This window comes from Ixodes scapularis, unplaced genomic scaffold (genome assembly GCF_016920785.2).
Source record: "Ixodes scapularis isolate PalLabHiFi unplaced genomic scaffold, ASM1692078v2 PGA_scaffold3__209_contigs__length_174095766, whole genome shotgun sequence".
Classification (NCBI taxonomy): Eukaryota; Metazoa; Arthropoda; class Arachnida; order Ixodida; family Ixodidae; genus Ixodes; species Ixodes scapularis.
Genome location: NW_024609868.1, coordinates 81,814,565 through 81,886,289, shown reverse-complemented (window position 1 = coordinate 81,886,289; position 71,725 = coordinate 81,814,565). Strand labels below are relative to the sequence as shown.

Below are 71,725 nucleotides of genomic sequence, written 5' to 3'. Positions count from 1 at the left end.
ATACAATGCTGCCGGTTTCGCCGATATCTCCCTTTTTCTCCAATCTTCCCCGTTCTTCTTGATTTTGACGTCTCTTTTCGTTGCGCCGGGGCCGCTTGTCTATCAGAACGCCGGAAGAACCCGCCAAGACAGAAAGGGAGCCATACAAAAGTGGACGAAGAGTTCCGGCTGCTATTCAGATCTCCCAGTGGAGGAGGTCGGGGGGGGGGGGGGGGGGGAGGGGGAGGGGGAGATGGTTGGAACGGATGGGGGAGGGGATGGGGAGGGTGAGGGGGATGAGAAGGGGAGAGGAAACCAACATTTTGGGGAATGGGGTTTTTCTCCACATCTCAAATCGACTGATCTTTCGATTGCGTCGTTGCATTTTCGGCGGTTGTTCTGCGCGCTAGGAAGCAGCCACTGCGCATCATTTCCGGTTTTTTTTTAAGGTTCAAAACCTCCTTCCAATGTTGCGGCCGTGTGTTTGAACGCATGGAAGTTGGTAAAGAGTGAGTGTTAGCGTGAGAGTGCGTGTGCGTGTATGTGAGTGTGTGTGTGAATTTGAAAGTGTGTGTGTATTTGCGTTTGTTTGCATCTGTGTGTGTTTTTGCGTGTTGTAAAACTTAGTTTAAGGATTTCTAAAGCTCTTGCGTTTTACTCTTCGCCTTGTCAGGGTCCTTTTAACCAGTAAAAACTTACAGAGAAAAGGACAAATCTTGGACGAATGTGGTTGCTCTGGAGAAAGTATACAATGCCAGTTCGCCAGGAAGGTTTATATCCGCTTTCTCGAATGCATGTGGGCACTGTTTCCCCCCTCCGGATACAGTAGGTTTCACACAGGAGCCGCGCCATCTGAATGAGCCAAACACGTTGCCTTTTCGTGCGTTCTTTAGAAAATGCGCTTTCTAAAAAGCATAAAATAACAGCAACTCACAGAACCGCTGGCATCTTAATCTCGCGCTTTCTTCTGCGTTTATGAACAAGGTGAAGCAGATGTAAAATTTATTTACGTAAACACCTTTGTACGGTCGTGCCTGTATGTGTTATGTCTCCATTTGGCAAATTTAATTTGTTCAACGGACTCACAGCCAGGTAACAAACACACAGCCCAAAAATTGAACTTGGGATAGTTAAATCTGTATTCTTATCCACCGAAATTATCCTCAGCTACAGTCACTGGCATCCTAAGAAAGGTAGAGATTCAGCTACTGAGAGTTATTTTAAGCCAAGAACACCATGAATATATTCGATTCGGTACAGCTACACATAAATGTACCAATCACTCGTTGATTGGTCGCTTTCTAAAATGTTTCACAGTTTACAGTAATTAACTTTTTCTTTTATTCGGATCAATTCAGTCATATTTTTTTCTTGGGATCGAATATTAACTGTGGCAATTGGTCGAGACAGTTTTCACTAAGATATTTTCAGAGCATGGCCATGTCTGCTCAATTGGAACAGAGCGGAAACGAGAAACTCGATTGATCGTGACCGTGGAGTGCTGGTGGCGTTGTGAATCGACATTCTTAATACAGTAATGAGAAATTAACAAGCTTACGTGTAACTACGAAGCTCGGATATTTCATTCATTGAAGATGCTTTTAGAATAACAACATCGCAGAACGAACAGGGTCTGTCATATATGCTAGTACATGTCATTTAAAAATAAGTTATTTCTTACTTAGAGCGCATTTTAACGAGTGAATATGTGTCGTGTAGTAGGGTAGACTAAAACTAGAACGTAAAGGCGAGGAGTGATTGACTTGAAGTATACGCAACTACAACCTCGTTCAATTTGCTTTGCCCTCTGTGGACGTGTTTCGATAGCTTAAGGTCAAGAAGAGAAGTCCTTCGTTGTTGTGACGCTAGATATTTTTAACGTGATTTACGCTGTAAAGTTTAAAAAAATAGAAGGGTTATTTTTAAGAGCCTGCCGTCTTAGGATTTTATCGGTGAGCTACCGAGTGCAACTTACCGACTGGAACCAAGCATACGACATCCCCGTTTATTATTCAGCCGAGGAAAAAAAATCCATTCTCTGGCGAATCTTCTAGCTCGCGTATATGGACATTTAGTGGAATGACAGAAAGCTTTAAATTTTGACATTATCCGTAATAAAGCACCTGTTCTGAATGTTGCCAAGCCAGAAACTTTGCAGTGTCTGCGTTTACATGGACCGAGTTTTAGAACACGCCCGGTATCAAACATTGACGGCTCGAGCTGACAGAATGTTAAAAAAATCAACGCTTTGTGATATGTTTTTTTTTTTTTTTTTTAGTTCGGCCAAAACACACGCGTCTCGTATATATAAGAACTATAATTGATTCCGTCTAAGCAATGTTTGGCTCAAAAAAAAAAAAAAACACTTCATGGGTTGTTTAAACCATTAAACGTAGATAGGTGAGGGTGTGGACTTGAGCTGAATGGTGATTCATTGTAGAAGATAAAAAGGCTCAAAACACTTCGGACAAGTTAAAGGACGACAAACTCCTCAATGTGTTACTTGTAACTGAAGTTTAATAATATAACAAAAAAAAACATATACACACAATACAATAAGCACATAGAACGGAGTAAAGAACACAACATTGAAAAATTATGTTTTGTGTGTATGTGAACTTCACTAACTCTTTCCAATCCAGCTAAAAAAAGGTGAAAATCATCAATTGATATCTAAAAATAATCGTTACATTTTCGCATACTCTTTCAATTGGCCTGGCCTCTAATAGTAATTTTTGTCAATACTGCAACTGCAACATGACCCCTAAAACCAATAATTCAAATGTTTAATAACGAATTTTAGTTAATTAGCCGACTTACCACGACGATTATCCCCTCATCTAATGTCCTCTGAGCCTGATAAATCTATGGCGAAAACAACACTCGCCTCTCATCCCATTTTAAAAAAATGATATGTTTTATTGAAGAACAAACACACTGTATAGATTTTTTCTGAAACACATGCACTATGTAACGCACGGTGGCACTCGTTGTTACCTTATGTTATGAGACGACCCTTGAATAGTTCGCAACGAGCTTTGGTTGAAGATATCGGTTCGGAAAGCGCCGCCAAAAGGAAAAAGAAAGCTTACCTGAGAAGCCCGAGATAGGATTAGCCACTCAAGAGTGACTGGCAGTAAAGAAAATCTAATAAAGATGAGAGTGTAGCTTTTTGGGGTATTTTTTTTTTGTGTTCCCTAAGGTAACTAAGAGGCTAAAGTAGTCCAGGTACGCAGCTCTAATCACATTAATTAGTGTGCTTTCGACGAGGTATTGATAAGTTTTAGTATTTTGTCTGCCATGTTGTATAGCCTAGAATATCTGAGAAAGTGCCGAGACATCCAACATTAATGATTGTCTTGATCCGGGTCTCAGACGGATTATTAATGGAAGTGATTGTTAACGTTATTAAATCTATCTTATTATATGAGCTTCATTCTTGGTAATTGTTATTCGGAAGACAAATTGGTACACGAGAAAACGCTTCGAATATGAAGCATATCCGCGAGACATTCCGTGTATGTGTTGATCTCGCGGCGATATTTTCGGCTACGCCTAAGAGATATCTCCAGATTCTGCAATATGCTCGGCGCTCGTTTGAAATTAGAACTATTTTAGACGACAGTACCTAAATAGTATTGAATGGATTACAGAAAATCATGCGTACAAACCAAACACGCAGTTACTATATCACTTTCTATTGGAGACTATATATTAATTTTTGTGTCTTGATTTTTCTATCTTTCCAGGTGAGTCTCATCTGTCTCGGACATTGCTTTGGACGCTGACTATTTTTGTTAGCTGGTGAAATCGGTGAGTGCTTGTACAACTTGAACTCTCGCTATTTCATAATGAATGATGCCTCCAAAACTCTAAGGTCGCTGTAAAAAGTTTCATATTACAACTTGTCTTACCGTACGTCCGAGTGCACTCAAAGTAGAGCAGACACGCCAAGCTCATACACATAAATTAAAACCGAAAAGTCGTCGTACACTATTTGCACTTGATTGGATTGACCAACGGATTAGCAGGCACACAGAAAAGAAATACGGCAAGCGCCATGATGTTGTAGTGCTTTATTGACCTGACTGGCTGGTAGAGTCGACTGCGTTCGGCCCTAAGGTGGAACGAGGTATAGTAGTGAAAATAGAATTCCGAGGACACCTAAGCACTTCTTACGAGTTGTGAGTGCAAAAACATAAATATCGTTCTTCGCGCCGCGGTCGCTTCTTTTCATCTCGACGCCTCGGCCTTTTCTGCTCCTCTCGGTGGGGGCCGCAGCGCCATGGAGTGTGGGGTGGCGTTCCTTGGAACTATGTCGAGCGCGAGCCAATGGGAGGTTATCCATCAATTCGCTGCAGGGAAATTTAGGTGCCGTTTGGCGCGGCTTCTATAGGTGATAACGCCGGTTCGCTGCACGGGACAGTTAATAGTACGTTCGCACTAATAAAAATGTAGCGGTTGAAGTGAGAACTTTGTGCGCATAATGCATTTAGATGAGACAGGCATTTTTGAGCTGCCATAGTCTAAAAGATAAAATACGTCTAGCACATTGAACATCATGTACTCTAAGCTATATATCCCTAGCCTACCCCTTTATTTATATTCACAAGTGTACGTGTTACATGAAGTCGAGAAAGTAGAGTTATGAAATGTAATTTTTTATTTAAGCGTGAGTTAGCAATACGTGTGCCTTGTAGTTTTCAAAGGAGGTGACATTATTCAAGGGCGAAGTATATGACATTGCTCTGATGTAAAATGTTTATCAAGTGGCGGATGACGTTGTCGGTCAATCAATGTTTGACAGAAAAATAAAGCGGAAGTCAGGGCACTAAAAATTTACAACATTATAAACTCTCGGTGCCTTCAGTGCCTCTTCAACATTTAATTCCCTATCTTGTTGTTTTAGATAGTAAACCTTCAGATTAACCAGTAGGTGTAAACAACCTCACATTTTTTTGCCAAACTTCGCGTCTGTACATTTTGCATTGTTTAAGAACCGTAAAAAAAATCATTTGACACAATGCACGGGTATTAACGAGCACGTAGTACCTATATGATTATAGTACTTCTAGGTTAGTTCAAGAATAAATGTTAAAATACAATTTAAGCTTTTATGTTTTTAATATTTTTGCATAGCACTTTTTTATAGCACGTCAGAGGTCTGAAGATGGAAGATTGTTATGAGCAGGCGGAAGAGATTCCTTTCAAAGTTATAATTTCTTTTATTCGAAAATTAATGAATGCTATTTGGCAGGTATCAGCAGATTATTTCAACAAACTTCGTAGCCAATATTGCCGCGGGACAAGGTCTGAAACAAAAGCCGGTACTTTCACAGGTAATTTCATCGGACAGCTCAGCTTATATAATTTTTGCAAACACATGCAAGATGTCCTGTGTCCTGTGTAACACAGCGCTTGGGTTTACACTCCCACTAGCTAAGGACCAGTGTCAATCCAAATAAAAGCTGCATCCAAGATTGTCCACGCTTCATCGAGGTCTCTTTAAATTTCATGGTTTTCGCGGCCTTCGAAGATAACTTCCATTACTGCTTTTCAGCTCGTCCACCTATTATATTTTGTACGAACGTCCTAACGTGTAACCAGCAAAAAGGAGATTTGCATTATCGAAGTGGACGAGGAGAAAAACCTACTTTATTGACATAATCTCGATCGCTTATGAAGATGAGGGCTATAATGGTTTGCTCCAACATGCTGTCTAAGCGGTCGAAAACGGTGCCATGTGGTAATCGATGTGCACAAACATTCCCAAAAAGCTTTGCTGAAATGTTGGAACCCGGACGACGCCGGTTGTTAGGAGACTACGCTGTGTCTACAACCCTTCGCCTAGAGTAATGTTTGTTGCGTTATGCATGCACGAGGAGCACTATGTCTCGTTTTCCTTGTTTTGTTCTCACGCTAATGGCTTTTATGACTGATTTTGGTTATGTGTATAGGTGTGTGTATAGGGATCCATAAAAAACAAAAGTGAAGTGGTCTGTGTGGACAGAGTTTCTTGGAGCAAGAAGGAATCGAGTTCTGATAAGCGCAGTGTGAAATGCAACAACGTCGATTAATCAGGTATAGGGAGAAAAGACACATCGGTAATTTCCCAAGGCGTTTGTTACTGCAACTAGTGTATTGTGAAAATATTGTTGTCGGTATTTCTCACTGCCAGTTCTTGTCTCCCCTATCCATGATTTATTCAGTGGCTCTTTGTTAAATGGGAGGGAGATATATTCTTACGAATTATGAGTGTAAAATACTACATGCCAAAGAAAATAAACACCTAATTAAGCGGTCTTTCGCCTTAAAAGTAGCAAGAAACCGGAGTCTGCTTCAAGAGGCAGGCAGACATGACGGACTTCCTTGCTAGATCAGACGTGGACTTTATAGTTCCGCGGTTCTCCGAAAGGTTGCCTCTCAGAACACTCGTTTATTTTCGCGGTTTGTGTAGAACCTTCAATGGCCAAAAGGAATTACACATTGGCCGCAATTATCCGTTTATGCTCCTTCGACACCCAGTCAAGCTTATTGATTTTTTCAGGCGATATCGGAAATGTAGTCTTGAGCATGCACCGTGAATAAGAACCTCAAATATGACTTTCGGTAGATGCCCCCCTTTACGGGTTTATATTACCATGTCCCTATAAAGAAAATTAAAGTGTGTTTGCATAAGCGGACATTCGTAGACGTCTCTGTACCCGTTCTAATAAACAAAAGATAACACGCTAAGTTTTGTTTTTAACGACCAACAGCACAAAATATTTCCGATGATGCTTATCAAGCAAACGCAGTCGACTTTGCGTAAGAAATTTTTGTCGTCACATAGAAAAGAGAGTATGCGAGATTTAAGACGAAAATATGCACCAAACCTTTTATTAAAAAAAAAAAACGCTCCCATCTATTTGGACTCGGATTATTATTATGTGAACCATTGAGTATATGCTGAATATAAACCAATTTGATGAGCTACTACACCAATAACATAGTGCTTCGCTATATTTAAAGCGTCCTCATGCCCCTGGTGTTCCCCTGCGGTTTTTCGATCAAAACCACTTCTTTCTTTTTTTTCGCCACACCATTTCCTCATAAAAAGACAGCCAGTTCGGTTCACTGTTCAAATCGAGCAGCCCTCGTACCGAGCAAGGCGGTTTTTGTGAACCACACGTATGCAGGAACGGGTATTGCGTTGCACACATCACTCAGCCACGCTACATGTGTTAATGGTCCTGCCAGCTGCGTCGCAGTTTAGGCGAAAATACTCGCTTTAAAAATATACTGTTTCTATTTCCATTAATAAAATAATAGGGAAAGAGCAAAAAAAAAAAAAAAGCTGCAAATCGAAATTGGACGAGTTTCTGACATGTAGGCAGGTGGTGAGCGAACCGTTTGTACGGTAAATGACCACAGAAATGACGCCCACACACCAAAAAAAAAAAAAACTACGTTGTAGAGTAATTTAAGTAACAGTAAAACAAATCCTGGAACAAAGAACAGCAGTAGAGAGAGGTTAAATTATGTCAGTTCAAAAAGTTTTGCAAAACATACAAAATAAAGTTTTGGTCGAAATTGTGCCTGGATCTGTGTTACTGTTCGTAAGGTAATTTAAAAGTCGAGAAACTAAATGTTGATGCAAATGGTGCCCATACACATATCTGCATTTGGAAAACACTCCAGTATTCATTGTAGCGGGTGAGGTATTAACACTCTGTTCTAAAGCTGCTAATTGGAATAAAATTAGTTCCTTTTTTTACATTGATGCATAATCGATAATAATATATGGTAACCATTTTTTTTAATTTTTAGATTTGTAAACAGTCTCGGTATGAGAATCGTAGGGTACATTGCAAATCGCTCTCATAATTTTTTTAAGCAAGTAAATTTTTTTTTTTCAAGATCGAATACCGTGGTTGTACCCCAGAGGAGGCTCTAGTAACTTACATGGCAATAAAAGAAATCGTTGTAAATTAATATTATCACGCCGGTTGAAAGAGTGGAACTGTGGCAGGATGTCACAGCTTCACTAATTTTCCGAAGAAGGACATGTGAGCCACACTTCGTTTCCCAGCTCAAACATAGCTTGTGGGGTGAGCTCGTCACATCGCACCTCATGTCCTGCTAAGCGATGGACAAGTGCACTCGTACACACTCGTGGGTCTGTTCGGAACGCATTATTAAGTTGTCAACATAAGTCAAGCGGTCAGAGGCAGGGTATGGCAATCTTGCGAAGGAGAGGTAACATGGCCATACGAATTTCCTGTTCAAACAGGTATCATGACAGGAGCGTACCCGGTGGCTGGGATGTCCATGAATTGGGGTGCGGAGGAGGAAAAGAAATGGTCGAAATACATGTGTGTATTATAGGGTCGGCTGAATATTGGTAGCGAAGAAGAGGGGGGGGGGGGGTCTGAAGCCCCATAAGCCTCCCCCCTGGATACGCCACTGGCGGAAGCCCATAGTCCGCTTGCCGAGGAGGGTCTATGCTTGCTGCCGGTAGATGACGTCCCGAGCGCAGCTCCACTTGCGACATCAGTTGTCACGCTCTGTTTAAGACATTCTCATGCCACTGGTGCTTCCCTGTGGTTTCTTTTTAGAGAAGACCGCTTCTTCTTCCGCCACAATAAAGACACAGACGTATGACTGAATTGCTGCAACAGTGTATGCAATTTACAGGTATGATGTAGTTGTGTCTCCGCGGCGGGACAGTACTGCAGAAGCGCCTAATAGGGGATTTTTTAAAAGCCCACGAGGCAAAGAAAATTTTCTATGACAACATTTGTTAGAACGAAGTTTCGCCAAACGAGAAAGCAGTTCTTAACAAAGTTGCTTCGTGTACTCGTGGTATAATGTATAATTTGTGATTGGAACAGTATGGAGTGCGTTTCTAAATCAAACCTTAAAGTATTTTTTCTTAAATATACATAAAGTGCCTGTGACGTCGCATACCTTATCAAAAGAAGGTTAATATTTCTAGTACGTCACAAAACAGTCGTTTATCTTAAAACACATGCTACCGAGATTAATTCTAAAATATTCCCCAGAAGATTTTTTGTTTTATTTTTTATTCAGGTCTGACAAGCTTAATGAATAAATTAGTGTCAGTTTTTTGCATCAGCTAGTATAAAACCTTCGTCAAACTTTCAATGGAAATTAAAATAGGGTCCTATAGAAATTTGAAAGTAAAACTCTTTCAAAAGCAAACACGGGCTACTTACTTGCTCCGCTAATTTCACTCCCTTTTTCTGAAACAACTATTTAGAAAAATAATTCGGGCCTGAGAGTAAATCAAAGGAGTCATAAAGATGTACTTTACAGAATTGATATTTTTTTAATATTCAATTAGAGTGAGTTTGCTCCACAAAAATAAAAATTCGCCTACATGTAAAAAAAAAAAAAAAATCTTACTCACATGCCGCTTCCTCTTTTTCTGCTCTCAGTTCGATTAAAAAAAAACAATAAATAACGTAAACATAAGTTAATTTTAAAGAATATCGCGACCTTGGATTGTCCGCTCAAAAAAGTAGGGCAAGAAATATGCCTGCGCGTTATTATCTTAAGGCAGTAAGAAACTTAAAGTTTGATAAAGCTTTTTCTTTCTTATTTATTTTCTCGTAAGGTTCGTGCGGACTCTGCAATCTCGCTGTTTACGCAAAGTGATATCAAACTCACGGGCGTGCAAGCTTATTTCTACATTTTGATTTTCTTCCACAAGAACTAGCGCACAAAAAGCACATTTTAAAGCCACGTGCTTGCTTTCGGTATTAACACAACGCTGCACAAAACTCATAAAAGGGAGTATAGCATCACTTGAAACCGACTGAAACATTCATTGATGCGAAACATATTCGTAAGGGTAGAACTTCTTTAAGCTTTCGAGTAAGGCAGATAAAAAACTTGAGACCACGCACGTAAAGTTTAGAGTTTCCAAAAGAGAGTAAATACTATACATTCAGCACACATGAGACATGCGGGTCGAACCAAGACGTCTCTTTGCAAACAACGTCCGCTCCACAGCGCGATCTTCCCAACACGACGGGGTAAAGTGAAATTTCAGGAGAGGCGTCCTTAAGAGAAACCCAGGAGAACCTAATTTTCAAAACACCGCCCCCTTAGCGCTTCTAGCTTGAATTGTGTCCTCATGTCGTATGCGGTGTTGCAAGCGTCTACACAGGAAGACGGGTGCGGTCTCTCCATCAACCCCAGTTCACCAACCAAGAACACAACAAAAGGCGACGGTGTACATCAGCAGCATCGGAGGCTGGAACCAGCTACGCCTTTTTTTTGCGGAGGAAGCGTCTTATATATTGCGTGTCAGCCGCAGCTCTCGTCGACATCTCTCTTGTGAAAGAAATACTTTCTCGAGCTCCCATCCCCATCCTTCGCTGGTGCCGCTGCCGCCTCGCTGTCTGCACCATGTATATTTTTGCGACTCTTTTTTTCCCCCTTCGCCATGCAGAAAAGTCTCTTATTTAGAGGATCGCTTTTACATTCCTCCTATGCTTCGTTCTTCTCCAAAAATAACAGTGCAGTAGGAGCTACGAACTCGCCGGACCAATCATCCGCCTCCCGTTCATGACAAAGCTCCGCTCTTTGTAAATGAGTATGGGCGGGAAACCTGGTCACGTGGAAAAAGATAGACGTAGCATAGCTTCTACTTCACTGTCAGCTTAGGGGTGAACGGCGTATTGTATACTTTTCGCGTGGAGGTGTTATAGGCTTCTCGTAGCAAGTGCCGAAGAATTCTCTTTGCCGACGGCCCCTTCTCTTCTCCCAACGGTGCGCCACTGACAACGCCGGTCGAAGACTTCGCTGCACTTGCTGCACTTTGATCGCGGAAGAAAAATAAAAAAGCGAAAGAAATCGCAAACTTACTTACGATCATTTTTGCGTGTGTTTGTAAGCGTCTATTCTTCGTCTTTTCTCTTTTCCGCGGAGGGTTGTTCCCCGCTCTTTCCTTACTCATCGCAATTCTGTGTTAAGGAATGGCGCTGCTCTTGTTTCGTTGGTTGCTCTCCATCATAGATGAACGACCCGAGACGTGCGTGGCAACGACAAAGCGCAAAAAAACAAGACTTCTTTTTTTTCCGAAGAAGCCAGTTGTATTTTGCAGAAAGTTCTAAAAGTAATTCAAGAAAGCGGGGCAATTTTTTTTTTTTTTTGCATTCGTCGAGGGGTTGTTGAAGAGAGACTCAGAGGCCTGTAATTTGGCAGATTGTGATGAGGCTGGCGTGCTGTGTGATCACCGTGTGCGCATATTAGTTGAGAGGGTTGTTCGGTGTTGTATAGATAGAAAAGAAGGCACCCGGGGAGCTTCCGTGTTTTAGCCGATGTTGTTTGTAAGGCATAGGTTTAAGTAATAATTTATTGTACCCTAGATATCGTCGACTGCCCTGTGTGGCTTCTCGGTAGTTTCAATTAGAGCTAATCCTATTCCCAAGCTTTGTTTCAGGACCAGGCCGCGGTGCAGCAGTCGCGCTCCAAACCATCCCCAATATGTCGCTGCCCTGTGCGGTCGAAGCGAGCGCGTACACTGTACCGTTATGCGGTCTTGAGCGAGCTCTTCAATACACTTTCCTGGTCTGGGGCGACACTGGTTCTTTTTTATTAAAGTTATTTCCTTCGTTCCGAACAGTATGTGACTTGCTCCTCTTTGTCTCGTGTCTTTCTCTCCCTCTCGCTTCGAAACACATCAGAGTCGAGTGTTAGGCTTAGCGTTTGAGGCGTAGAGTTTTGAAACGCAGCACCAACGCAACCGAGTCGGCTGGGGCTAGATAAGAGGCGGAAAAATCGCGCGGGCGCCTTACCGCAACCGCTAGCCTTGCACCTGCTCCACGAGTGGTAACTTTAGTGCGCTACAACTCTTCTTACGCGCTCAAAGTCGTTCTGGAAATGACTGATTTAGTTGTTTTCGGTAACGCTCAGCAACTTCCTAATTGGAATCATATGTCTATTTCCACTAAATAAAATGTTAATTAACTATTTTTAATTAATTAGCTGGCTAATTAGTATGTTTTTGGCAATTCCTGACGTCCGCCGGGGCTGGTAGTTTATTCCCGAAGACAGTTTCTTTTTTTTTTTTTTTTTTTAACGCCAAAATGTTTAGGATTTTTCAAAGTCTTCGCAAAAATTAACACCCGGTATATATATGTATATATATTAGAAGCGCAAATTAGCATTGAGTACAAATTTCACGGAGCTACTTTATGGTCTTGTTCCCGGTGTCTTGGCGCACCACATCTCGGGCAACGTGGTGCGAAAGATCGCCCTGCGCCTAAACCAGGGAGGGCGGGTTTGGTTCCCGACCAAACCCGCCCGTACACACGCCGCCTCGCGGCGCTCCGCCGGGGGCCCAAGTACCCCCTACCGACGCTGTCCCCTGTGAGGAGAGAAAGTCGTCTGCTTCTCGCACGGGGGATGCGGTGACGTCATAATGACGCCAAACTCTGATCAGCTTTGATTGAAATGATAGTGGGTAGACCTCAATTCTAAATGCCTCGAGGTCAACTCACTATATATATATTTTTTTTTTCGATCAGCCGGTAGGAACTCGGCGTTCTGACGTCATTGCAACCCCTGTGCAAAGAGTAGACGGACTTGCGCTCCGTGTTGCACCTCGGTTGCTTGGTGTTAGGTCACGCGGCCGGCGTGCGAGTGCGCGCTTAGGACGCCTTAGAAAGCCCCTGCAGCCGGCTTTGGAGACCTGTGGACGGACACGGGCTGCGGTTCCGTTCTTAGGCCTCCCACGCCGTTATTGACAAGCAGCCGACTATAGCATGTCACCGGGTCGTAAGCGCACGGTGTCGTCGCCCCTGTATACACAAAAGCTATGCACAACAACAAAATGGCTCCGTCGTTTACCGCGCATCGCGCGCACGTCCTTCACGCACACGCTCAGTGACCTGACATACTTGCACCAGGAAGAAGAGGGGTTTCGGGAATGTTCACTCCGCGGAAAAGTGATGAGTCACCATGCTTTGTTATATAGAACCGCTGCGCGAAATGCTCACGGATTCGTTCAAACGTCGACGGGGCGGCAGCAGCGATTTCGGCCTATTTTATGCCTAACAGTTAAGTAAGTATTTGGGCTTATTTCGAGCGCTATTTCCGAACAAGCCACAATACATCAAGATAGATGAATTTACAATCTTCTTAATTTGTAACTTTTGTTTTGCGAAAAACAAAAACTGCTCTATAAAATATGAATTAAGAGTTTTTTTTAAGCGGGAGTATTTAAGTAAATACAATAAGACATGTACAGGTTACCCTAAAAAATTAACTAAATACCGTCACTCTTTTCTCGCTCAAGAAGTAACTAGATATGTTACTCATTTACGATTCTCAAAAAGGAACGCGTTACTTTATTTCAAATGCAACGAGTTACCCTTCGCGTTACTTTGACGACAAAATACACAACTGCTTTTGTTTAATGGTTTATTGTTTTCTTTTCAGTAGTCGTTGCATTTAAGCAGTAGCTGCCTCTCCAAGTTTTCATCAGTTATGTTTCCACGCTTCCGTGAGAATACATCTCCGGCGACGCTGAAGAGCCGCCGTACTGACACGCTCGAAAAAACGGCACGGTGGTGCTTTAGGAAGAGCTGGCGAATACATGAATCCCCTCTCTCTCTTTTTTCTTCTTTCTGTTTCTAAAGTTCAAAGTTTACAATGGGTTTTGTGCCTTGCCGTGCGGACAACCTCTTGGTTTACGGTTGGTCTGTACACGACTCTGGATGGTTTAACCAACGAACCTTAAAGGGGCCCTCCGGAGCGTTCTGCGATGGTCTATATATGGCGGTAACTCAATCTATGGGTCCTAAGGATCCTAAAAATCGTAAAATTACAGTCATGCGCGGCGGATTTCCCTATTAAAATTGCTATCAAAGTCCCCGGCACGCCCCCCTTTCTGAGATGACCCCGGAAAACGGGAGGGGCATCTCTTTACGCATCAGCCAATGGCAATCGAAGGATTCCAGTGTCACTGCGCGTCACCGACCGCCGACCCGCGGAGGAATCTCTCCAACGCGCGGACCGTCGTCAAGGGGCCCGGACCAAAGTTGCCCGGACTTTGTGCTCAGCATTCGTCGTTCGTCGCATCCCACGGTCGCGCTATGGACCTTTCGGACCTAACGTCTCTAGAGCTCGAAATCCTGGAACGGACAGCTGACATGGGTGCCATATCCTACGATTCGACCCCGATGCGCGACGTCGACGAACGCAGCGCCGCGGGCACCGACTGTGGCAACGACGAACGGCCGCGCCGCGGTGAAGCGAGTCCGCAAGAGCTGGAAGACGCACCCGACGATGGAACCGGGCGGCTTGGGAACACGGACTGGTACGTGGTGCGCTCCATTATACCCCGCTTTAATGGGTAATTGATGCGTGTTTTCTGCGAAGGTGTCTATGTGGTTCCTGCGCGCCGATGGAGACCGTCGTCGAGTGCGTCTGCTGCCGCGAATACCCGGCCGTCGCACGGAAGCAGCAGGGCCGGCAGGGCTGCGTAACGGGCCACCCGGACTTCGAGGCCCTGTGCCTCAACCCTGAGGTGTTGAGGTTGGCCTACCTCAACATGCGGCACTACGGGCAGCAAGGGATGGGCGCAAGTGCCAGCGAGTGAGTACGATGTCATGCTTTGCGCGTGAGCAAACTCACCATGTCTCGGTGAGGACCGTGCCCTCGGCAACTACGTTCACTGTCCGATTCACAGCGTACATACGTACTTGTAATAACTTGTTGTTAGGCTAGATGAACGTTTAGCACCATCCTGGGAAGCGGTCGATGAATTGTTTGTGTTGCCGATAGTGAAATTAATCATAACCCCCACTGTCCAGGCGCAATATAGCGCTCCAGGGAGGCTTTCAAGAGACTAAATGAGAAGCAGCCTGCCTAGTTACCACCCAGTCATTTGTTCAATACAGAAACACGGACACTTCCAACTGCTGTCCCACTATAAACTACACATATTCTTATATGTTCTAAACGAACTGTTCTGACGAGACCGCCCTTTTCGAGCGTTACACTTCTTCCCGTTAGGCCAGATCATGGAGAGCTATTTTTCCTTGCATTTACGGTTATCAGTTTAGATATGTCATTTTCTTGCTCTGTTTAGATGCAATGTTATGCAACAATAGCACTATGAAATATATGACAGTCACATGGCCTCGTCTCTAGTCGAGACGGCCTCGTCTCGTCGAGAGCAATAGAAGGCGACACCTTGGATGTACATATGCTTTGGCGTTGTCCCCATGCCCAATGCTCCCTTACCTCCCTCTTTTTCACCCTTCTCGACCCTCTGACTAGGCAGGCTGGCTCACCCCCCCCCCAGCTTCAACTCGTTGATACACTACTGCTCCTACTGGTACAGCATGTCCATGCTGTACCGGGTGAGCACTGGTGGCCCCAATCAAGCACCGGACTATGGTGTAACTAATAAAGGTTCCCTCTCTCTCTCTTTCTCTGTCTCTCAAGAGAGCAGTGGATATCCCACACGTTTGGCTTTGGCGCAAACGACAAAGATAACGCAGTCCGTGTCAGAAACCCAAGTCTGGCTTGCAGCTTGCTCAAATGGTGTCTCTGAACAGAGCCGAATTAGCGCCTGAAGCCCCTCTACAAGCTCGCAGAGAGCAGGTGGCCGCAAAGGCTTGAAAGTCCTACTTTGTCAACGAGAGGCGAAGATTAACTCACTCCCGAGATTGTATTCGTCTCATGCAGTTTCCTTGCTTTTCTGTCTTAGCATAACTCAACAAAGGGTGAAAGCTACTGCCCTTGTGGGCCAGTCTGAGCGACGGAGCTAAGCACGTGCCAAAATTCCACAGGAGGAGTACTTGAAGACATTACGTTGTCACATGCATTGTTCTTACACGCCCCGATTGGCTTGCTGATGCCGCAGCTTTTGCATTTTCCCAAGTTCGGAAAAACGAAGAATTACTGTTTCCAGATTCTTTCCTGCTAGCTTCATGGACTGGACCAGCACTATGCTACAGAACAACACTTTTGAAGCAACAAATAAATAAGCACGAAGTTATCATATTGACGCAGTAATTCGCAACCGTGTTGGGGAAGGATGCTCCAGTCACTTTGTTTCTCAGAGCTAAGAGTTCAGAAAACTGCATACACCTACTTTATCTTGCATGCACCAATGCCTTGTTGCTATCTTAAAAATGAGCTTAGCTATGCCAGCTAAGTTGATGCTGGGCAATCTTTTTGAGAAGAAACAAACACCAACTGCTTCAAGTGCACTGTCAACGTCGACAGTACAGTTGGCACCTTCAGCTCAGACATCCTCGTTTTTTTACCTGGTCTAGTCTCTGCGTGTGACCTTCAAGCCCATCAAAACAGGGGCCGATATCAAAATGACGAAAATCAAAATGTAAAGGCCAAACATTGAAACGTCGAAAAATAAAATGCCGAACAGCAAAACGCCGAAAGGTGAGAATGCGTACATATCTGATCGCCATATTTGGTACGGTATTGGCAGATGCTAGCTGCACCAGTGTGTTGGAATCATGGAAGTGTCTTCTGCAAAATTAGGAGCATGAAAAATGTGCAAGCTGCGCTCGAAGACGATATCGAGGCAGAAATCAGATTAGAACCTCGCCATCTACCACACAAGAAGCAAAGCATGCGAGAAGAGAGCCTGACAGCCGCTTTGGGCAACTGGGACAAGCTCAACATCCCTAGCTTTCTTTGGGAAATACACACAAACTATTAGATCATATTCAACAAACAAAGAATTCCTCTGGCAGAACAAATGTTTCTTCCACTTTCTCAATCTAGAACCCTGTAGGTTCGTGTTGAACATAATATTTTGGAATTGTTTGGTCTCTGGTACCGGGAGATTCGGCTAATAGAGATTTCGGCGGTTTGTTCTTTCAGCATTTCGATAATGCATCCTTTCAATTTTTGGGTGTCCCAAGCGAGTGCAATGTTCTCTGGTCAAAACAATCAAAAACTTGAGAACGATGACATAGGCACAGATTGCTGTTGAGTCCATGGATGCCACTACGTCTTTCCTCTAGAAGGCAAGTGGAGACTTATATTCCAACCCTATCGGCAAAAGTCATATTCTTTACTCCAGTATCCAAATTGTCAGAAGGGGCTTTAGACGGTGTTTGCACGCTTTTTGGTCAAGAAACTACACAAAAAGGCAGTCATTGAAGGCTCATTGCTCTGGTTCGTGCACCGTTTACAATGCAATGGCAATGCGAACTAGAAACCTTCCATTCGCCCAGCGATGCAAAGTATCCCCCCTCCCCCCCCCCCCCCACACACACACCAGCAATGTAAAACACCCCCCTGAAACAAATTTCTGGCTATGCCACTGCAGGCCATGCACTAAAAAAAAAAAAAAATTTCCTCCTTCCCATACTATAATTGTCAAGGCAGTGCAGCCATATGGGGGGCGTACCATACTGATTTACGATTTATTTTTCCGCAGATATTGTCCACTTAGGGGTCGGTAGGTGTGTCGACCTCCTCAACGTAGTCCCCCTGGAGACGAACGCACTGGTTCTAGTAGTGTGGCAGCCTTTCCGTTCCGAGACCACTCTTTGGGAGTGCTTCGCACCCACGCCTGGACAGCCGCTTCGAGTTCACCAGTGTCCATGAAATAGGGTCCTCATAGGTGGTTTTTTTCATGGTGCTGAATGGCTGATGGTCACTGCGGGCTAGGTTGAGGGAGTACGGTGAATGTAGGGATGGGCATTGTCATGCTGCAAGAGCGTACCTGCCGCCCCTTTCCCTGGCAGCTTCTCGTGAATCGCGCAATCACCTGAGGGTAGCCACATACGGGGCGATGTTGATGGTGGTGGCCGGTTACATGCAGTCAATGAGCATAATGCCCTCCGTATTCAGAAAGCCACGCGAGGATGTCTTTGCGGACATTGATGACTCGGAGGCATCTTTCCAGGCGTGGCTGAGACACACTTATAAACAGTGCAGGAATGTGATTGCTGCGCCAATTGCGCCAAACTGCACCAAGGGGCTAACTTTGCTACATCCTGCTACATTTCACCGAAATATGGCTAATCCGTGCCAAGCCTGCGCCAAAGAAGCAATTTTGGTCGCCTTTCATAAACGAAACGAAACTGAGAACCGTAATTGAGCATGCGTAAGCTAGGTCGCACAAGACGCCACCCGACACAAAGTACCCTGTATTAATCGTCTATTTGGTCTTGCATGATTTTTCCCCACGTCTCGCGTTTCGTGCACTCGTCGTCTCAGGAATCTCGTCTCGCGTCTTTTTTTTTTTTTTAGCGGTAGACACGGGCGTGTGCGGACTCTCAGACGTTAGTGTATCGGGTGCCAAACATGCCGTCATGCTGTGAGACAAAACCACGTTTTTGCGCGGCGGGAGTTACTTTTTGAGCTGAAGCGCTCGCGCGACGTCGTGTGTTGCCGTCCCCACGTCGCTGCAGATATGGCGCTTACTAAACTGAAACGCATCGACATTCCTGCTCTTGTTTAAATCATACGCTGCTATAAAAATCCCTCTCTAACTCAATGACTGCTTGGCAAAGTTTTGATTACTTAGGTTTTTCCTGGTGGGCTTTCTTTCGAGAGGGACCCCGGTACGTGAAAAATCTGCCGCAAAAGAAAGTTGGTGAAGAGAAGTGAGCTAAAGCAAAAAAGGCAATGTCTGCACGCTGAACCCGCACAGCGTGCTTGTTTGTCTCGAGTTCAGTCGTTGCACGAAGCGCTCCAAGAACTTTTTTGACCTTGATTCGCAGTGTCTTGCATCGATACGCTCAGGTTCTTTTTTTCTGTGTGTTTAGCCTGTACCTCGCCTGCCGGCCTGGCAAGCACAAGTCGCTGGACTGTTTATTGTCGTATGCTGGACAGTTACATTTTGCATACTATTTTGGGAACCATGCAGTTGGCGACGGAGCGCGGAGTGGCATGGTTTCGGTTTCGGTCGAACAGCCGTTGTCTCCGCCCGCGCGACGAAGCACGTGTAACTGCAAGCCTGCCGAAGTTGCCCTTACGTGCATGTGAACATCATTGCAACAAAGGCACCAGCCGGGACGCTTGCAATGCGTTGTTTTACGTTTGCTTACTTTTTTTATAAAAATCTGCCACGTCAAGAATTTTGGCGGTGCCAGAAGAGTCCATGTGCGTATGGCAGCTGCCTAATTTGCTGTGCCAAGAGCTGCACAATAGTTTGTGCTCACTTGATTGTCACAAGGGGGGACGCCACAACAGCCACACTTGCATCTGCTCGTTTTCTCTGTCGTAACTTTGCCGGCATCTGACAGCATGACACTTTGGCTCCCGTAACATATTTTGTTGCCACTTTGGGACGGCTTTTGGTCCATGGGAGGTATATAGGGCAGTAAACACCCCAGTCAGAGACATGTCGAGGCGTCCTGCCCTCCAATCCTTCCTAGCTTCGATCCCTTAATCCCCTGATCTAGTTGAAAAGCCAAAATCTCAAGGTGGGGTGATAATTATTGGGTGTCTGGGTCTTGATTTACACTATTTTTGGATGCAGATACCAGACACCCTGAAGCCGGTGGATGATCATCTCGACATGTTCCTTGTGGTGCCAGCAACACTTGCACCGCTGGTGTGGCATTCTTTGCACGCTATGCTGGGATAGTTTTTTAGGAGTGCCATGTCTGGACAGCTTATTCAGAAGCAGGCTGTCGTCGTCGAGATCCATGCTTTTTTTTTAACGGATGATGTTGCAGTGCCCACATGGGTGAGTATGACAGAAAGGATTCGAGATTGGAATAGGTCACCAAACAGTATCGCATCATTTTTCGTTAAAATATTTTTCTAACAACACTATTCATTGAAATAAACACTGAAATTCAAAGTTTCTCGTGCAAGAATGGGGAGGCCTGGGGGTGCTCATATGTATCCCCACTACTCTGATGATAGTAGTGTCACCTCTAAATCAACACAGCATAATGGAAGACATATCGCAGTCTAAAACGGGAAAAAATGTTGATATATGTGTCTTGCAGATGCGTATATGACCAAATAGCAAATGATTGCGGTGCCCTGAGCCCTAAGGTATTCAGGACCAATAAACACATGGGGGTGGTAGCAGCTGTCATGGCAAATGGAAGCTGTCAGAATGACATGTTCGGATATTGACACGGATTGTGTCGGAGAGACATGAAATCACAACTGCTGGAGCCACTCCAGTATTGCATGAGCACTTCAGCTCGTATGTTTACACCAAAACTGTTCTGTGCGAGCTTCATAGAACACTCATGGCCAGGCTGCTTTTCTCAAATCCCTAATCACCAGTACCAATGCCAAGCTTCGGCAGTGCCAGCAGCACTTTAGACAATGTTAAATTGGGACGTTCTCTGATGAGTTCACATTCCCTGGCACTTGTGTGCAGGAAACCTTTGCAGTAGGTGTGTGCGAATATTGGTTCAAATTGAATAGTATGTTTGCCATAACCTTTGCGCTGCAAAGGGAAGCCGATGCAACCGGCTCTTTTTGCGCTGTTGATGCTAGAAACGACAGTGCACTATTTGATTCAAACCAATATTTGCACACCACTGCTTTACAGGCTTACGAACTGCACTGTTTTGTCCCAAATTAAACAACATCATATGGGGAGCTTTCCACTGTTCTGGATGAATGGCTCCCATTCCCTCTGGCCAGTGCACATAATTTTCATGTGTCCTTCCCAAAACACAGCGATGCAATATTCGTCACCAACACCAATGACAGATATTATCTACAATTGTGAACTGGGACCCTGTGAACTTATTTTATGTATCATGACCACGCAACAGATATTCCTTCCTTGTTAATTCCGGTGTATAACTGGTTGTTGTGTCGATTGGAGTTGGAGGTGCGTTAGGAGAACCAAGGCCTATAGTTTTTTTTTTTTTTTTAAACTCTGGAGCATTTAGAATGAATCTACAGCAGTTCACTTCAATTTGGCTTCCATGTCTAGCCCATCCGACATGGACTGCCAAATAGGGATTCTGCTATGTGATAGCTGGAGTGGACGTAACAGAAAAGCAGAGTATGATTACATGCCTAGAGAAATGAAAACAAGTGTAGAATTTGCCAACAGAGTGATAGACTTTGCTTCTTACATCCAATCTCTGTCATTGTTCCAGGCACTACAGATTTGCAGCCTACAGGCAGTGTGCCCTGTGGCTGTGGAGCCGCTTGGGAAAGAAGAATAGGCGGCCCCTGCCATCCTGTGTGGTCAAGACAATTAGGGGCAGGTACCCCGCTGACGTGTATGCGGGCTACAGGGATGCAGAATAAATTGCGTTGACCTAGAGACCACGCAACCCCCTTCCCTTGTCTCTTCACCCTCCCTGCATGTGTGTGAAGTCGCTCGTAGCCATGAACGGAATCCTCTAAATCACGTGACCTATTATCTACGATATCACGTGACCATAACTATGATCACATGATCGTAGTCAAACCAAAGCCAGTGCACCTACGTCACATTCAGTCACACGACGAAGCCGCCTCGGTGGCTCCGAGGCGAGAGTGCCGGCCTACGGATCCCCATGTGGCGGGTTCGAATCCCGGCCGAGGTGCCTGCAATCTGATGGAGGTATATTGCGGAGAAGGCAGCTTGGTAATCGAGCTTTCGATTGCACGTCAAAAGATCCCCAGGTGGTCGAAATTAATCCTCGGTCCTCCGCTGGGGCGTGCCAGATGCCCGTCGTTGGTTTGGCACGTAAAACCCCCAAATTTGATTTGAGTCGCACGACCGGATTGCTTCATTTTCCTCCTAGAATCCAAAGGCTGTCATCAAAACTAATAGGGCGTGAGAAGTGCTCATTTGGAACACTAACCTAAGCAGTAAAATTTGGCACCCACTAATACCATTTTAAAGTAAAGATAGAAAAAGCACCGATGTCATGTTCGCACTAACAGTGTGGTGCAGTGTACTTCTACTTTCTTCTGGATCTGTTCTTTCAAATGGAAAAACTGCATATAACATGGAAAAATCTGACTGCATGAAGCTACAAGATGCTTCCCTACATCAGCCGTCTGAGCGTGCCGGTGCGATGAGGCGAAGAAAGGCGAATTGCGATTGCTGCAGTTTTCAGAGGGACGTGGTCGATTGTTCCGAGGGTCTGGATGACGACGTGGCTAACATGACAAACAAATGACGTTCTGCTTGGGTGACTAGTCCACTTCAATGCAGCGAACGACGGAGAGGAGGTCGCCTCCTCTCCAGCATTCGCTCTACTAAAGTGGAAAGAGGTGGGAGGAGCTTCCACTTCGTTCTTGACCTGTCACCGACTATAGGCATGCTGTAAATTGTATTACTTTTTTTATTTAGAATTCATTGCCAACCTACATTTCATTACTGTACTCTCAACATGTGCTCTAGTATAGACTTTTCCAGTCCAAGCCTTTTGCGAAATCCTTTTTTTACTTGGCTGTGGAATGCTTTTTGAGCATGCACAATAGATCCCCTGCATGGAATATTCTATGCCTCCACAGCCCAGTTACCCTGGATTTTTCCTCCCGGTGGTAAATAGGATCTGCTTATATATTTCAGTGAATACTACGATTGTTAGTTTATATTGTCGTTATAATTGGCAAGTATACCCTCACATCATGCAAATACTTTGAGGAAATGGCACAATTTCGGTCGGGTTTTTAGTTAGGCATAGTGCAGTATTCTAGTTACATCGACCCATGTATTGACCTCACAATGCAGAAATCATCCAGGGGATCACAAAATTAGTACTACCATCGGCATCACTTGTTTTCAATTATGAAATTATTTCCTTTTGGTCATGCAAATTTCTACACCTTCCAGGTTCTGGTACCGAGAAGTCAAGTTGTTGGAAAATTAATGCAGTTTATTTCAATCGTAAGGTTAGCGAATGTGCCTCACTTATTTGCAAGCAGGTCAATAATGACAGAAGACAAATGTTGCAGACGGGGGGAAAACCGTAGTGTAGACTGGAAAATGCAGCACTGTTTTTAAATTGCCATAAAAAACTTCTGTTAATATTTCCAGTGTTATATGCAACCACCCCACTTATGTTATTGCTGCATTACCAGCCTACCTCCTGGATGAAAACCCCATTTATTGGAAACACGGGCGGGCTGCCCCGCCTCGGTGCAGTCTCCACAGCATGTCCGCTCATCAGCACATGAAAAGAAAGATGGATAAGGCATTGTGTTACAGTCTTCAGAAAAGTGTCGGTTGGGTTCCGAAAATACTTCAATTTTCTAAAACTGCTGCGATGGGCTAAGCTTGTGAACTGGGGATGGGATCTCTGGTGCAGAACTACATGCTATTCAAAATAGCACTTGATCCGCCTTCATTGTGGTGTGCCCACAATGAATATGACAATACGGTCACCGATTTCCTCGATCTTGAAAGCTTGCACAAATTATAGCTAGGATCCTGCGTTCTTGAATTTAATTTTTTTTTAGCAAAATTAGAGGGTGTTTTTTTTTGTTTTGTTTTTTTGAACCATCAATTTGGAGCTTCCATTTATGTACGCAAAGTTCGGAGTCTTTCGGCATTTTCGATGAGGCAAATGAAAGGTAGAAAACAGCACTTTGTGAATTTAGTAAAGCAGTATTTTCATATGAGAGCGCCGTATTCATCTACTGTCGTAGAGGGCCTACCTCATTTTTATTATAAGGGGCTACATGGCAACGGAAGTTGACACTGCAATAAGAGGAGAATTGCAAAAATTGTTCGAAGATTCCGGGAAATATAAAGACTGGTGGGGGACCGAAAAATTGAGTTTTTCAAATGAATCTGAATCAGCAAAATTTTAACGGCTAGTGTTTTTTGGAGTTTATCAGGTTTATCTGAGAACGCAGAACCCTAATTACAGCTAATGGACTGGGAAGAATTATAGCACTGGCCTGTCCTCATCTCCTAATTCCTCTACTGTTGGCACTGATGTGCCAACAATAGAGGTGCACCATGCTGGGCTTGAAAAATCCGGCTTGAGAGGGCAGGTGCCAATGCTTGCATCTCTCCATTACGCTTGATCGTGGCCCTAAAATCAAGCATTATCAATAGAGGAGATCTGCATTTCTGTGAAAAATGATTGCAGACAGATCTAATGTCCTCCTTACTGTCGGTCAGGGTGTCCTAACGGAAAACAATGATCTATTTTGCAGCTCGGCTGTTTTCTCTTGGGTCTGTCTGCTTGCATTCGCCGTACGTTCTGCAAAACAAAGCGGTTATTGCCTACCATGGTAGTTTTCATTAGGACGAGGCTCCTGTGTGCTTACCACTGGCAGCATGAAAGATAGAACCAGGTCTTTGCTTCCTGCTGCTGTCCGCCTCGTTGACAGACTTTCCAACCTACAGTGAAAATTCAGACTGTTGCATAATTACATTCCTAGACATTCCAAGTTGGGCTAGATGGGCGTTCACACTGAAGTTAGTGTCGTCCTCACCGCAAGTTGAGCTGTAGCCTTGAGTCTCGCTGTTTGGTGACTTTTCTGTGAGTCCGACATTGCCACCGGCTAAAGTTCCTTGCCCTCTTTTGAGATAGGCATGCCATGACCAGCTTGATTAGGCCCTAAAATGGAACATTCTCATGAGGAGAGATCTGTATTTCTGTGAAAAATGATTGCAGACATATCTAATGTCCTCCTTACTGTCGGTCAGGGTGTCCTAACGGAAAACGATGATCCATTTTGCAGCTCGGCTGTTTTCTCTTGGGTCTGTCTGCTTGCATTCGCCGTACGTTCTGCAAAACAAAGCGGTTATTGCCTACCATGGTAGTTTTCATTAGGACGAGGCTCCTGTGTGCTTACCACTGGCAGCATGAAAGATCCAACCAGGTCTTTGCTCCCTGCTGCTGTCCGCCTCGTTGACAGACTTTCCAACCTACAGTGAAAATTCAGACTGTTGCATAATTACATTCCTAGACATTCCAAGTTGGGCTAGATGGGCGTTCACACAGAAGTTAGTGTCGTCCTCACCGCAAGTTGAGCTGTAGCCTTGAATCTCGCTGTTTTGTGACTTTTCTGTGACTTCGACATTGCCACCGGCTAAAGTTACTTGCCCTCTTTTGAGATAGGCATGCCATGACCAGCTTGATTAGGCCCTAAAATGGAACATTCTCATGAGGAGAGATCTGTATTTCTGTGAAAAATGATTGCGGACAGATCTAATGTCCTCCTTACTGTCGGTCAGGGTGTCCTAACGGAAAACGATGATCCATTTTGCAGCTCGGCTGTTTTCTCCTGGGTCTGTCTGCTTGCATTCGCCGTATGTTCTGCAAAACAAAGCGGTTATTGCCTACCATGGTAGTTTTCATTAGGACGAGGCTCCTGTGTGCTTACCACTGGCAGCATGAAAGATCCAACCACGTCTTTGCTGCCTGCTGCTGTCCGCCTCGTTGACAGACTTTCCAACCTACAGTGACAATTCAGACGGTTGCATAATTACATTCCTAGACATTCCAAGTTGGGCTAGATGGGCGTTCACACTGAAGTTAGTGTCGTCCTCACCGCAAGTTGAGCTGTAGCCTTGAGTCTCGCTGTTTGGTGACTTTTCTGTGACTCCGACATTGCCACCGGCTAAAGTTCCTTGCCCTGTTTCGAGATAGGCATGCCATGACCAGCTTGATTAGGCCCTAAAATGGAACATTCTCATGAGGAGAGATCTGCATTTCTGTGAAAAATGATTGCAGACAGATCTAACTTCCTCCTTACTGTCGGTCAGGGTGTCCTAATGGAAAATGGTGAACCATTTTGCAGCTCGGCTGTTTTCTCTTGGGTCTGTCTGCTTGCATTCGCCGTACGTCCTGCAAAACAAAGCGGTTGCTTACCATGCAAGGCTGTATTAGGACCAGGGTGTAAGATAGACAGGTGGGGAAACGAGAGCCAAATGAGCGACCGGATTGTGTACCCCTCGGTTTTCTTTTTTTCTGTGGCGCCATCGATGTGGAGCACCGCAAACTCTCACTCCAGGTGGGCGACTGGCTAAACTGACGGAGATGGTTTCTCGTGGATTTTCAATAAAGACTGTCGTGCTCTCTGTTTATTTTGCGCACTCTCCCATAAAGTTCCATGCAAATCCGATTCCGATTTTTTTCCTCTCGCCGCAGCGCCATCTGTTGCAAATCGGGGGTACCCGCAAGCAGACGAGTACACAATCCGGTCACGGCGCTGCGGTAGGCTTCTATGGGCCGTTTCCCCACCTGCTTATCCTGCACCCTGATTAGGACCAAGGTCCTGTGTGCTTACCTGCGGCAGCATGGAAGTCCCGACCAGGGATTTGATGCCGTTACTGGGGACTGTGGCCGAACCTGGACATTCGTGCTGCCACGAGTTCCTCTTTTGGAGGCCTTGTGTAGGCTGCAGTCATCGGTGCCGGGAAGACGACGGTGTTGGCCCTCGATGCAGCAGCCAGGGACCGCCACTGTTTGCTGCTCTCCATTGCCTCCTTGATGAGCTTTCCAACATACTCTAGAATTCAAACCTTTGCATGATAACATTCCTAGGCTCTCTGGACAAGGCATTCACACTGCAGTTAGTGTTATACTCACTGTAAGTGGGATCCGTAATCTCTGGTCGTGCTGTGTGGTGGCCCTTTCGTGCTTTTGATGTTACGACCGACCAACGTGGCTTGCCCTCTCGTGTGACGGCTTGGCAGCGGTTTGAGTTTTCGTTGAAATGGAGGATTGCAAGTCGAGTCCTGCAAGATGGTTACATTTCAGTGATGGTAAAGTGTGCCACTTACAAAGAGTGGTTATTCTGGCATCAATCCAATTCCATTATCTGATCTTTAGGAAGAGACTGTCAGGTTTGTCGCATTGTAACCAATGGACTGGATGAAAGTGTCCAAACAAAGGAAATGTGATTGTAAATTGGTTGACTTACTTTGCAAGCATGCCTTCTGGGCTGAAAGCCTGGGACTTCGGGGCGAAGTCTATCAGGACGCTGTGGAACGCCTCCAAAGCATATGTCTGGCCATGTGGAGACATCTGTGCAAGGCCCTTCAGGAGCAGTTTGTTGCCAGTGATGCTCTTGAATTGGTTGTAGGCCTGCGAGTCTGAGGATGATACAAGTTTTAGAAAAACCACCTTCATTTGGAAGAACAAAAACATACTGGGATCCATCCATGGTCGTGTTGGCTCTGGCATGTCACCATGGAGGCACCTTCCATAGGTTCCTTCGTGCCCCGAGTGTTTGTTGATGACATGGTTGTGCATGCTGAGCCAGATGTCGATGAGCAGCTTCTCGTCGCCTCCTGCAGCCCTTGCTGACCAGTACATATGGTTTGTAGCTGTCTGGATCCAGATTTGCAGGTCTTGGCATCCAGCCCGTTTGCTTGCTGCTGTCAGCTTCTTTTTCACACCTAAAATTCAGAGTCGTGTCAGGGAAACCTGCAGCGTGATCGCTGGAAAATAAAGGCTACACGAATGGCCTGTTAGGATTGCTTACTTTTGGAGATGTGCCATATGTCAAAGAAGTGGTCAATCCCGGGTTCGTGCGTCTTCATGTGCTTTCGTGTGGCAGGGTGACGGTCAGTCACCAACGATCGGATCTTGATACCTGCACCATTAGGTTTCCGAAGATAGCAAAAGAATAAGTGATTATGCCAATTTGAACAGAGTGCCTGAAAGGCCGCCGAGTAGTGATATACATGAACTAAGCATGAACATACCTTTCTCCTTGAAGAATTGCAGCTGCTTGAGGAGGCCCTCCTTCTCCATGTTGACACTGGCCATGGCCTGTTCAGACTAAAAAAAGGTGTGAAATGAATATTTTACCAAAATAGTGCATAGCAGTGAAGTAACTGATGACATAACACAAGAGAAAGATTATGAGATTGTTGCAACTGGTTCACGTAAATTCGACTACTTGCCTCTTTTAGCTGGACCTGGACAGAGTGTAGAATCTTGTTGATTTGCTCGACGTGGACTGTGTACGTCAGGTACTTGGCACAGAACCCAGGGGAGTCAAATCTCCCGTCAGCAGAGATGTCCACCTCTTTGTTCTGCAACTCGTTGAGAAGTTCTTGTTGCTCTTGCAGCCAGACCTGTTCATGCAGATAAATATTGCTTTAGAAAGGCATGGAGCATACTACAATAGTCCCATCTGTTTATGTATGCATAGTGTAGTGTTGTAGAATGAATGACTGAGTGAAAGAAAAAGGAAAGCACAATGCAGCGAGTTTGAATGTGACTTAGATTGTGCTAGGTTGTGATTTGTGTTTTTATGTTTGTGTATTTCATAAAAGAGGCAGCAGGCCGCCCGTTACCTCGAAGCTGCCCTACCCTTTTCCATTCTGACAACCACCCTCTGTCTCTTGACTCTCACGGGGAACCTGACTCACTCAACTCAATGCCAGACAGGGAACTGCCCCAGGATACTACACATAGCAGAAATAAATTAAAGTATCGTGGATTTAGTAGCCCATGGCACATATGTAACATGATGTATAAAATTTTATCTCTTAGCACTATACCATTGAAGTGGCATACTACAAGAAGATATTTATTCATTTAACCGAAGTGTGACTGGGGCTCCAGTTTTGTACCTCATTGGAAAATTGGGTATATGGGAAAAAAATGCAGTTGCAGTGTCCCGGAATATTGCTCACCTTGTGGATTGCAGGTAGAGCGAAGGCCTTCCGATGCTCGTAGAAGCTCGAGTCGGAGATGACCTGCACGTTCATATGGCGTAGCATCCGCAGCGTAGGGGCAATCTTCACTCCAGAGAAGACCAGGTGGCTGGTCAGCAGTATGTTCCCTGCTGGTCTGCCGTTGACGATGGGCTGGCTTTTCCATGTGCGCACGTGCTCCACAGGGCAGATGCTGTAGACTGTGATCAGTGTGCCGGTAGTTTCGATCGTTGTTTGGCACAGTCTTGAGCACTCTTGGCACGTCTTGAAAAGCTCCCTTAGGCAGCTCTCGAACACCAGAAACTGGCGCTCTTCTTCTGGTGGTGGTGGTGGAGCTGATGCACCATGCTCGATTCTGAAATGGGATCATGTGAAGCATTCTTTACAGATTCTATGTGTTTATATGCACAACTTACCTCTTGTAATCCTCGCTGTGAGACGGAGAGTAGGTTGCGTCAGAGTCTGGCATGTTGCTGGGAACAGGAGATGTGCATTCATATGGCACCCCACTGCTACAAGTGGAGAAGGCAGACTCGGGTGGATGCGACTGTGCAGGCACGTCTGCGACAGGGACAGGTGGCACCACTGCAGGGATGTTTGTTTCAGCAGTACAGTCCCTGAGGGTCATTTCTGCCTCGCAGGGTGCAGGCAGTCCAGTTGCCGAGGCCTGAGTCTGCAAAGGGCACTGTTTATTACACATTTCATATTTTTAAAATTAAAGGGTGCAACTCGAGCACTCCACACAATGCCGTCACCGCGGCAAACATCCTTGATGCCTAGTTTTTTAGCTGATGGCAAACATCCATGAATTGTTTTGTAGCCTTTCCATAGCTTAGAATTTCATGCACTCAACCAAAGCTCTCACTGTAATACAAATCTAAGGGATGCCTCACTCTTTATATTTGTTTTTATAACTTACATTACCATCTATATTTTCAGTCTCTAGCTCAGCAACAATAAATGTTCATGTCGCGATATGATGTCACATTACATACATACGTAAAGCTGCAGCTTGACATGTATTTACCAACCACTGAAGGAAATGCAACCAACGAGCACTTATAGCCGCAAGTGGGAAACATACAGCAACTGCCATGAGTTCTCAGTGTCCAGAAGTGCCACCAAGCAACAAAATCATGGCGTGCATTTGCTATGTGCATACAAATTTGCAAACGCGGGTTTGCACGCAATCGTGGGTGCAGGATTGTGAGAAGAAAAAAAAAAACTGAGTTTGCTCACAAGAGTAGATATAAAAGAAAACCTGCTTGTTAGTAGTCACGGACACTTGGAACTTTGCTAAGCTGATACGAAAGGGTTCCTGTCTGTAAACAAGCTGGGAAAACATGTATTGACTTTGGGTGGGTCAATAGCAGAGGGGGGTGGTGATGGTGGTACCATTAGAGGCGATTTATGACTCTGTCCTTTTATCTTATTTGTTCGTGTTTTCTTTTTACAAATGAGTTCGATCCTGCAGATGGTGCATGCTGATAGGGTTCTTCGTTTTCGGGTAAAACCCGATAATACCTAATTTTTCTCCCCCGAATAGTTCTGATGAAAATCGGGTTAAACCCGATTTCTCCCCGAAAAGCAGTGTTGAAATCACCTGACTTGATAGAAAATATGAACCATTCTGGATCTGTTTAATTCCTTGGTCATCAGTTGATGGTTACAATTTTCTTCGATTTGCGTGACCTCCGCAAAGATTCACTTCAGAGCCGATCAGAAGGTAGAAACATATCCTATGCCTATATAATATATTTTGTTTACTTTTGTTCATGTAAATAACACATTGCACGTATTTGTAATTGATAAAGAAATCCCGAAAAAAAATCCGAATTTCGGAATGGTTTCTGGAAAAACCCGATTTCTTCCCGATTATCGCCCGGAAAAATAGCGCCCGATTTTTACCCCCCCGATTTTTGAAAAATATAAAACCCGAAAATGAAAACCCCATGCACCGCACCATTCGCGCGATAAGCTCTCGAACCGCTAGTCCGGAACATTAGGCACCACTGATCGACTTGACGAATGCCATGTGGATTCCCATGTTACACAAATGCCTCCTCAGTTCTTAGTTCAGAATATAGATACCAGAAGCAGCCGCACTGCGCAACGCAGAATGCCATGTTCGTGACACTCCCAAAAATATTTGAGCCATCGAAAAACTCACCACGACTTTTTGGCGCTTTGGGGGAGGATCGTCGGTCTCATCGGCGACGGGAAGCAGAAGCGTCGGCACAGCATCTGATCGAAGACGGGAACGACGCAGGTCGTCCTTTCGGAAAGCAGTCGGCTCGAAATGTTCGGCACAAAAACGGGGAATGAGAGGCAGGTTCTCGATGTCGTGCCCTCGCCCGGCGCAGCGTAACCACGCAGTCCTTCGTGGTTCTTTCTCCGGCAAAGAGAAGAATCGCAAGCCCTTGCGAACGTTCTTCCCAGTTTGATGGCGGCACGTCTTGACGAAACAAACGTTCGGCATTTCAGGGAAATCGCTCACTCAAAGGATAAAAGAAACTACTGCAATACGCAGTCGCATTCCACAGATGACAAGGAAAAGTTTGACTCATTCACGTGGAAGGATCGCAAAGCTGGCTTCGGAGTCGGGATCCACGGGAAGAAGGAACACGTGTGTCGCAAACGCACGCTTGCACACGCCCCGGGAAGCAGACGACCCGACGCGCCGACGCATCACCCCCTAGCAACAAGCTTGCGGGGAGAAAACATAGTTCGCTGGCTTTGGAACGATAATTGCAAACTATGTTTCCCGCACCACAATCAGTTTACGTTTTTCTCAAACTCTAATTTACAACAAGCTTAAAAAGTATTGCAATAATAACGTTCGCATTCACCGCGAGATGCAGCATTTCCATTGGTCAAGTTTTAGCGATGGCCAGGGAATGGGCGATTGTCTTTCAAGAGAAAATAGTAACGATATATTTCTACTGCCATTTACTTAATAAACGGTTTTGTACTCTAAAACTTTGTATACATATTAACTTGCACCTACTACGCAATATAACAACATAAACAGACGATCGCAGAAAGCTCCGGAGGGCACCTTTAATGTGTTCGCTGGGTGAAGGACATTCCCAGCTGAAGAGTTCGAGTGACGTGTTCAGCGATAAACTTTGCTACACCGTCATATCGTTTAGTTTTTTTTTTTTTTTTTTTTTGCCCACCTGCCTTTGTCGCAATCGACACGTACTCTGATTATAATTAAAACGAGGCTGCTGAAACGTTGTTGTACATGTTACTCCTTAAAAGTAACGAAATACTGTCACTCGTTACTTGACCTTACAAGTAACTAAACACGTTACTCGTTGCCGAAAAAAGTAACTAGGTAGAAATAACTTGTTACTAGTAACGCGTTACGTACATGCCTGAGTACAATGTGTCTGGATTAAGCTTATCATCTGTGCACCCATTCGAGTTATAACAAAAATAAAGGAATTGTTTCTATCGACGCGCTTCTTAATATTCGCAGTCAAAGTTATAAAACTATGATGCAAGAGGAGTATAAAGCAGCAAGCACGAGTGAACCAAATGTCTTTTTTTTTTCTTTCTTTTATTTATTCATTATTGTTAGGAGTTGCTTCCTTACCCCTTAAAGGCCCGTTCACACTCTCGCAACCGAGTACAACCGAGAGAGACCAGACCGGTTTTTAAGCCTCTTGCGATCTCTTAGGACCAGCTCCGCTGCCTCGCATCCGGTCCTAAGAACCGAAAAAAACTTAAAAACCGGTCTGGTCGCTCTCAGTCCTACTCGGTCGCAAGAGTGTGAAGGGGCCTTTAAAAATCCGGACCCTATCCTTACAGGCGACCATGGCAAGTCGCTTGCGTCAGTAACTACCTTATTGTTCATCCCACCAAGTCTTCAAGTCAAGGCTTACCGCCCTCTCAGAACCTTCAAACCGCTCACGGCGTTCACAGCCGCACTAAACCGCCCCTTTACTGCCCATTCTTATCCTCATAATACACTCCGGAGACAGCGACAGGAAAGAGATTATGACCAAACCTGAACTGAAGCAAGATACAAGACAACGCAAAAGCTCCCCACCCCCTAAAAGAAGTACAATGAAACTTCCTGCTAAACGAAAAACGAGAGTAGAAGACCTATGGAAGAAGGTAACGGGATGACAAAAAAGTAAGAAAGGAGCCGTGCCCAAAAAACGACAGCGCCAATCTACGGAGGAACAAGTTCCTCTTTGTGTCGCCGCCGAAGCCGCGGGGTAGCCCAGTCCCCACGGCGGGCGAGGGTGTGCCGTCGTCTTCCGCGGAGAAGATATCGAAAGCCCTGGGGGGCTTCCGAGCGAGGACAGACCGCATTGTGGGGCTCCGATAGCGTATCCTGTCGCCTGTGCCCAGCAGGCCCGCGGCGTCGCTGGCGCCGATTGTCCGCGTGAAATATCGGCCGCCTGTCCCAACCGCCGTGGCGTTTCCAAGGCAGCCGCCTGCCCTGGGCTGCTGACCCTGCCCGTCTCTCTTCGGCCGTGACGCTGGACAGCCGGAGCAACCGGCCCAGAGTGGATGAAGTGTGGCTGCTACACGGAGGCTTAGAGGCCCCAGTCCGCGACGCGCTCGCACGGCTGATGTCGTTTCGCTCCGGAAGGTTCCTGGCGCGTCTGGGTGTTGAGCTAGAGCAAGAAAAGTAGACAATGGTAAAATAGCTCTTTAATAGTGCAACTTTAGAGGTTAATAATTTCATTGCGCCCTTACTAAAACTGCCTCCCTCTTTTGTGTATCTTAAAGGCAATCGAAGAGCTCGGTGGCTCCGAGGAAAAAGCACCGGCCATGGTGGCGGGTTCGAATCCCGGCCGGGGTGCTCGCAATCTGACGGAGGCTTATTGCGGAGAAGGCGCCGTGTAACCAAGCTTTCGGTTGCATGTCAAAAGATATCCAGGTGGTCAAAATTAATCCTCATTCTTCCGCTGGGGCGTGCCAGATGCCCTTCGTTGGTTTGGCACGTAAAAGCCCCAAATTTGATTGACTTCTTTTTGCCTCGCTGCTCCGGTTGTTTTTGCTCTGCCCCTGCTTGTCTGGCTCGTGAGATGACATCGGGACGTGACGTAGTGATGCCATGGTATCAATTGATGTCACAATGCAGCGTGGCTTCATGGTATTCCGTGATGTAAAAGTGCCACGTGGTGTCTTGGTGGCATATGATGTGACGCTAGGATGCATCGGCACACCGTCTTGTGATGTAACGGTGTCATCTAACCTCACAGTGTGACGTGACGTCACGTGTGTACGAGGGTCACGACAGGTGACGTTGGATCATGTCGAACAGTAACGTCACGTTTTACCGGGATTACCGTATTTTCCGGACTCATGTCGGCACCCGGTATACTGTCCGTAAAAACGAACTTGGGAAAAGAAAAAAAAAAAAGGTTTTGCTAGATCGTCCGCATCAGTGCATAGTCCCCACTCCGTGCATGGTCTGGAACCGTTGATTAGTCAACACAAAAATCTGGTTACACATGAAACACCTTGAGAGCTGTCTTCTTTCTTAACTCACGGAAAAACTTGAATTATACATAAATCATAATTAAATACACTTTCATCGCAAATTCTGTCACGTCTCGCCATGACGAACGATATCGAAATAGAGAATTCCTGTAGTGCCCCCACCGCACCGCATAAAATTTGTACCTTCAAAAATTTATAGTCCGCTGACTGTAACCTGGAAAATACGGTACATGCGAGAATGATCGCAAAAACCCTAAAGCTGGGGCACACCGCCTATTGGCGACGTGAGCGAACGAAAGCGTCGCTGTGGTCAGCCTGTCACGATTGGCCGAATGCTGACAATAACGTCAGCAAAGGATTTCTCATCGACGGAAATAAGAGGAATGTAAGAACTTCAATTCTGACGGTGTTGGCATGTTGCTTTGAGAGCGCTATGATTTCAGGCTTCCACCATGCCCATTACAAACACCATCGAACTTTTGGTTCACAAGGTAATGACGTCACAAGAGGTAACCGAACAAGGGCGCCACCGAAACATCTCGCCGCTAATAGATCATGAAAAAGACAGTCTGCAAATATCAATGACCGCGATATCCTTGGTTCGAATGCCGCATGGCATTGAGTCCAAGAAGAAAGTTTAGCAGGTGGCATTCGAACCACGGTTATCGCGGTGGCTTGTGTTTGCGGACTGTCTTTTTTTATACGAGGTATGAGCAGTGTGACCCCGACTTTAAATTCGTATCCACACTGTTCATACACAGTACAAAAGACACGGTGTTCGCAGCCGAAATGATGATAGAATTATATGCAGAGACGCTTCAAGCACGTCCAAAGCACTTTAGGTTCATACTTCGAACTTGTGAGCAGAGAGCCTTGGAATAACGAAAGGGCCATCTTCAAGAAATCGTTTAGTTACACTAGAGCTCTTAACTGCCATTAAGCTAACGATCGTTCAAATCTCCCAACTACCATGGAGCTCGACTGAGTTGTCCGGTGTTACACGGTACTTAGGCCTAACAACCCCAGCTGAGTGCGCATCAAGGGACACAGTTGAAACCGAAACAAAACCAAAACTGATGCCACATAACCTTCTTGTTAAGTGATGCATATGGATTATATGCACAGTTTTTATTCCTTAAGAACATTTAAAACTAAATATAATTAGCGCCTTTCTTTTTTTGAGCAAAAAAAGACTATGATCGAATCGTTTGAAGCGAAATAAAGGGAGAGAAACACGATGAAATCTTATCGGCACAGACATCCCCATGGCCACCCTCGCCAAGCTTTGGCTTCCGCGAAATGCAGTGATGGTTCTCGCGGCAGCTGTGGCCACTAATCATATTTCTTTCTACAATATTTGCTGCTACGATAATTTCTAGATACCTTCCCCAATCTTCCACCATAGGAAATGCTTCGCTGGCGCTGGCCATGGGCGGCAATGCGGCGGACGCCGCCATTTTTAGCTCTGTTGGGGCGAATCCTTATCAGTTATACTCCGTTTCACCTTATGTTGTACCGGAGCGAAGGCTAGAAGCGCGAGCTGATAGCGTTGGCAGCTGCACTTGGTGCACGAGAGCTTGTGCCGCCGAGATCTGCCCTATGTGCCACTAAATAAGCTACGCTTCAGAATAACGAAACTTGGCCGTATTATGGCTCAAAATCATGGTTGCCAGTTATCGAAAGCTTTATCTGAAATCACAGGAAACGCTTTTCCGACTTCCACTAATTTTTAACAGTTCGCGACAAAGCAAAGCAATATTACTTGAGCTTCCTAGTACCGAATTTTATGATGAGAAAGTCGCACTTTTGAATCATGACGGTCGGCAGTTTCGTCTGCTTTGCACAAGCACCAAAATGGCGGCGCCCACAACAATGTCGGGTAGCGGAGTGCCCAAATTCTAAGCGCAGCTCATTTAGTGGCTCTAATCTGCTCCAGAGCAAGGAGCTTGCGCTTGTAGCCTTTGCTGCGGTACGGCATGAGGTGAAATAGGGTATTACTGAGAAATAGCCAGCTCAGTTGATAACTCTATGACCGTTCGCGGCTTAATGACACTTGGCGCCGCCGAATAACTCCGGCCGATCGCGATTGAGTCAACTGCCGTTGGCTTAATGACAGTTAAGAGCGCTAGTGTAACTAAGGTAGAAGAAGCACGCCTCCTTCACAGTCTGCAGACTTTCTTTTGTAGGATATGTTAGCTGCATGACCGCGACTTGCAAGGAGGGCTGATAATTGCTACGCATTCAAAAAAACAATTTTTTTTCTTTCTTTTATTTTGCGAAAGTAACTTGTACTGTTCCGTTCACCACGCTGCTCAAAGACGTTGCCACTTTTTCGTAGATAAAAACCATCAATCATGCGCCTGTTCTTTTTTTTTTTCCGTTCTACGGTGTACTGAGTTGCAAATCGTTTTCGGAATTGCCTTCGCGAACAATAAAATTGGTATACAGATTTGAGAGTAGAAATTGCACAGCTTCATTCGCTAGGTACTGTACGCATGTATGCGTATACTTAAACGGAGGGAGCACAAAAAAGATGGCGAGCCGATGCATGACTTTCGGAGTATTGACCTTCCCGAAAAAGCGCTCCTCGCTGCTTCCATCTTCAATGTTCGTGCGTTTGGCACGTAATTTGCTCGCTTTCCAAAGCAACGAACATACGCGAGCTGGGCCGAGGAGAACGGACGGTAGGCTGAGGTTTGGAACGGTGTATAGCCAACCGGGACAAACATTTTAAATTAACTTCTTTTTCGTCTTCCGTTCTTTCTTCTTCTCCTCCATAATTCACCTGTTACCAAAGAATATCGAAAAGTGGGCGTTGCATGCTGTAATCACGTTGTGCTGTGTGTTCTTGTTCGTATTTCTTTAATATCTCCTAGCCTCGTGTACATTCGGGAAGGCCCACGTGAATTACATGTAGCAAGATGTAAAGCGAGCCTATAAATTGTGTATAACAACATCAGTGATCGAGTATGTACGGGCACCACAACTCGGAGTGCATGGAGCGAAATCTAGGGCTGCAGAATCCAGGGATGTTTACTGGAATCGTTCCCTGCGTCTCCCCGTTTGTATTTGAATGATCATCCTGGCGGCGTGCGGTTTTGTAATCATCACTACGTGATGGACTTTAAATAATTCAGGCTAGCCGTCGTACTGTATTGATAAAATTTATCGTCTTCAGCCAAGAGACCAGACTCTCTTAGCGGCAGGCTGGCGTACTGCTGTCTAGACGTTCATACACCAAATGTGACTATGATACATGCTATAAGAATACTTAAGATATACACTCTCCCACATATAAAATATACATATATAATTTATACAATAACATATTGTATACATTTTCAATATATGTAGTCATGCATAGAACGGTTCCTTGCGATGGATTGCTGTGTTCCGTTTTGCATTTGTTTAATAACACAACTGCAGCGTCGACGGGCGGACCGGTCAGCGCCTTGGCACGGAGCGCTGACTGGCTCGCCAGTTAACGCTGCTGTGATGTTCGTGAAAAAATAAAAAATAAAAACTGTTCATGCAGGCTTTTAACCTACAACCAACCGTTGTCCATCCAGGAATCACTGCACAATGCTGTTTGCCGTGCACTTATATTTCTGTCGTCATAAAAGATACCGACCGCATTTTTTTATCGCTCTTTCTTTAAATTTCAGGCAATTCTCTTGGGCACGCATTGAGAAAGCCAAAAGACGAAGACAAAGCCCCGGCACCGATAACTCATAGCTGGACCTAAAACGCTCAACGAGAAAAGCGATGAAAGTAAGATATAAAATTCTTCTCCACCGACACCGGTTCAAGACGACTGGCTCACCCGGCCGTAGCCAACATGTACAAGCGCACCATCTACAGCCGAACTCAACTCCGCCTCTTTCGAGTTCGGCAGACGTCTCTGAATTACAAAACGATTTAGAAGCCACCGGTGCTAACCGGGAGACTAAAGTAGTCGGTCGCCGGAGCGATTGCGTTATGTGCCGAATACACACAACAGACATCTCAAAGAGCGGACTGCCCCGAATTCGCACGAACGCGCCGAATTAGATGGGGTAGGGTCGCTGTACTCGGTCAGATACCCAGCCAGATGGTGGAGCCGCAAGTGATAGATACGCGTGTGTCTGGAGACGTCTGGTGACTTGTCTGCATGATATAATGAATGCAAAGTGCCCTACAGGGATTGAATCTCTCACAGTGCACAAGAGTGACTATTAATGAGGACGTTTACGAGCGTCTGAGAGTTTCCGTCTGGACGCTGACGAATGGCGTGGGATCTGTGGGGGGGAAGGGGGGGGGACGACAGAGCTTGTCGGTGGACGTGCTGGGAAGACGACTATGAGGGGGGGGGGGGGGGGGAGGGGGCGGCGGTGCTTGATTATAGCGGGCACAAAAACGTGAGTTTGATGTTTCTTGGATTGTTAGCGGTGTATTTTATTTTATGGTCACATTCAACTTCTAAAGAAGCCGTGGTTTCTGTATCGGCGTGTTAAGATAATCGTCGTTTTGAAGCTGCCTCTACCTAATTTATATCCTTTCCCTTAATAATATGGTGACATCGAGTGTATTCTTCACTAAAAAAATATGATGCCGAAAACACTGCTATCGATACCTTGATTCTCGGCGAAATGCTTTAGCATTTATCGCACAGCGGTTCTGACCCAGCGAAACATGAGAATTCCAACCTCGCAGCGGTTGGCATACTGTTGTGTTCGGAAAGCCATTCAGCTCTCCCGGGCGTCGGCGGTTTCGGATGCAGCCCACAGCTTCCCCCGATTGCCGCTTACGGTCCGCGTCCTGCTTTCTTTGAGGAGGCAATCTTTCCTCCCGGGTGTCGGCGCTTTCGCGCAAAACAGCGTCGTGGCTGCGTCTCGGTTTTACGTTGTCGCGCACGTTGCGCCACCGCCACGGCCGCTCGATCTCCTCCTTTCCCGCTCCTGTGGCGCGTCACTAAAAGCGTGCCACGAGACTCTTTCCCTCTTGTAAGAGGGAACGTGGATGTATTGAGCGAACGAACTGAGCAAAAGGAGCACGGCCGGAACTCCGCATCGGCCTCACGAAACCAAGTCCACTCCGGTCCTGTCCAAACCCAGACCGTCCAAACGAAAGACGGCTGCATGCACCAGGGTAATATACGCTAACGTATTTAGTCAAACATTTCTCAATGAACGAGCTGGAGTCAGTAAGATCTTTAGAGACGCGGGGTACGTGGTTCATTATGTTAACACTGTGTACGTCGGGATTCGCAGTCGAAAATATGTATCTGCTAATGCAGCAATTTCATTGGCTGGGGAGCGATATTTAGATTCTTGGCAATCGCCATGCCCTACGTTTCTTAAGCTATCAGCGACTAATGCGATGCGCAAACAAGCTTTTTTGCATAAACAAAACCAAAATAAACGTCTAGTGATTTGAAAAAAAAAAAAAAAAGTTCAGCTTTTTTGTTTTGGTGAAGAAGGAAGAACAGCGGAGCTGGCACTATGTTCCTCCATCACTCATAGATGGCGGTAGCTGTCCAGAAGGTTGTTAGGGAGGCTCAGGTGAGGGTGTGCGCAACTGCTAGATCGGGGATCACGGGACATGAACGCCATTCAGTTGCTAAATTTTGCTGGGAGTCTATGAGGCAAAGGGTCGTTTTCTTTCCTAACTCAGGTCATAAGAGAGCATTAAGGTGCTTAAATAATTTACACAAGGCATAAATGATTACTTTTTCATAGCCACCAGTTTTGTTGCCATGGGTTAAGTATTTTTTTAACGCGAAAAATGATAAATTCCGCCATCTTGGACGTTGCTGCTTGTCTGGCAACCCAGCTTTCTCCTCTCGCCGTTTGCAATTCTCGGAGCAAGAAGGAAGCGAGAGATGCTGCGCCAAAGCGTTCGTTGCTTGCAATAGGAGGCGAGAGGAGGAAAGGCGCATGGAGCAACAGAGTCGCAACAGAGCGGGCGTCTGCTCTCGTGCAGGCAACATTGGCGCATATCCTTTCTCGAATTCTCTCCCCCACGCGCCGCCATTAAATTGCAAACGCTCTCCATGTTTTGAGTTGTGCCCACCCTCACTAGAGCCTCCCTAAGGTTGTTTCGAGATTTATTTGTCCACGGAGACGAAACTAGGGAAACTAACCCTTAACAATTCCGCCTAAAATTTTTTTTTAACACGAATTAAGAGAGATTGGCGTATCCACTTGGTCCGTGGTTGCGCATTTTTCAGACAATGTTGTAGACCTTTGTCTCCTAACTTGGCTCTCAAAAGTAAGAGTTTACTGCAAAGAACTAACCAATGTCCTAAATAAAAAAAATAAATAAAAAAAGTAGATTGTCTCTGAGTAATCTCCGAAAAAGGAGTGAAGCAGACAATCGTTCAGACGAGTCGGAGTGCACCATCACGAACGGAGTAATTGGCATCCTTTCGTTCGGAAAGCGGCCTAAGTAATCTCGTTTTCCTCTCTTTATCTGGCGCTCTCTTTGTCCGAGGCACCGGGTGTAATCGTACGTTGTAGCGGCGAGCATGGCCTCTAGGGCTCTTCGCGGAACGATCGTTTCTCGGGCGATTGCGTGCATTAACGCAGTGGCGGGCTCGACAATCGACTCTCGTGCACCCAGCCAACTATAGTTAGAAGACGTAATTGTAGGTGATAGTTTCGGTTACTAAACACCACCTGTGAAGCTTGATTTTTTTTTTTTTTTGTAAGAGGAAGGTGCGAGAAAAAACAGCTATAGAAGGGGCGCCCGTACGCCTCCTCTTTCTTGGTTTTTTTACTGACTATAGTATTAGTGATTGATGTGTATTCCTATGCTGCAAGTATGATCGATTACTGTTGATTGCCTATTTTATGTAGCGGTTCGGAGATTTTGATGATACCACATTGTCCATGATAGAGTACTGCAAAGGAAATGTGTCCATATTTAGATTCATTAAATAATTTTCCATCAGTCTATAAAAAAACCTCCACAGTTCTTTTTTTCTTTTAATATTCAGTCGCAAAAATAGTGGACAACCCTGCAGGTTCTCACATTCGATTTCGCGACGCTATTAAAAAAAACAGTGGAGCGCAATAAACACGCAACATTTCTTTACCCGGTCAAATGGTTCGAAAGGCAAACGTTACATACCGTGTAGCGAGTGAGCCTGGAGAATAAATTTTCCGTGCCACACAGATACGTATTTTACAATATATAGAGTGTAACTACCTCTGTGGGAAAAAATATTATATATGTACAGAAAAAAGGCTGCATAAGAGCATTTACACGTTCACATTAGACTCGTATAATGTTCACGAGTTCTGGTGCGTTTATTGGACATATCACATAGTAAATGTTTTTGTTTGTTTGTTTGTTTCAATCGCGCTCGCAAAAAATTTGAATTTCAGTTTTTCTTCTAGGCTATAACACTGAGCACTTAGGAGGTGCATTCGCTGTAAGGAAAGGTGTAAGAAAAAAAAAACAGTTTGTTAGAATAAAAAAATGCAATTGAATCCCTTTTCATGTCAAATAACAATATGGTTGCTGTAGTTGATACGTGATATTATTTTACTCAAACACCACAGAAGAGCGAAAGTATAATTCTGTGTTTACCCCGCTTTCTGTCGTAGCCACCCGTATGCCTACATGGCTCACAACACATTCTTCTTTTCTTTTTAATTTAAAACGAGTCAGCAGTGGTTGCTTCCCTATAGAAACATTATTGTTCGTACTGCTCTCACTTGTAACTTTTAAACGCATCAACGTTGTTTTTTTTTTTTCTTGTTTTTTTTTTCGAGAACGAATCTCACATCCTAGCTTCACAAACCGTTATCGGTTTAAATTTGAATAGAGCGCGAACTCGATATTCCCTCGATGTATAGCTAGAATCGTTCAATGTTGCAGAGGAGCGCTATCGCCAGTGCCGGTGGATATTATCACAGAAGGTCCGCCCGACCCGTCAATTGGAAGGGCATCAAGATTTCCTGGAAAGTCGGAAAGTTCTATTCGCACTTCCGCGTTACGCAGTATAGCTCTCGTAGCTCTCATCTTATAAAACGGTTATTGGTGATTAACAGGTTACCGTGACAGATAGCTCGATCACTTATTATAACATGATGACCGAATTCAGAAGGAAGAAACATGACAAGAGAGAAGTGTCTCTTACTTCCTTTACATTTTTGGGTGATTTATACTATTGTTTTCTGAAGCCAACCACTTTTCTTCAAACTCGGTTACTGCTCTTAATGGAGACATTTGGCTGCGAAATGTTTAAGCGACTAAATGAACTGAAAGCATTTTTCATAGCAGCCTCGTTTTTGTTTGCTACGAATGCGTGAGGACACAGTTTCGATGTTTGATTTCGTATGTTTATTTTTTCGTGATTTATATTAAATACGGTCCACTGGATGATTCGTTTGATATATGTACGAATATATTAGGAACACAAAAATGAAATCGAATGAAAAACACATTTTGAAAGGTTGGAGTAGACCTTTTGGGAAAAATCCCTAAGTTCTTATATCAAATTACACATTCCGATTTCACGTTTTACTGATTGTCGGGGAATTGGTAGAGAGCGCCCATGTAGACTTTCGCAGCACAATTAGCGTTAACGCGACGTCGGAAAGTTTTTACGTTTTCTTAATAGGGGTAATAACGAACAGCAAATTTTACCGGTTAGGCATGGTGCGCCAAATATGCACTTTCCGCCACACCACTGATTTGGATAACCACCGTTTAATTTTAAGCGAAGAAATAAAGAAAGAAATACTAGTGATTGCTCGCTCGTCTTAACTGTGCCGGGTTTTGTACACTGTGAAGCACAACCGGAACACGACATCGACAATTCTTTACATTATTCTGAGATTTAATGGCAGAGTTCACCGGTTAAGTTGGTGCTAAGGACCAGTACGCATTTCTCTATCCCAGTTGACCTGATGTCGGAATTCAGTTCGCGTTTTCAAAAACCGTGAAGCAAAATTGGCGGTCGCCATTTTCGAGAGACGAAGCGTATGACTGAATCCGGGTCCTTACCTAACGGTGACGCACCCTTCGTGTCCAATACGAGATGAGCCGAGTTCACGGCGAGCACTGACGCAACCTTCGTGTCCAGTACATGCTCGGAATACGGGCCTTGAATAATGACGGACTGTGATAACTGGCGTCACAGCGCCTAGATTGCGCTCTGTTTCAAAGGAGGTAACCTGTTTGTGCTAACTATGTCGCCCCCTAAACGCACTGGCCGGCTTGTACAGGATGCGACGCTACTTAGCCTCTGTTTCTTGTTGCCAGAACAGAACCTGGAATAGGTGAAAACCACATAAAATTTATTTTTCGTTTTGTATTTCCATTTTGAACTCTTCTACAAATATTACATCCACAATATTTCCTCCCCTTCATGAAGTCCCCTGTACGTGCCATGAGACATCGCATTACCGCAATTCTTAGCCAGCACAGTAAGAAAACCACATATTTTGAGAAGGATTTGTCAGGCTGCGGAGACGAAGCCCCTGGTTTCAAGCAGCGAACATAAAGCGTCATCGAGCTCCGTACAGCCGAAGTGACAAGCTGAAAGAGTGAAAACCGGTAGTAAAAGTTTCAACTACCGCAGATTTACATTTTACGCGCATCTTTTGACTTATAAGAGGAACATTCTAAATGAGAGCCACATGCGGTTCTTCAAATAAATATCTTTAAATATCAGAAACTGGTTTAATCACAGCCATTTCAGAACAAATAAACCCCGCGGAGATTGTTCAACCTTAAAAAGGAATCTCCTGGTAGCCTCAAAGCGGCAGTCTGTTCACCCGGAAGACAGTAAGAATCTCCGCTAAACGTCGGAATTTACCATGAGGCTTGCGAAAGCTTCTCTTTCTTCCAACTATTTTCTTCGGGTACGACTTTTCTTTGTGTTCTGTGAGGTTGCGGCAAAATCTTCGAACAAGCCTTTATTGTCTAGTTGTTTTGGTGTGTTCTTTTTTTTTTGTACAATTCTTCTAACGATTTTGTAAGTTTGTGCTGGTCCAGCTCTCAACTAGTCAATGTTTTAGAGCACTCCGGATATATATCTCGTAGAAAACTGGACGGTTACATCTGGGATAGTAAATAACCGAGTAATCTGACAATAAAGTCATCATCAGTTCTTTCAGGTCGCGTTCTACTTCTTTCTTTCTACTCTGCCCTCCCCTTTCCTTGACCTTAGAACTACGAGTACTTGCTCTGCCAAGAGGTCAGTCTCGATATTTGAAGGAATATAGATCAGCACCGGATAAAACTCGATGCATCGACTGCGGCAAGAAACGTTTAAGGGAAGATCGATCAACCACGTGAGAGATGTCAAGCCCGATTTTGGGTCAAGTCTTCTGACGACAAATTTTAGTTCTCAAACATAAAAAACAGTTACTTTTTAAACGTTTATGTTTGTTTAAGAGTATAGGCACTGAAGATACGGCCTAAACTATAACACCAAATATAGCACTGATCGAACCGGGCTGCAGATAGCACCCGGGCATTGTAAAAGAGATCTGTTGTACCAAGGTCTTTATCTCCCGCTGTAGCCTCCGTTGCTGAAAGCCACCATTTGTACCCTATAAATACAAAATTAAACACTACCGAGCATATACATCCTCTGTGAAGGTCGCAGTAGATTGATTCCACAAAGCGTCACCACGACTTTACTGGCGGGCGGCCACTCGAGGCAACCTTAGCAGCTCCCACTCTGCTATTAGGTGAAACCGCCGACGTCATGTCTCATGGTTTTCTGTCCGCCCCGATGCTTTAGGTGTCGTTCACAGACTTGCAACTATTAACGAACGAGTGCGTTATGACTTCTTGTGATCACTTATGACGCAATGCTGCGCGTGCGCCACCTTTCGTGTATCCGTGGAGCATTTGCGATTTCGGGATATTTTCTCCCTTTTTTTTTTTGCGCAAAAGCTTTTGGCCATTAGAATGCAGATCTAGGGCTACCCCATGCATGACGTCGGCGTGCCAGTGTAGCGTATCTCAAGAGGTCGTAATGTATTCGGTCGTAAGCAGTCACAAGCGATTAGTTGAAGTCGCCATGAGCAAGTACAAGTTTTGTGAGCAAACCCTTCGGCAACGTTTCTAGGCGTACACAGATTTTCAGTGTATTAAAAGTTAATAACGCTCTCGTGTATCCTAATATGTTTTCTGTTTAAGCAGAGCGCAGCAGCGATTCAAGTTGCGCAAATCGCTCATTTAGGCCAGAACCAATTAAGCAGGTAGGGACCACAGCGTTTTATTTTTTATATGGTTTCAGGCATAAATGTGTTGAGCACAGCATTATGTCATATTTTTGCTTGACGAACAACGGATCGTGAAATTTCAGCTTAGCAACGAAATACTGTAATAATTGTTTATAGCAATTAGGAAGGAACGCACTGGTAAATAGCATTCATTTCGCGTACATACTGTCCACTATTTTTTTACAAATTAATGGGTGGCACATGGCAGTTTTTTTAGTTATTTCAGTATATTTTTATATGCAATATACGACTACAATAGCCCCTTAATCACAATACAGCTTAAAAAAACAAAAAATGCAATTTTAAGTTTTTTTTTTTTTTTAAATAGGTGTTTTTTTTTATTTTCTAGGGAAGTGGCCAATATGCTCAACCTCTATATACAGTTCTATGAAACCTTTCTTTTTTTATATAAAATCAGTCCACGAATGGGAAACTGACGTTCGGCTTTCCCATCGTACAGCCTCCCTTAGTACGGAGGTAACGTCAACAGCGAACCGTCGGTTTCGGTAGAATTTAGTGGTCATGAGCGTAGGTGGCGGGGTGAGCTGTAGTGGCACTCTGTGATTCGGGAGCGTTGTAGCGCGTTGTGACGGCGAGTAACAAGGACATTCGTGCTTCGTATGCCGCTTGCCAAGCCACTTTCTTGAATCGGTTGCCAGCTCCATACGAAGTACGGACGACCCGGTGAGTCGCGGACGTTGATCGACGGAACGAATTCAAACACGTTGAAACGCAACTGTGTGCATGGTTCTGATTTTTTGTCGACACCGTTTATTCCCAATTGAGTGGCGAGCTGCACTATTGTATTACGAAGGACAATTATTATTGCGGGTTCTCGCTACGTACCAAATGAGACAGATTAGCGTGATATGGTTAGTGCGGACGCCATCAGCTTTACTAACCCAAGGCACGACACAAGTATGGTCCTGTTTGAGGAGGCTTGGGGTAAAAGCGACCTTGTGTCGGGCTCGCGGAGGGCCGTTTGCCGGTGTCCTGATTCACGCATACTCGCGCACAGCACTTCGGTACACCAAAAGCGCAGGAAGGTCTCGTTGGATGAAAGGCTGAAAGAACGTGTAGGAAAACTCGGAGCGCACTAGACGAGGTCGCATAAAACCTTTTTTGACATGGACCTGGAGGAGTACCGGAATCTGCAGCGCGTCAGCCTGGAACAGTTCCTGCACCTCCTTTCACACGTGGAACCATGACTCGCGCGACAAAATCAGTGGACAAAACACAATGATGTGACAATTTTGTAGTTTTCATCTGATGTTGTTGTTTTTTTTTCTGTTTTTTTTTTCTTTTGCAAGACGAAACGTTTTTTAAGTAAATCCCCGCCAAATATTTGCGAGTGAATGGCGGTCGATTATTTCAGTCCAAGCTAGTGTCCGCGGACTGAAAGAATATTGTATTTTTATTGTAGTAAACCTTTTTCACAAAAAAAAAATATAAGGGTTTGTTTTTTATTAAATTAAACAACACACTTTTATTATTATTTTTTTTTTTTTTTGCAAGTCTCGATCAAAAACGAAGATGAGCGGACTGTTTTTTTCGACCAATCGCCTGTCGGGACTACATTGAGGTTGGGGTCCACATCACTCAAATGCTGGATTTTTGTTTTTACGGTCTCGGACGTGGCTGTCCTCGGTCCCGGCGTGATTTTTGCTGGATCTGTTAAATTAATTAGCGCGGCGCTCAAGCTCAACTTCTGGCTACAACGTCGTCAACATCCCAGGTAAAAAATACCTGACGCCTAGACCAATCGATAAATCGAACTTCCAAATCGTCGTCCAGGTTCCTTTAAAGAATGCAGAGCCTGCTGAGTCCTGGACATCTTATAGTCGCTCTGGAGTGAATGCGAATGTGGAATAAGCCGGTCACAAATCCGAGAAGAACAAATCAGGGTGAAATAAGCATTAATATATTAGTACACTCCCCGTATTTTTTCAGCTCTCAGTGATTCTAGAGTGCGTTGCGGAAATAATTCGCCCTGGCTTGGTCAAGCTTTCCGCAAAAATCACTCCAAATTCACCAGCGATAAAGGGCAAAAAAAGTGGAAGGATGCCTAACTCTTCGCAGTCATCCTAAGTGGGCCACCCGGCGATCTTCCATTGTGGGATCGGGACGTTCGTCTGAGACAGGCGTAATTAGAAAAGGAATGGGTCTGGGCGGGTTCCGAATGGCGACGCGTGACTGGAGACCCGAATGTCCCCCGTGGGTGCCATCGGAGAGCGTCTTTCTGGAGTTGAACGTGGCATCTTTCGCTCGGATAACATCGGACAAGGGGGTTACCCGAGCTGACGGAAAATGCCTAGATTGGGCTCAGCGGGAGTGGCCACTTTGGACGGTCGAAGCTCGCCGCTGAGGTAACCACTTGTGGGACTTCATCGCCCGCAAAAGAGAGATAGAAGAAAACGACGAGCGAGAGGCCGGAGTTTATGGGACGAACGGACGAGCGAGCCAAGACGATTTCAGCAGGTTTGTGAACAACAGATTCAGTCAAGTAATGGAATTAATGTAAATATCGTAAATAAATACGTAGGAACTAACCTTGATCTCTACACACCATTACGTAAAGGGTCCGGTCTTTTGTTTGGTCGGTTGAAGGATGCAACTAACAGACGCTGTAGTATGAAAAAGAACACGCTAAATAATTTTGCTTTCTTTAGAAAAAAACAAAACAAAAAACGTACACGCCGGAAGTTGTATTGAACCTTTTGGAACACAAGAAGCCCCCCAAAAAAGTGCAATGATGAAGCTGGATTGCGTGTCTGGTTCTGTGTTTACTGCAGCTCACAAGTTGTGTTCAGATCTATTCGAGACTTTGACAGCGTTGCTCAGTCTTTTAGACGAAATGTACTCTTCAGGACTAGTATTATACACCGAGAGCATAAACATCACGTGGAGTATTCTCTTCAGCCTTTTTGCTTTATGATTTGTTCGTCAGGGTTCTAATCGACTAATGCCGTAATATAATTGGATATGAAATGATAATAAGAATTCCGATACTCGCCGCGCCCTTTGTTTCTCAATGCGTCAGTGAAAGTAGTCATTGGTTTCAATCTCTCGCGTGCAGCGTGTACAGTTCGAACTTTACTACCGGAAGCGTGCGTCCATTTTAGTCCTTGGCCGGAGCAAAAAAACGACTCCCGGTCCCGTATGTCGGCTGCCCCCGTACCGCTTTTATAATCAGCTACAAATAACATTATTACCCGAACCCCTCCTTCCCAGATACTTCGAACATATTTCGTTGCCATTTTTTTTTTTTTCAGTGCACGAGAGGACCTTCTTTCACTATCGGTAAAAGCGCAGAAAAGGGCTATAGGGCGTACAAACAGACGCATCTACTAAAAGCGCGAGTTCACTGTATTATCGCTGAGCCTTGCTGGTTTAGCCGAATACAGCAGACGCACAACGAGATCACAAATGCCATGACGTTTCAATTTTGGCCCTCTCTGATTCGTCCTATCGGCTCGTAGCGTAAACTGCCTTAAAGGGGCGCTGAAGTAGATTCTGAGATCGTCCTTTTCTACTGGCAACTCAATCAAGACGCTCTATGCGTCCAACAAAACCCGAAATCACAATCGTAGGTAGTTTATTTTCCCGTTAAAAGCACATTCAAAGATCGCGACACGGTTTTTTGGGAAGAATTTTTTTTCGAGTGAAGTGGTCGACGAAGGGCGCCTGTCGGTGACTTTCAAGCGATAGCTTCGCCCGCAGAAAGAAAGAGAAGTCTTATCCGAATGTATGCCTACCAGACTCTCTTCGAAACAAGTTATAATAAAATCATTCGGAATCTGCGCGTATTGTAGGGCTTTCATTGATCCACACAATGTAGTCCTCAAGAAAAAAAAAAGCCCACATGATTTTCGACTGCCTCAAGATGAATAGGCGGTTCTGTAATATAGGACTTGGTATATGTGGGAACTAACATATTTTAAACATTAAAAGATCAAAAACGAGCTTTTTCGAAAATGACTTTAGTGCCCCTTTACGGTTAAGCGAAGCATAGTCATAAACCTTTTTTTTTTCAGACACGATACGGGAACAAAAAATAGAAAACGTATGAGTATACTTTCCAAAATGTCTTAGATTCGTGAAAGTAGTACGCTATCCAATAGCTTGCGCGGTAGAAAGGCCTTTTATGGTTATGAGCCTGCACTCGCATCTATCGACGCGGACTCTCGTCAAATTGAAATAAGCAATGCCTTAGTGAGCCATTTGAGTGTCATACCACTGTCATGCATGCGTTTAAATCGCCTTTCTAACAAAGTCGAAAGAAAAGAAGAAGAAATCTTGGCACTTTATGTCGCAAGTAGCTAAGCCGACGAGTGATGCCTCAGAGATGGCCTCGGAGAAAAAAACATTCGGCGCTCGAAGCCGTCTTGCAATTCGGAAACCAGAAAAACTGAAACAAATGTTAACGCTAATGTTTTTTTGTTTTTTTTTTTACGACTGTTCAGAAGCGAGCGAGACAAGAGAAAAAGAAGCAATCTGTTGCGTAATACGTGAGACGTTGACAGCCAAGACCGTGAGCTGATGCGCCAATTCGTCAACTGCATTTGGTCTAAAAGGTTTTTGACAGGGTTGGCAACAAATAAGCCGAATTCACGCGGAGTAAAAGACCGCTACTAAGCAACAAAACGGCAAAACACACTTCAAGGAAATTTCATCACATACAATGTTGTACTTTCTAAGTGCAAGATTGGGGCACAGCTAGTTGGATTCCACAATTTCAACTTTATTTCGTTAGCAGTTTGATAGCTTACATCAAGCGAAGTACAGCAATGTGAATACGCGTAGCCCTATCTTTGGTAACAAAACGTGTGTCTCCACTTTACCCAACGCCCGATCAGGCCCCGCATCGACCGCTCCAATGGAGATCACGCAAAGCAAGGCACAAAGGGCTTTATTGTCTCACGGTAGGACGACCTGGAGGTAACACCTTGTGGCGTGCCAAACCTCTGCCCTCAAGTTAATCGTCTTCTTCTTCACTTCCCTTGGAACCCGCGGGCCCATGTCCGGCACCCTTCTGGCCGTGATACCCCACAAACGTTGGGGTTCGACATTAACCTTCCCGAGCAAGGCGCTAAAAAGAATCAGTGCCAAGTTTGCTTGTTCTTTTAACGTACTTTTATGTCATATTTTCCTAGCGAATTATCAATTTTAAGAAAATCATCTTGCAAGCAACGCACGTGATGATCACCAAAACAATTATGTTGATAGTTCAAACAATTCAGGGCATATGTGCTTGGAGAAATGCATTTGGAAGTGAAGAACACGGTACTATATATACCTTTGTAGCGAAATATTTACTCGATCAAATATATTAGTACAAGTATCAGGAATTTAATTAGAATAGAACGCAAGTACACCAGATACATTTTAACATATTTTCTAATAACACATTTCAAAATTTCAACCAATAAAAAACAAATTTTGGTTCAATCCGGCATTGTAGAGGTCTTTAGACTACACGCACATCGAAAATTGGGACAACTGGCGAAGAAGTGCGAGAAATTGCAAGTTGTTTTTCCGGTTTCTTACAGAATTTGTTCTGAGGACATGAAAACTTCTTGCGACACAAAGTTAATTTCTAGTTTTATTCCAATATTCTACAGACACTAAAGATGGTTCAAGAAGGAAGAACGACATAAATCTAATACATATTATAAATCAGCATATCGCAACTGGTTAAAAGAAACGGGAAAGCTCAAGTTTTCAAACACATAAATAAACATGCGCCTTATCATTGAGAAATCTAGACAAGTAGCAGGTTAGAAAGCAGTCCGAAAGCGAAGACAAAAAAGACGAGCTGAGTAACTGCATCCAAATAATTTTCTCAATCCGTGTTCAAAGGGCGTGATGTACGCAATCTTTGTTACGAAAATTAATAGTTTGGTGGGCAATCATCTATGTTTGAATAGTTTACACGCTGAAGAAACTTGTCCTTTTGTCTTATTTTAGTATAACCCAAGACTTAGTGGCCGCAGTGCTAAACCAAAACCGCCCAGAATACGTGATTACAAATGGATAGCGCGAACAAAGCAATTGGGCCCGAGCGCGATGCCGAGCGTAGTTCGACGCACTGAGTGGACGCGAGATTAAGCCGGACGCCGACTCAGCTCTCGTGTATAATCTGAGTCTGCACTTTACCTCACTCTGATGAAATCAAAATTCTAGTACACAAAGCTAATTCTTCTAAGAGGGTATTGACTAAACCCCGGACTACCTGTCATGGATTAGGTTTAGTGGTGTGTTTTGCAATGGACATTAAGCTGCCCATCGTTTCCGTCCTTCACCAAGACGCGAGATGCAATTTACGAGCGTAACAACGCATGCGGAAAGGCGCTTATGTTATGACTCACGGCCCCCCGCGTCTTCAAAAAGTAATTATAAACTCTTGGAGTCCAATCTCGAGTTGTAGACTTTATGAAGGAAGGTTTGTTGTTTACATACTTAGATTTAATAAGATACATAAACTTGTTTACATACTTAGATTTAAAAAAAAGAACAAAAAAAACACACAAAAAACGGCCCTTTTGACGCCGGTATTCCTGTCGTCGCGAGCTGTGTCAGCCCGCCTCACCAATTTCGTTTTAAGGATCGTTGTATTTTTTTAAGAAAAGCTTTTAGCGTTTAATTACCGGGTTCTGCGCATTCACGAAGCTGCAACGTAGGAGCTCATGTGAGTGACAGTAGATGAAAGCAGAGCAGCAAAAAAATCGCAGCAAGATCGCAGCATCCGGAAGATTATAAGAAAAACGAAAACATTATATGAACACACGTGCTTTGCATGTTTTTCTTCTTAGTCCGAAATCGTAGACTTATACGCGCCTTTTTTTTCGTTTTTCTTTATAAATTTATTTTTTTGTGATGTTTATATCTATATATATTCTATTTTGTACTAGATTCGCTTACGTTATTCATGAGGTGCCCGCTTAGCCAGAATTACTGACGGCGAACTGAAATTTATATTTATATATTCGGACTTCCCTCGCCAAGTAGATGAGCAAACAACTTGTGAGGGAGCGCTCCCTGGAGAGAAAAAGGAATAAACAGGTCGTCTAGATTAAGATAAGGAAAGTGAAACTTTTTTTTCATTTTGAACGCCTTTGCACGAGATGCAACACCAAAGTAAAAAAAAATCCGGCTAATGTAAATATACTTCGCGCCCAATATGACCGACGCCTATATTGTCACTTGTAGAAAAAAAAATAAAACGGTACTTCGCTTAAACACCTCTAAACTCACACGTGGCTCTTCACAAGTACGTTTTGTAAACTCGCGTACGTGGGTGAGGACATACTATGTGGCTTGAACGTATTTTTGTAACTGTACTTTGCCTTATCTTCACACTAAATGCAAAATACGTGTATTGTTCGTGATTATGGAACTTCAACGAATAACCGCCAATAAAGAGTAGAGAGTAATAAATGCGACTCTGCGCGTACATCGCTTCTATGCTCAATTGCTCTAACAACCTGGGCTCTTTTGGTGACGAAGCAAATAGTGCTCCTCAATGCGGCAGGCCACCCAGGCAGTACACTCCCCGCAGTACCCTACTAAGGCTTATAAAGCGGCGTAAACTCGCCGGTCGTGACTGACGCATAAAGTGTACAAAAACGTTCTAATTCAAGTAGGGCTAAACCCGCTAATATCTTCCCAGAGCGACGACGACGCTCGCCCGTATCAAATACCGCGTACGAAAGGTGACCGCCTAGGGGCCCTTCACACCACAGACGTCTCCATCGATCTCGTACAGCTCACACCCAACGGTCGAGACAGCCTACACCGGACTCTATTGAAACGTTTGGCTTCTATAGCGCGCTCGGACCTCTCTATTAGTATTTCCGACTTTTTTTTTATTTATTTATGAAACGTAAACTCCGCATTGAGCCAGAGCGTCAGTGTCCACTACCATCTTCTCTCCGTCATCTTGACGCTGCTCTTTTTTTTTTTCTTTTTTAAACTTTGAGCGGGTGCCAATGATGCCCCAAGGAAGACGTGACTCTCCAACAAGACACCCCTCCTACCCAACGCCCATTTTGCGTCGGAAAAAGAGCAGGTCCGAGAAGACCTGAACTCGAGCCATTCCTCTCCTGTGCTCTTTCGATGAACGGTTCGGGATTCAATGCGCGCCTCGCGTCCGCCTCAGGTCACCAATCACTGTCAATTTTCTCGATGTCGGTTACGAGCACGTCTCGGTGGCAGGCGTCGGTGGCAGTCCGCAATCCATCGGTGCCCCTCGGGCTTCGAGAAGCGGCCGCCGCGGGAGATGAAAAGGCAGGGACGAAAGGAACGGGAGCCAAAAAGGATGGGTGGGCTTCAGGAATAGGTGAAGGGGGTTTTCTCGGATAGCGGAGCTGCGGACGGCTCTCATTACCGGTTCGGTTGTCGCTTTGACGCCGTCTGTCGTGTACGGTTTTGTTACGTTGCGTTTATGTGTGATACGGTGTGTTTTCTCGCGGTACGTGTGAGTCCGGGTTTAAGCTAGCCTCAAAATTATTTTCGATTGATTATTTCTTTTTCATTCAATATTGAATACCAAAAAAGTGCTTTGGAATTGATCTCACGTTTATATAAGATAGACGCAAGCCATCCGACATCTACAAAATGACCGAGACGTCGTAGTATGTGGCGTCAGAATTTCGGCTCTTTTTCGACAGAATTCAGCGTGGCTGGATTCAGCAGTCTTTTTGATGCGTCGTACAAAACAAGCCGTCGGACGCTTTGTTCGCTCTTTTTTCACTCTATTTGATAATAATTATTTGAACCGGAATACCATGACCATAAAAAAGTCGGTAATTGCATAGGTTAAGCAGTATACCAGGCATAAATGAGTATGATAATATTTTTTGACGTTCACTAACCCAAGCGATTGCGATATCTGGAAGGAGAAGGGCCGAGCATGACCGTTTGCGTGAAGCCGGACGTAATCATTCGCTGCCCGGTTCGCGTCTGACCAGAGAATTTCGCACTGGAAGTGCCTTTTTTTTTCTATTTCATTATTATTTGTGCTGAAAATAACTGAGACTCCATTCTTCAGCCAGAACCCCATATCAACGACTCTACGAGTGTTCTTTTTGTTTTAAATTATGTAATTCATAACATGGTGAGAGCAGTGGGAACCGTCTGCGAGTTCGTTAATAACTAGAGAAGTGAAGGATGGACCGGAACACGACAAAAAGAGAAATTTTTCACTACGAATATAAACGCAGCTGCGCATCACCGTACGAATGGGTGGCGTGTAGGACGAGATTGCAACGCCGTAATGGTGACAGACTACTTTGGTGTTACCTGGTGTGACTTGGTGTGGCTCTGGTCAAGAGGACTGGCCTCTTACAGCAAGTCGGCACCCTCACATACTTCTTGGGACCATAAGCTAAAAATGACCTGCTGACCTTCAAGATATCCTGCAGCAGGGATGACTTTTAGAATATTATGAAAGGCTTCTAATGATGCTTTAATTATCATGACACTGAGGCCTACAAACAGGCAACAGTCAAGACTTGAGGGGTGAAAAAAAGTAAAAAAGTAGAAGTGTTCGTCACCGCTTTACGTATACTCACCGAAATCGGAAGTTATCTAAACCTCAAGAATTAACTTACCCGCAGCAGGCTGTTCATGGCTTTTTAGTGCAGTAAAACTTTGTTAAGGTGTCAACTGGATCTTCCTCTGGACCCGCAGAGGGTCATCGCTCCTGTGCGATAATCTGAAGTGGATAGGAAGCAAAGAGACTGATTCCAAGCCGTCGTAGAAAAGAACGACTGCGTTGACTGAGCCCCAAGCTTGACGCCATCACAATATCCAAACTCCTATGAAGAGAACAACCGCACCCAAATTAAAAGGCAAAATTCGCCGCTGGCGTGGCAGAGAAGCGCACCTGAGCAACGTGTATCTGGGGAATAACGGCAGCTGAAGCAGATGTAAGGAAAGGGAAAATTTTGCTGACGCGGTCTGCAAGTCCTCGACCGCCGTAAATTATTGCGTACTAAAACAAAATGGATTCAAGCAGCTTCTCTTTAACCAGTTAAATAAAATATCAAAATTTTCGGGGTCTATACATCTAGCTGTTTTCTTATTAATAAACGCTTGAGCAAAGCTGTCGTCACTCAATGTGGTTGTGGTTTGCAAAGTATTACAAGGTTTTCGAGCCCAAACACACACTTTATCGTTCGGCCGGAAAACCTTTCGAAGCAACGGACTTGGTTCGAATAAATCTAAACTTCCATGGTCAACAAGCACTGGGGAAAATTTACACCGTGAAATGATACTTGCCAGCTTTTCCTGGGTAAGCGAGGTATTTAAAGGTGGCGACTTTTCCTTCATATCTACACCACCACAAGGAAAGCATGTGAACTGGACAAATAATTTAAGCATCTCTTACAGGCGTTGTATCTATCGAAGGTGCTCACGCCTTTTAAAATGAAGCTGAAAGGTTCTTTAAAGAAAAAACGAGTTAAAGGTTAATTCTAGAGTATTTTCTTGCGTCAATTTGAATACCACATTAATTTTCCCCAAAGATGAAACTAAACGCTAGAAAACACGAAATACTTCCGACCAGTCGTTGCGTCATTCCCAGTTCTTTCGGTCTGGGCGCGTGTCGCTCGTGTTGGCAGCGTGTGCAATTCCAAGCTTGCCATGTATCAGCGATTTCAAACAAGGCATCTCTCTGCTGCCATGTTCTTGCTCGTGTGAGCGAGCACGTTCAAGTGCAAGCCTGCCAAAGCTACCTTCACGCCAATGCTACACGTGCTTGCACGCATGCGGCACCAGATACGAACCGATGTTAGGGTGTGCTAGAACTGGGACGTGTGCCGATCGCGTTGGCCCCTCCATAGAAGCTGGGTGTCGTCTTGCCCAATTTTGCCGCAGTGGCCTGGGGTGCCAGGCCAATCACAGCGGGGCCAGGAGGCCGTTCAGGCAGCGTTTAGCGAGGCTGGCTTGGGGAGTGTTGGTGCAACTATTTCTTTTTTTTTTTTTTTGCGGGGGGGGGGGGGGGGATGTGTATGAAGCGATATAATATTATGTGGCTGCTAGTTGTGCTGAAGAGACAAGGTATTCACAACGATGTCAAATACTACGAAGAAAAATACGAAGCGGTGGTGTTTTGTGCCGGGGTGCAACGTAGGTTACAACTCATGCAAAGAAAAAAAACTCCTTGCTTCGGACGCCGAGCGACGACTCTCTTTTCGTGGAATGGGATAGTCTGATTCCAAGGAAGAAGAAACAGACGCAGAAAGAAATAAAAATAGTTTAGATAGAATATGTGACCTGAGCGACACATCAGAGAAAACAAATTTATTCAAATGGGATTCCTCTTCAATAATGATATCAGTTGAAGTTGCTCCATTTATATTGCAGGTCTTGGTGTTTACCTTCATATGATGCAAGCTCACTAGGTCAAATCAATTCAGACATTTCCTGGTGTATAACCTTTAAGCGAGAATTCGGAAGTGAAGAAAGCTCGCTTTCATTAATTTATGCTACATAAAAACGATGTATTAACGCCAGAACAGAAACTAGATATTTAAAGGTCTGCAAAATATACAGATGCCGAAAAAATAATAAAAGAACATTTGACACTGAAGCAGAGAGGAAGACATCACATATCATATTATACTGAAACTTAGTTTTTTTAATGCTAGTATGTATTGGTGAGATCGAAAATTATTATTCTATAGCAGCAAAACGAGAAAAAAAATCAAAGAAGCGGACTACTTAAGTTAATGGTGTCTACCAAATAGAATTTTGCGCTTTTCACATAAGCTTCTGCACAGGTGTTTCAGATATAATGAAACTTATCCGTTCTCAGAACCGCGCAGACAAAACAAACGAAGAATACGAGCGTTTTCACGCTGAATAAAGCATCTCTGCTGCGACGACCGGCCTCTGTCAGCCGTCGGATGGCCGCGTTGTGCCCCACAGTGCCCTCACCAGCGTGCTTGCACGTGGCGACACTCTCACGGCAGTCGGACGGCACGCCTCCCCATTTTAGTACACCTTACCCATGTTTGCAAACGTCTATTGGTGACTTTCACAACGTGTATTCGAACCTGCTTTCACGGTTTCGTCTTTAAGCCGATGTCACACTACTTATACACCATACAAAAGACAGTCTGCGAACACAAGTCACCGCGAAATCCGTGGTTCGAATCCCACGTGCCGAGCTTCCTTCATGAACGCATTGCCATGCGGCACTCGAAGCACGGATCCGGGATCTCGCGGTGACTCGCGTTCGAATTTGTATGCAGGCTGTCTTTTGTGTAATGTGCAAGCAGTGTGATTCAGGCTTTAGACCACCAAGCGCTGTGAACATCCGATTCGCCCAGGAAGGCTGAGGAGCAAACGCGCCGCCACAACGTTCTGTTCTAGCCGCTCGGTGCCGTCGATTTCGCTGGAGCTGCCGGTATTCCCCCCCACTAACACCAGTCGTGACGTCTTTTTCTGACCTAGCAAAAGTCCGCGTGCATAGCTTCGATAGGCGCTGAAGATACGCGAGAGATGAGATCCCAAAGACTGGATATGACGTCCCGCTCCGTAAAGAGGGGCTTCAGCGGTACTTTGAAAATGAATTTCTGCAGACCGTGCACCAAATCGAAAAATATTATCAACGCTTATGATCCTGGAAGCCACATGAAGACGATTTAAGTGTTTTCTTCTCAAATACAGAACTGCTTCAGTTTCTCTTTAGGATGAATCCTAATACGACCATCTTCGCTGTTGGTTTTCCCGGAGTGAACAATTAGCAGTCCTGCGTTAATGCACAGTACAGTCAGAGTTAATAGCAGTGAAAAGTTATGGCGAAGTCGTTGGTAAACTGCGTCACTTCCACTGCGTGGCGAAGACATCTGAACAATTTGTTCTGAACGTGTTTTTTTTTTGTTTTTTTTTTTGTTCCCGGAGCACGTGAAAGAGCTTCTCCCGGCACTAGCGCTTTGCATTTACACTCTCAAGAAAAAAGGGTGTCAAAGGGTGTATTCTTACACCTTTGTCCCATATAATACACCCCAAAACTTCAATTCGACGTACAGCGCCCTACAGTCGAACAGCCGGCCCGAAATTTCCCGAGGGGCTTCATAGCCGTGTGGTGCAACTTATTAAAATAGCTAATGTACGTGTTACTGACCACGAAAAAAATAATCGGAGTTTTCTTGTTCCTACTGTAAAAACTCGGTGTTTTCTTTATTTGGTATTTGATACGTACTTTAGCTATTTAAAAAGTTATATCGCACCGTTATCAAGCCCCTAGTAAAATTTGGGGCCGTGTGTTCGACTATAGGGCCCTGTACGTCGAAATGAAGTTTTGGGGTGTATTATATGGGACAAAGGGTTAACGATACGCCATTTTACACCCTTTTTTCTTGAGAGTGTCCAGTGCTACAGTGGCACTTTGTTATCGGCTATGTATTTATTTATTTATTCATTTATGTGACAGCGCGTGCAAAGGGCATTGGGTACTACGAAAACGCCTAAGTCTATATTGAGTCGTTAACGCACGAGGCTTTAAAAAGAAAAAACGCAGATTTCGAAAAGCATGGGCACGAGTGTTTTAACCATGCAACAACGAGTAATCAATTGGACATTTCCGTTGTGTGATGTTTTCAAGCAAGATGTTAAAAATAAAGCAACTAAATGCGCATGCATTGCAATGTTTAATGCAAAAAATGAAGACGCTATTTTTTTTTTTAAAGATATATACTTTACGATCTAGAATGTGGATAAATAACCTGGCCTGTTGCAGTAGGAATTGACCTGCGTAAAATGTCAGATACAACGATACGAACAAAATCGTTTTCACTACAAACTAGTACGGTCTAGGTGTAAGCCATTCTTATCCTCTAAAACAGCTTCGCGTCACGCAATCGACAACGACCTGTTTTAATAGACTTTAAAAGAAAATAAAAGTTTCTAAAATGTAACGAGATGTTCTCAGCCTACGAAAACCACATCATGTAGACATTTGAGTCGCATTACCGAAACCTCTTTGGACACAAAGAGCCCATAGATGACCACTTTGCAAAATCATTTGTGTCTTTGATACCCCAGACCAACCAACTTCAATGCGAACTGTTTAACAGGCCAATAACACTAAAAGAGGTTCGATTCGCCGTGGATAAGCTTCCGAACTCTAAAACACCGGGACCTGATCGATTCTCAGCCGAGTTCTGCAAGAAGTATTAGGAGCAGCGGTGCGCTTTTTTTCTAACCGTGTTCCTGCTGGCTTATAAAAGGGGAGCTTTGTCTACTACATTTTATAGTAGTCACACGGTCTTGAGACCAAAAAATAAAGATCCTGAGAATTTCTGACAATTTGATATACATCTTAAACTACCGGCCAATTACTCTATGCGACATAGACTATAAGATCATTGCTAATGTTCTGACTAAACGACTTCAGTGTGTTACGTCCAAAGTTGTAGGTGAGCATTGGACCTGTAGAATTAAGGGACAATTTATACAAACCAAAGTACGCGTGGCACGTATGGTGATAGAAACGTGTTATCTTCATGATGATCAAGTTGCAGTGGTGCAAGTAGACTTGGCGAAGGATACGATAGTGTATCCCATGCTTTCCTGTTTGCTATTTTTCGCCACGTGAACTCAAGGTTCACGTTCCTGAGGGGTATTGCGTTCTGTTACCGTAACGTTTCCACAGAGCTTACAATCAGTGACTCACTTTGATTCCCGATTCGGTTAGAATCGTCGGTCAAGCAAGGATGTCTGTTATCCCCTCTTTTAATCTCTCTTCATGGAAATTCCTTTTCCTTAAGTACTCAGCAGCCCCACTGTGGACGGTTATCGTTTCTTCTCCACAGAGGTTAAGGTGTTAGCATATGCTGATGATATCGCGTGGTTGTGTTCAGATAAGCGAAACATAGATAATATCTTCGCATTACATTAAAACTTCAAGCAAACAAAAGCCTGTAGCATTTTTTTTTTCTTTTGACCATGCTTCGGTATATTTTACAGGTTATTTGCTGTGGCAGTGGTCACATTCAAGAGTTTCAGATGATTTTTGCGACTTTTGTGTGGAGCTCCTCTTGGGAGCCTATGCGACGAGACAATCTTTATCGACCTGGTGATATCAGCGGTCTCGGACTCCTACTTTCTTTTTTTAACAAGTAATAAGTGGTTTTCTGTTCTTCAAAACTACATCGCATCATTTCCTTTGAACTCACCTAGAGACTAGAGACAGAACTCCGAAATGCTTTACCTTATTTGGTCGTTTCAACGGTACCACCTGGCACATCAGGTCCTCTGGGATTTCTCAAGGAGGCAGTGAGCGCAATTTCATTTCTAAAAAAAACCTGTTTCTCTTTGGAATACTTGATTACAGCTTCCTTTTACGTTGATCTGCTTGATTTGACTTTTCCTGCGCCTTTGTACAGAAATGTATTATCTGATAGACCAGGACAAGAAGTTGTTACGGCTCTACGACAAATGTGTGTCTTAGCTGCAGCAAAGTCATTCTTGTTTGAACTCCACACTTTTACTTCGCCCGTCAAACCCTGGCTTCGTCAGCGCGGAATATTTTCTGCATGGTTAGTGAATTGCCATGTTTGTAACCAACCGGAAACAAAAGAGCATGGTTTTATTTTCTGAATTGACGCCTACCTCTTCGGATGTTTTACCGAGAATGCTGAAAAAAGACTTGAAAATTCTTTTTTCCCTTTTAAATGCAAACGATAGTTTTCCTTATAATTCGTTCGCGCTGATGGGTTTGCATAGTCTCTGGAAGACAAGGATGATCGACAGAAATGCCGACACTTCACGGGCTACGAAATCGAAGTTCAGAGAATCTTTATCTCATGTACGAAGTGTGTTAGATCATCTTAAGAAACGCCCGGATTGGTATTCTCGCATTTATCGATATCTCCATTTTCCTGATTTCTAGCAACGTGATTATATTTGAAACTCTTAACTTTTTTTTTCTGTCGCCCGAGTGTAAACTGATTGCCATATCTTGATGTTATCAATAACTAACGAAATATATATACTTTTTTTTTCTAATATGTGAGGAGGACCTTTTCGACTTGTCAGCAACGGACGTCATTTCTAGTGGTGGGAAGAGCCCGGAAACAGCTATGACTGTAAAAAAATAATAACGATGCCATTTTCTCGTTCTTTTCTTTTTACTCTTGACTAGTTTCTTTTACGCTCATGGGCTGTTGCCCTTACAGTAAAGAGTGTGTCCCCTAAATGCCACGAAGGAATTTGATGAGAGAATAAATTGCAGCGTCATATCCAATTTAGTCATCAGGTATGGTGACACTTGTAGAGGCACTGCGCACAGGCTTAAGGCGGTCAATGCTTTGTGTCTGGAGACGTTTTTCTTAATATTGATTATGTGATACAATAAATATATCATAGAGTGTGGAGTAGTTCTTGTTTTAAAGAACAGTTTGGGTTGCACAGTTACTTAGTTTAGCAGTTCAGCAGCGATATTAGACACTTTATCAAAATAAACATCTGCTACATCCGCCGTCTCTAGGCAGTCAAGTGCATAACCTAATCCCCCTCCCCCCTTACCTTCCTTCCTAGTTAGACTATTATTTCGACGAGGCTAAAAGTATCGGCGCTTTATTCCTCATGGTTTGGGCTTGCAGGTACCCTTAACTGGCCGAATTATTCCTCTAAAGCGGTGCTAAAAGCAGCTACTTTCAGGCCACTGACATCACTACAAATGTGTGACTTTATTTATGGGAACGGTTCAAAGACATCTTTAATTAGAATTACCAGATGCTTTCCCAGCCTCGCGTTTTTTTTTTTTTTTTTTTTTTTTGCAGGAAGGTTGCATTTTTTTTTAGGACTTGATGTCTATTTTTGAACGTATATTTTGTATTAAACACTTCGTTCAGATCGCTTTGTTTATCAACGTGCGTTTTGCCGTTACTTCGCAAAGTGAGAACTCAACTATCTTTGTCGCATTAGGGAAAAAAAAAAAAAGAATCCTCTACGACATTATATTTAGGGTAAAATAGAGAAAGATATTTTGGGAAACAACATTTCAGCCTGAAATCAACACAGACCAGTACGGGGCTGTTCCTTGCTTTTAAAAACAAACAAAGCCTGCGAGAAACACTGGAACGCTCCAAATAGCACTAAACCAGAAGAATGATAAGAGAACTGTGTATAGATTCCACCAGCCAACATTCATCCGGAGCGAGCATGCTCCACCCCAAAGGCGAAACTTAACGCGCGGCGTGTCTTTTTATGATTGTTATAATTATTATTACGTGATTAAATTTATGCATGAGTGGTTGGACCCTCAATTCGTACATTCACTCCACTATTTTGTCCAAATTAACATTTTTAATAATTACGTGTTTTTTTCTAAACTCTTGCACTTTTAATATCTGACGCAATAGAATTTTTGGTCCATTTTCCTGGTCGTAAAAACTTTAAAATGGCTCATTACTCTCTAGTTTGCTCTCCCTCGTTGCTGTTAACATTGTTCATTCATATAGATGTATCTATCTTTTTTTTTTTTCATAAACATCTATTGAATGGAAAACTCCTAGGCGTGGTAATGGACACAACGAAGAATCGAGGCATTCCTTTTTCTATAGTTCCGTTTGCTGGAAACCGCAAAACCGCAGCAAAGACGCCTAGATGATGATGCTTACGCAAGAAGCAGCAATAACGGAAACAGACCGATTCTCGCCAGCCTTCCAACATATGCATCTCACTGGTGCATGCTCAGAAGCAGCGGCACAATAATTCGTAACTAATGATCGCCCGCTTGCGGTGTCAGCTGGTTAATTTAATTCGATCCGCCGTTGTATTTTGCGACGTCTGACGCGTGCATTTTTCACGAGCTTATTGTTCGGGTGCTCGAATGTAGAGCGTCGCTGTTGTTGTGGTACGGATATTTATTGTCGTGATGGCTGGAATTAATTTCCTTCCCGCTAATTCTGGCAGCAGTGTTATAAAATTCGTTCTCGTTGTTTTTGTTGTTGCTGTTGGAATTATGAATTTTGGATCTTGTTTATTCATTCGCGGCATGGAACTGACAGCTTATGTCCCATTGATCATAGATGTGCTGCGGCGGAGAGTAACAGCCCATTAAGACTTTAATACCCGAATTTTGAGAAACTGTCGTTTTCGTTGTTTTTTTTAATCATTTAACGTACTTTTAATGGGATTTATTGTGAATTCACATTTTCAGTTAAAAAAAAAAAAAAAACTAACCAAGATTTAGGATTGCAAAAAAAAAATTATCACCCACATATTTGCCGGAAAAAATTATGCCTGCACGTAGCGAACTAAAAATTTCAGGAGGGGTGCATTTTAGTGGTGCATACGCTATAGACCTTTGCATCGCTTGTCACCCGGGCGAAAAATGATGAGTCAGTGAGCTGCGGACGCATGCGCAAAGCCCGATGTACAGCAAAACAGAGCAACACCGCATGCTGAGAAGGCGTTCCACAAACCAGCAGACAAAGATAGCGGCACGCAGAAGGCGATTTTTTGCGAAGGTCTATATAGACCTTCGCAAAAACAATTTTGTCCGCTGGGCTGTGGAACGCCTCCTGAGCATGCGCTGTTGATCTGTTGGGTGGTATACCGAACGCGGCGCATGCGTTCACAGCTCAGTGACTCAGCATTTTTGCGCCCGGGTGATAGCCTACAATTTAAGTTACAATTCGAGTCCCATCGCAGACGGAGATACGATCAGATGAGTCGAATAACCAAGCAGCGCCTATCGCGCGTCGTCACGGCACTATATCGTCTCTGCACGTTCTTGCTATCGACACCAACTAAGTCATTAGGGACGCGTAGTGAAACTGCCGTGGCCCTGCGCTTCTTTTTTTTCTGTGCGTGATCGGTTTAGCTAGTGATAGTAAACGCAGAAAGATAACCACCGCCATTGCGATGCACATTTTGGCGGCGTTGTCTGAATGGCTCCGTCCGATCCCAGCGTTCGGATGCGGCCGAACCTCACAAAAAAAAAAAATGTTTTTTTTTTTTTTTTAGATTTTAAACGCAGCTATTTTTTGTGATAAAATAAATAAAATAACATCCTTGCATTTTATACGACGGATGCCGATGGATTGTAATTTGAACGTATGGACAGCGTACGACTAGAACGAAACAGCTTAGCAACGCGCGTCTGCGGCAGGTTTTGCTCAGTCTTCGCTGCTTTTTGTTTTATGCATATATATATACGGCAGAAAAAAATCACTTGAGACGGTTGTTGGAGTTTTTAAAACAGACTATTCGCAAAGTTCGTCGATGTTTCGGCCGTCTTTCTCAGGCCGAAACGTCTACGAACTTTGGGAATAAGATGTTTTAAAAAACCCAACAACCGTCTCAAGTCCGTTTTTCTGCCATATATATATATATATATATATATATATATATATATATATATATATATATATATATATATGCAAATTGTGCAGGCAAAAAGGATAGAATTTTTAATTTCGCTGAAAAAAATGTATGTTATGGCGTCGTCTCTAAACACGCAGTATCCACAAACCACAAGTTCGTCTGACTTTTTGTTCTCGACTTACGAATTTTAAAAGAGGCTGCGGCGGAAAGCAGTGTTTTTCACATCCGTCGTGGGTCAGATGTTTCGCTCGATCTCCCGCCGTGGATTTTCAGTCCACATTATATTAACGTTTTTTCAAGCGCTCTGTGAACACATTTAAAAGGCTCTAATACCATGAAATAATGTTAGGCTTTTTGCTTTTTTTCTGCAAAAATGTCAAAAACGCCCCCTCGGTCAATTGTTGACGAACTTTGACAATTAATTACTGGCGATCTACTTGGGTTACATTAATATTTTTTATGTCCACGGAGAGCCCAGCACACGCCCTTTATATATATTATATAATGACTTGGCTGTATAAAATATTCTTTGGAGGTCGTTTACGTTAATATTATGCGAAAACCAAAAAGGGTTCGATCCCCGCTCCTGGCCCAATTTTTCGCCAGCTCTCTTTTCCTTTCCCTTTCCCTAACTTTGATGCAATAAATTCAATAATCACCTTCTCTCCTCTTCGTTCACAATATTACTACGGCTGCACTTGTCAATCTTCACTCATTCCCATTATATATATGGTGCAGCCTGTCCCTATGGCGAGGAGTGGTTCCCTAGATATCTTGGAAGACGGGCCCTTTCCGACATTGGCAAGCTGAGATGACGTACCACGTCACTGCCGCATGTCGGAAATAGCGCGGGCCTTAAATCAGCAACGGTTGTCGTCTACCAAGTTAAGCGAATTCGAAACTAAACAGTACACAAAGAGCTGTTCAGAAATTGAGTCCGCCGAAACCAGTGGTCGGGATCCGGTCTAATCGGTTAAAGCCTCGCCCCGGACAGGCGAAGGTTGCGGGTTCAATCCCCACTCCTGGCCCAATTTGCGCCAGCTCTCTTTCCCTTTCCCTAACTTCAATGCAATAAATTCAATAATCACCTTCTCCCCTCTTCGTTCACAATATATATTATACCGTACACCGTAAGCTGTACGAGACACCGTAAGCGGGTGTTTCTCCATTGGGACATCTTGTGCCATCTATCGATAGGAGCGCCCAGCAGGACTCGATAGACACAACAATCAATACTACACGCCAGACACAACACTCAATACCACACGTCGTGTTTTTTTTTTTTTTTTTTTTTTTTTTTTTTTTTTTTTTGCTTTTTTAGTTTAGTCCTTTTGTTGGTACGGATTCGAGGCTCTCGCCTCGCATGTACTGCCTTCTGCGAAAGTGAGGTAAACAATTAATATAAATTAATATGGTTTCCCTACAACTCTAAAGAAATTCGGAAACATTATTTTGCGTGCAAAAACCTTTTTTCAAGAAAAGAAGGGACAAAAACTTGCGGATCTGTGAGGTTTTTGTTTCTCATTTTATCGCTTGATCTTACTCATGTTTCCTATTTTTTTTTCTCAGTTTTTAGGGAAAGGGGGGAGGGGGGTGGCGAAAGTGATACCAAATACTTTACTAGGGGAATACATTCCACTCCGCTCATTTGCATTAGACAGAACGCCTACAGCGCCGAATCCAGCCCTGACGGATGGGAGCGGTCCGTGTCAGTCCACGCGCATGTGCAGCTGGATGTTTGCGGCGGCCGCAGCGGTGTCGTCTCCGATTCCACCTAAAGCCCCTAAATGTTTCAAAAGTAGCGCAAGGTGCGTCGATGACCTCTTCCACGTCGCTCCGCTCGTAACACAAGATAACGGCAACACAACACAACTTTCCTGCAGCCGACGGGAGGGCTTTAAGAGGAAAGGGGGGAGGGGGGGGGGAAGCTCTGTGACGGTCAAGTGATGGCGCCGACGAAGACAGCAAAGTTAGTCTTTCGCACAAGCACGGCGGCACGTGAATAAATAGAACGTTTTTATCTAAGCTCGAAGTCAGTCGCCCCATCTGTTCCGCCCGCAACATCGAACGCGCCACAATACGTATTCATCGTGTGACTTAGACGGAAGCGTCACAGACACGATTGTTTACAAGGTATTTCTGAGTCACACTAACACTTCACCTGTTCACTGCGCCCATTTTAGGTTTCTACGCTGCATAGGGGGCTCGAAATATGCCTTACTGTTTCTGCTTGGTAGACGAGTAATAAATACATCACCTCAAGTTAAATTTCGCAAAGCTAAACCTACTCGAGGCAAAGATGCTTTAAGTCGCGACCCGAAAGTTGTTTTCTCTCAATTAAGACGAAGGTTCTCCTCCCCAATTTCTCCCGCTGAATCTCCTCCACGCCGAGGCCACAATCCTCGGGTAATCACGCCACACACCGACGGCTCAGTGCGGATCCTTTCGAAGCACCTAGTTGGCAAGCTACCATTCTTCTAAGCGGGGGAGTAGTCCGTGAGTTTCCGGTCCGCTTTCCCGCAGAGACAGCTGGCCGATTTCTCGTGGGCTGTAGCACCGCAGAGGAGTGGTCGGAGATTTGAGGTTAAGCCCCCCATTTCCGTTCCCCCTTCTTTCGGGAGCCTGCCTGTTCGCCGCTCCATTGTCTATTTTGAGTTATCGACCCGGTCTGCGGAAACATGCTCTCCCTTTGGCATGGCCGTGTTACAACTTCGTAACAGGCCCTTTTGTCGAGCGGTTGCGGGAGTGTCCACGTCGGGAGAATGCAGGGGCAGAGGAGATACGCTGGCGCAGCGCGAGCACTTCTTGTATGCAGGATCCAGTCGGCATTGATTTATACACATCTACTGTGTCGTGACTCGAGCACTGCTTTCCCCTGATTTCGTCACAAGGTGTACAATGCACTCGCGCATAATTGTCATCGTTGCCTGGTTTCTATTCCTAAGTCTCTTTTAGCGCGGCAGCGTTAAGGAGTTCGTGTCACAGAAAAGCCGGCGTCGGGGTCGGTGCTGTTTATGTCCGTAATTCTGGATTGGTCGATAAGGCCATTTGCGTTCTAGCGAAATGATTATGCGCAAAAATTTGAGACAACCCACAACGCTCACGTTAGACGTGACGTTACGTGTGGAATGAATGTGATTAAAAACATTTGACGCTGGGCATAGCGTACTCTGCTGCCTAAGATTTCCGTACAACTACATGTGGGCGGCGCAAAAAATGAGACGGCGGGAAGAGAAGGGGGGCGGGGGGAGGGGGGGGGGGGGGTAACACTTCGCCGAATCCTGAACTGTCCGTGCCGCCGAGGACGTGAGCTCGGCCTCTGTCCAGACCGATGAGCGAAGATTATGGAATCACGGCTGCACGAGCGGCATCTATCGCCGTTTTTCAATGAGACAGGAGCGCGTCGCGTTGAAGCGAGCAAACGAAAAAACCACCAGATAAGCAATGCTGCAGAAATATTTACTTTCGGTTGTCTCTGAATGGCGATAGCATTTGTCTAGGACAATTTCAAGGACGACGTCTAAGACGACGTTTTAGAGGATGACGTCAAAAACGGACGACCTCTAGGACGACCTCCAGGGCGATTTCAAGGACGATCTCTTGAACGACCTCAAGAACGACGTCTAGAACGACCTTTAGGGCGATCTTAAAGACGACATTAAGGGCAACGTCGAGGATGACGTCCTAAAAAGTGACGTCGAAGACGACGTCTAGGACCACCTTTAGGACGACCTTTAGGACAACCTGAAAGACGACCTCGAGGACAATCTCCTAAAGGACGGCGTCAAAGACGGCGTCCACGACGTCAAGGTAGTCAGGTACTTTGGAAAGGGTACTAATGTGAAAGAGTGTGAGAATGTCAGCTAAAATAGTCGACTGGGCATACCAACTGCGTATTAGGAAGCTAGAAACTCACAGAAATCCGGTGGGTGGGCGGAAGGGGGGGGGGGGGAGGTGCGGGTAGCTAAGGAATGCTATGTCATTAAAAGGACGCGTGTGCGCACTGCTCGGTTCTCGGCAGAAGGCATGGCGCGCCCTCAGGGAGCGCGACAATGCAAACCGGTCGAAACTCCGGTGTTATCTGTGTGACGTCACTTCCGGGCCAAGTTTTCGTGACATAGATCTCTCAACTTTGCACCCTCTTCCATGCGCGGAGAAAGATGTCGTCCTACGTCAAAACACGAGATGTCATGCGAATTAAAGGTCGCCGCATGTCTCAAATGATTTCTCTTTATAACGTAATTAATTTCCTTAAAGGAATTTTGAACCATTTTAGGCGGTACCACGACCCTTCTGTTGCGACCAAGAGACGCTACTGACTAAGACATGTCCGCCGTTTTTCCTGCTGACTGACAGGGAGTGCATAAGAAGCGATTGAGAAGGCGATGAAAACGGGGCCCGATAACGCTATCGCGTTTCACTCTTGAAGGCGAAGCTTAAGCGTCCTTCAAGTTCTTAGGAAGTGTAATGATGATAGATTTGTTGCCCATGCGCTATGCCTGATTTTATAAAATCGCCTGCTACAGTGATTTGCATTCTTAGCTACCGAACGGAAGTTGAATATTTTTTTTTTTTTTTAGCCGTGCAGCTTATTAATTAAACGGCATTCGAGATGAAGAATATATTTCCGAAGGAGTGTTTTTCCCACTTTTTTTATTGTTCTTGCCCAAGCTGAACTATAATGGTTCTCGTTTATTTTATTACCCTGTGCTAGTGTTATTGCCGAAGAAAAATGAAATCCTAGTTGTACCTACACAATTTGCCTGATGAGATAACCAATTTCTAGGGTAGCCTTCATCGCATTCCATTTCGATCTCATCTCATCTCTCTCCGGGCTGTTTTGTGAATTGTCATAGTGGGCGATGATTCAAAAAGTATCAAGTTACAATTGATTTATATTCAATTAATTCTTTATTCTTTTCGCAAATAACAATTTATGTTTTTATGTGTCATATTTGGGGAAGCTATTTCTTTTATCAGCCAATGCTTCAGCTAAAGCAAAACGCTAACTACATTTTTGTACTTTTGTTGTGACTCAGAGTTATTCTAGTGGAAGACCCTTAAGCATAAAAACGATATCCTTGAGCTTACAAAGATTCCAGGAAGGAAATATTTTAAGTAATTGTGACCCTTAGGGATATTCAGAGCTCCCAATTGGACTTTCAACCAATGATTCTTCCAGACTATTACTCAAGGGGCTGCTTTTCTTTCGGCAACGAAATTTTTCTAAGGAATTAACTTCAGAGCCGTCTTCTTTGCTCTCGACTTTTACGCTCGCAGAAAAGAATTAGGCCGGAATTATGTGAGATATATGGTAATAAATGTAATGATCCGTAGCGGAGACTTTATATCTGGGGAAAGATATGTTTCGACGGTTCCAGTTTTATTTATAAGCACCCCTGTGAAACCGCTCACCTTTTATACTTTTAGTTTTATATTTGTGTCTATTTTAGAGCCTACAATCTTTATAGGTTTCCACTTTTTTCACTATAGCGCGGTCAAATATTTTTGTTTGGTAAAATGTATCTTATTTAAAATATGAAAACAACAACATTTATTCGCATTAAACAACAACATTGCATTATGCTGTGCCACACTTAGTGTGATTGCGACCTTTCTGTGGTGCGCAGGAAGATTCTCAACACCCAGATGCTTGTCAAGCTTATGTGCAGCTGAGAAAACTGATACGGATTCTAACGCTCTCAACACACCAATGTTTATATATAAAAAAAAACAATAGGAGACATGCCAGTTCTTTTTATACAAAATGAAATACTTAAAAGAACTCAAGTAATATCTCACAAATATACTACGTCCTCATCTCAAATGTTTGCTGATGTAAAACGCACCAGAATAAAGGATGAGCAACATATGTACGACGTGCTTCCTATTCGAATTCCTACACACGCCCTAACAGTATCCTTATAAATGGAAAGATGATGAGTACAGCTGGGGACAAATAGGAATGGGAAACGAAATGCATCTCAAACCTTGATTTAATGGAAAGAACACAGAGGGTTCTTTTTACAGGTGCCGCTATTTGTACAAGGGAAATAGAGACATGTTCAATCTCGGCATCGCCTCAAGCTATAAATTTCGTAGACTAAACAGGAGTACCCGCGCTACAATAGTATTTTTTTTTAACTTATCAGTTTATTTGGGTGTTTGAGAATTAGATGGCAGTTGCAGTGCATGCCGATTGGTATAGAATAAAACACTGCCGTCGGCAGTGGATGCAGAAGCTGCTCAAAATTGCAATCAAATATTCCAGTTGAATTGCAAAGGAGAAGCTTCTGAAAATCTCAACGTTTCGTAGTACAGGTACTTTCGGTTTTCAGTGTTTATAGAGAAAATCTGAATATCTTAGTAAGGTTGCACTCCATAAAAATGCATTCTTAATATGTTAGTAAACTTCCCGTAAACTGTGGTCTTTACGAAGGAATATGTGTCACTGTACTCCAGAAACAAAGCTCCTGGCTTACACTTCTTTGATTCGTCCACTATTCGAATATGAAGTATTTTATGGAACTCGCATTTTTAGACATTCATTGATCAATTGAATGGCGTCCAGAAAGAGGCAGGTCGATCCGTTTATACCGTATATGACAGGGAAACATCCATGTCATCTTTGTATTCCTCATCTGCACTACCACAGTTAGGAAGTAGTAGGAAAGTCAAGCGCTTGAAGTTTTTGAATAATCGAATACACGATAAGATTGGGTTATATTTAAAGGACTATCTGAAATACAACAGCAGTGACAAAAGGCGGAAGCGCGAAAATTTGCTATGCGAGCTTCAATGTAGAAAAATACATTTTTAGATATTCTTTTTTCTTAGAACTGTCTGTGATTGAAATTACTAGTTTCAGAGTGGGAAAAGTCTTGCTAGATTTTATTATTTCGCTAAAGCTTAGACGATTATGTAAATAAGCACACATTCACGAATTTATTGATATATTTGTATATTTTTAAATGTGAGACTTGGTATTGCATATTTTTAAAATGTCTGCCCTGCGACTTTACATGCAACCGTGCCTTGGCCCAGAAGAGTGGGCCGGCAGAATTCCTGAAAAAAAAAAACACCTTAAATTAACTTTACGTTTGCACCTACCTTGTTTGTGGGATATGCAATTGCCTACCTTATAATAAAT

General features: G+C 44.3%; 2 protein-coding genes and 2 long non-coding RNA genes across 4 annotated transcripts; 1 reads left to right on the top strand and 3 right to left on the bottom strand.

Annotated features, from left to right (window-relative positions):
* The first annotated feature begins 14,533 nt into the window (after positions 1 to 14,533).
* Positions 14,534 to 21,171, top strand: LOC115321430. The gene is made up of 3 exons (XR_005798803.2): positions 14,534 to 14,589; positions 19,466 to 19,675; positions 21,066 to 21,171. It is a non-coding gene; the product is annotated as an uncharacterized LOC115321430 (long non-coding RNA).
* A 2,221-nt stretch (positions 21,172 to 23,392) lies between these two features.
* Positions 23,393 to 24,087, bottom strand: LOC121048093. The gene is made up of 2 exons (XR_005798801.2): positions 24,028 to 24,087; positions 23,393 to 23,948 (listed from the first exon to the last, which is right to left on the bottom strand). It is a non-coding gene; the product is annotated as an uncharacterized LOC121048093 (long non-coding RNA).
* Positions 24,088 to 25,651: 1,564 nt separating this feature from the next.
* Positions 25,652 to 28,899, bottom strand: LOC115314018. Its single transcript, XM_040218859.3, has 9 exons — positions 28,517 to 28,899; positions 27,779 to 27,952; positions 27,578 to 27,653; positions 27,355 to 27,465; positions 27,020 to 27,268; positions 26,791 to 26,962; positions 26,457 to 26,605; positions 26,155 to 26,376; positions 25,652 to 25,712 (listed from the first exon to the last, which is right to left on the bottom strand). Exons 1-8 carry the CDS (start codon positions 28,601 to 28,603, stop codon positions 26,195 to 26,197), a joined length of 1,200 nt encoding a protein of 399 aa, XP_040074793.2. The 5' UTR covers positions 28,604 to 28,899; the 3' UTR covers positions 25,652 to 25,712; positions 26,155 to 26,194.
* A 50-nt stretch (positions 28,900 to 28,949) lies between these two features.
* LOC121048092 (52 kDa repressor of the inhibitor of the protein kinase-like) lies at positions 28,950 to 31,160 on the bottom strand. The gene is made up of 2 exons (XM_040503998.2): positions 30,708 to 31,160; positions 28,950 to 29,210 (listed from the first exon to the last, which is right to left on the bottom strand). Exons 1-2 carry the CDS (start codon positions 31,014 to 31,016, stop codon positions 28,950 to 28,952), a joined length of 570 nt encoding a protein of 189 aa, XP_040359932.1. The 5' UTR covers positions 31,017 to 31,160.
* Positions 31,161 to 71,725: the final 40,565 nt, after the last annotated feature.

Coding starts and splice junctions, on each gene's coding strand:
- LOC121048092 (XM_040503998.2), bottom strand. CDS start 31,016: ATGCCGAACGTTTGTTTCGTCAAGACGTGCCGCCATCAAACTGGGAAG. Junction 29,211..30,707: donor CAAAGCGCCAAAAAGTCGTG/GTGAGTTTTTCG, acceptor TGCCCTTTGCAG/ACTCAGGCCTCGGCAACTGG.
- LOC115314018 (XM_040218859.3), bottom strand. CDS start 28,603: ATGCTACGCCATATGAACGTGCAGGTCATCTCCGACTCGAGCTTCTAC. Junction 27,654..27,778: donor TCCAGGTCCAGCTAAAAGAG/GCAAGTAGTCGA, acceptor ACCTTTTTTTAG/TCTGAACAGGCCATGGCCAG. Junction 26,606..26,790: donor CCAGAAGGCATGCTTGCAAA/GTAAGTCAACCA, acceptor ACCATCTTGCAG/GACTCGACTTGCAATCCTCC.